This window comes from Typopeltis vanoorti, chromosome 12, assembly GCF_054136105.1.
Source record: "Typopeltis vanoorti isolate ZY-2024b chromosome 12, IOZ_Tvanoo_1.0, whole genome shotgun sequence".
NCBI classification, from domain to species: Eukaryota; Metazoa; Arthropoda; class Arachnida; order Uropygi; family Thelyphonidae; genus Typopeltis; species Typopeltis vanoorti.
Genome location: NC_143560.1, coordinates 34,577,910 through 34,635,231, shown reverse-complemented (window position 1 = coordinate 34,635,231; position 57,322 = coordinate 34,577,910). Strand labels below are relative to the sequence as shown.

The following is a 57,322-nucleotide window of genomic DNA, read 5'->3' as shown; positions in this document are numbered from 1 at the left end:
TCTTCTTCTTCTTCAAGTGTCATCCCTTAGAAGGAAGTTGGCAACCATGTCACGAAACCTTTTTCTTTCTTTTGCTGCTCTGGAACATTTATGGTAATTCAAGCCAGTCCAGTCCTTAATGTCTTCGAACCCCATTCTCCTGGGTCTACCTCTCCCTCTTTTTCCATCCAATTTCCCTTCTAATATTAATTTCTGAATGTCTTCTTGTCTAGTTAGATGTCCAAAATATTCAAGGTTTCGTTCTTTAATTATTTTCATTAATGTTTTTTTCATTTTTGCTTTAAAACATCTTCGTTTTTCATTGTTTCTATCCATGGTATTTTCAACATTCTTCTGATGGTCCACATTTCGAAAGCTTCTAATTTTTTTCTTTGCTTCTTTATTTAGAGTCCAAGTTTCACTGTTGTAGAGAAGGTTTGACCAGATATAGCACTTTATTAATCTTTTTCTTGTGTCTATATTAATGTCTCTGGATGTTAGAACAGTTTTCATATCAGCAAAGGCTTTTCTTGCTATCTCTATTCTTCTTTTTATTTCTTTAAGGAAATTTCCTCTGTCTGTAAACATTTGTCCCAAATATATAAACGACTGAACCCGTTCAATTTTCTTTTGGTTAACAGTTATGTTCAGTTTCTTATTTATTGGTTCTTTTGATATAATCATGCACTTTGTTTTCTTTAGGTTAATAATTAGTCCCATGTCTAAGCTTCTATTGTAAATTTATGTGAATAAGTTTTGAAGATCATCTTCAGATTCAGCTATAAGAACTGTGTCATCTGCATACCTGAAGTTGTTGAAGTTCCTACCGCCGACTTTTACACCCTTCAGTTCTGAAATATTTTTAAAAACTTGCTCACTATATATATTGTACAGTAAGGGTGATAAGACACATCCTTGCTTTACTCCTATTTTGATTTCAAAGTTGCCAGAATATGTATTTTTATGTCTTATTGAGGCCATTTGATTCCAGTATATATTTGTAATTATACGTAGATCTTTTCCTTTTAACCCATTATTCTGTAGGGTATGTATTCATTTCTTGTGATCTATTGAATCAAATGCTTTGGTGTAATCAATAAAACAAAGATATATGCTATTCTGGTTGTCAAGGCTTCTTTCACATAATGTTTTCAAATTGAAGATTCCTTCTCTTGTACCTTTGTCTTTTTGAAAACCTGATTGAGTGTTTTCTACTTCTACTGACAAAGTGCCTTTTATTCTTTCTAGGATTATTCTCAGTAGTAATTTTGTAACATGGCTTGTTAAACTTATTAGTCTATATTCTGTACATTCAAATATTCTTGGAATTTTGGGAATAGTGACAAAGATGGATTCCTTAGATCATCAGGGATGTATCCTGTATCACATATGTTATTAAAAATAACCTTTAGATCATCAAGTGTGTTTTCATTTACTTTCTTTAACAATTCGATAGGGATCTGATCAGGGCCTGGTGTTTTACCTGTTTTCATTTGACTTAGAGCGTATTCTATTTCTTCATCTGGTTCACCATCTATATTTTGTATATCTGGTGCGTCTGTGCGATCAGAGTTAAACAGTTCTTTTCCATATTCTTTCCATCTTTTTATGATATCTTGTGTCTCTAGTAGCATTTTTCCATTTTGATCTTTTATACAAGGATTATGGTTGAAATTTTTCTTTTTATTTTTCAGATCTCTCATTGAGTTATGCATTTCTTTACTATTGTGTTTCTTGTCCAATTCCTTAATTTCTTTTTTCTTCTTTCATTCATAAGTTATAGTATTGATTCAGTCATCCAGGGTTTTTTCTTATTGTATTTAACTTTTGGGATAATCTCGTTAGCTGTCTTATTATATCGCACTTCTAAAATTTGACCACTGTTTTCAATTTCCTGTGTGTTACAAAGTATATTGTCTTCTGTTTTATATCCTACATGATCTAATTTCTTCCTAATTTCTGAGTTAAACACCATTATGTTGTCAGGTGGATTCAGAGCTGTGAAGTCAAGTCTTTCAGTATGATTATTTTTAGAAATGTTTTTTAGCTTAATTTTTAAAGTGGACACAACAGGGTTATGGTCTAAACCTATATCAGAACCTGGGTATGTTTTTATGTTGGTTATATTATTTTTGTAAGTGATTATAAAAATCTTCTATTTCTTCATCATTGTGAGTCATCGTAGGGGCATAAACCTGTTTAATTATGATGTTAAAAGGCTTTGCGGCTAATTTAATAAGTATTAATCTTTAGTTTATGGGCCACAGCCCCATTACAGATTTAAAGATGTCTTTCTTAATCATGAAACCCACTCCATATTCATACTTCTCTCCACCAGAATATACAAATGTAAAGCCATCTTTTTCTAGTTTTTCCCATGTGTTAGGCCATCTTGTTTCACTGATTCCCATCACATCAACTTTAAGTCTTTTTATTTCCTGTATAATGTTGTCAAAATTCCCTAGTTTATATAATGTTCTCACGTTCCAACTTCCAATTTTCAAGACTCTGTTTCTTGTTTTCAAACCAGGAACATCAGATGCCAACCTTCCTTTCGGATTTAAGTTGACATCGTCATGGAGTGCACTTGCAGCGCTCGTTTTAATCACAGTTTCAGTGTCTTCTTCCCTGTAACTATTTACAGCTTGCGACGTTGCAGAGGTTCCAACTTCCAAAGCATAGCTTGTAAAATATTCCGTTTCTCCATGGTCGACTATAGGATAGAGGATAATAACGTGGTGAGGTCCCGATCTCTTCCACGTCTGCAATAGCCAGCTAACTTGGCTCACTCTGTCAGCCATTGATCTGTATTCAGAATCTTCCGCCTGCCAGTTGTTTCCCATTGCCGTTGATATATGAATTCTTCCGCCAATGATGAAACAGCAGATGTCATATTGGCACTGCCATCTATATCAGTTCCACCAGGTTTTTTGACCGTGTCGTAGGTTGCCAACCCACCACAGAAATCCATCCCAGGCTTAACTGTGCTCAACATGCTACAAGCATGACTGATGACTAGTCAGCCAAGATCCTGGTAGAAGAACACAGCTAATTCCGCCCCTATAGACCTATAATGCTTCAATTCAACCCAGCCATTACCTAACACAGTCCCTTACAGACGACGCTTTAATTTCAGAAAAGCTAATTGGAAGAGTTTCATGGAAGATCTCGACCGCACTCCATAGAACAAGTCCCTCCAAACCCTCAAGAGTATCCTGAATTCATAAAAATACTGAGGAAAATCTCCACCAAAGACATCCCCCGAGGATGCCGCACAAACTACGTTCCAGACCTTTCCAGTGACATACAAGTCCAGTATGCTGATTACTTACAACACCAACCCCTTCTCAGAAGAGACTATCCAAGTAGGAGAAAAATTATGCTCCAAGATGGCAGAGGAAAGGCGTTTCTGATGGAAAAAAAGAAATAGAAGCTCTTGATAGGACCTATAGTAGCAGAAAGTCATGGAACTTTATCAACAGAATTAGGAAGGATTTCACTAAGCCATATGAGCATCTTCAGGTATCAAATTGCTCACCAGCTGCTGCTAAATGGAAAATTCCCTAAGAAGCACCCAAAAAATAAACTACTTAGAACCCCAAGTGAGGAACAAAATATGATCAACTCAGATTTCACCATCACTGAACTCAACGCTGACATAAACCTATTAAAACCTAGAAAATCTGCAGGCCTTGATGATGTCTGTAATGAACAGATTAAACATTTTGGAAGCAGAACTAAAGAGTGGTTATTAAGCCTATACAACGCTTTCCTCAGAACCCTAAGGATACCAACTATCTGGAGGAATGCCAAAGTGGTAGCCTTTCTGAACCAGGGAAAACTCCAACAGAAGCAAAAAATTACAGACCTATATCACTACTCAGCAACCTCTTTAAACTCTATGAACGATTAATTTTGAATAGGCTACAACCCCTAATCGAACCCCATCTTATTGCTGAGCAGGCTGGTTTTAGACCAGGCAAATCCTGCACATCACAAATTCTCAACCTCACTCAATATATAGAAAATGGTTATGAGCAAAAACTAGCCACGGGAGTAGTCTTTGTAGACCTAACTGCGGCATATGATACCATAAACCATCTCACACTTAGAAATAAAATATACAGAATAACTAGAGACTATCGCCTTGTCCTCCTGATTTAATCACTCTTGGAAAACAGACGCTTTTACGTGGACCTGGGGGTAGGAAGAGCCGCTGGCATCTCCAAAAAAAATGGTCTTCCCCAGGGAAGTGTGTTATTACCATCACTTTTCAACATCTACGTCAATGATCTCCCCATCTTTCCAGGAACTAGAAATTTTATCTATGCTGATGACCTTGCCATAGCTACTCAATCAAAAAATTTCATGTCCATTGAAACTACTCTATCACCTGCCTTAAATAGTCTAACCACATATTATAGAAGCAATCAACTAAAACCAAACCCCTTGAAAACCCAGACTGGCCTTTTCCACCTTAACAATAAGGAAGCCAACAGGAAGTTACAGATATCTTGGGAAGGCTCTAATATAGACCATTCCTGGAACCCAATCTATCTCGGCGTAACTCTCGATCATACCCTTTCATATAAAACACACGTAGAAACAACAAAGGCAAAAGTGAATGCAAGAAACAATATACTAAGAAAGCTTACCTCCTCCAAATGGGGTGCAGACCCTAGCACACTGAGATTTTCTGTCTTGGCCCTTTACTGTTCTTCTGCTGAATATGCCTGCCCAGTATGGTCCAGATCCTGCCATGCTGAAAAACTTCATCCAGCATTGAATAATAGATGCAGCTTAATTACAAAATGACTGAAACCAACCACCACTAAAAGACCTGTATACTTTGGCTGGTATTGTACCCACTTCAATTCGAAGATTTGCATTTTCAGACGAAACAAGGAGACAAATGAATGATGAACGGCACCCACTATTCGGCCAGACCACAGTTTCCCCAAAGACTAAGATTCCGACATAGCTTCCTAGCAACTGTTGAAGCACCTAAAAACGTGCCAGAGACAAGACCTCAACAATGGCTTGCATTATATCCTGAAAATAAGACTGGCATTCCAACAGCCGAACATTTTCCACGTGCTGCCCACTTGGACTGGAATACTTGGAAAAGCCTCAACAGACTTTGGACAACTGGACACTGCAAACAGAACCTCATCAAATGGGGGATACCTCACTGGTCCAGATAACTGTGAGTGTGGGACAACCCAGTCCATGGAACACCTTTCTTGCCCCTTTCTTCCATCGCCTTGCACAAAAGAGGACCTTATATCCTGCACAGAAAGAGCAGTTGATTGTGCAAGATACTGGAGGAACATCTGACCATATATTTATATTTATTGTATATATTGTATATAAGTTATGTATAGTTTCCTTTTTTTCATATTTAATTATAATTATTATTCCCTGTATATTTAATTTTTAATTATAATTATTATTCCCTGTATAATTCACCTACCAATTGTAAGTTGTTCTCGTTTGAAATGTGTCCTAATTTATTTTAAATAATGTTGTACAACTTGTGTCCTTATAGTCCTTATAAGGACTGGCTTAAAAGGGCGAAGCAAGAATGCTTTTCATCTTCCCCGTTATTTGTAGAGGACAGTGTAGGGATAAGGTGTTATTGAGCTATTAAAGCTCTGATCATGGCAGGAGGGTAACAGCAATAGCCGAGCCTCAGTTAGAACTTCATTGGCTATAGCATTGCCATCCATTACCCTCCAAGGGTATTGGATTGAATGAATCAATTACCGCATCTCACGGTCGATTGATTCACCGTAACCTACAACTTGTGTAACTAGTAACTAGTAACATTACTGGCTTAACGGGTGAAGCAAAAGCTTTTCATATTCCCGGCTATCTTAACAGAGACTGTGAGTGGAAAGAGTTTATGAGCTATATAGCTCGCCCTGATTGGGCTAGGAGATTAATCCTCAGTGAGTGGGTTTAGGATGGCTTTAGGTCTTTTGTGCTTAGAATAGTCCGTTGCATCATAGTCAGCGGCCAGTTGGATCAGTCTGTTAGGATGCACACTTGCCTTTGAAAAGAATTTGGTTGCTATAGTCCGCATGAAGGTGTAAATATAGGGGACCTCCGTGTCGCGGTGCAGTTGGACAGTTCGGATGAACCATGGAGCGCCCAGGATCATTCTAAGACACTTGTTCTGAATGCGTTGTAATTTAATGATATTTGAGTTTGAAGTATGGCTCCAGGCCGGTGAGGCATAAGTGAGTATTGGACGAACCATCAGTTTGTATATGAGAAGTTTGATTCTGGTGCTCAGTTTGCTGTTTCTGTTTATTAGCGGATAGAGCTGGGCTATGGTTTTGGATGTGTTTGCACAGAGAGTCTTGATATGGGAGTTGAAAGTCAGTTTACTGTCCATTACTACACCAAGGTACTTGATCTCTGTTTTCCACTGAATTTTTGTGTTAAAGAGGAGAATATCTTCTTTGGGAAGCACTGATCTTCTCGAGAATAAGACGGCTACGCTCTTCTGAGGATTCACCTGGAGACGCCATTTGGCAAAATATTGCTCTATTTGCAGTAGGTTTTCTTGCAGTTTCTTGATGGCTAGGTGAGGCTTAAATGATCTGGCCAATATCGCTGTGTCATCAGCATAAAGAGCTTTAATTGAAGATAATGGGTTGTGTGGTATATCATGCAGGTATAAGGAGAATAGGATTGGTGCTAGTAAGGACCCTTGTGGAACTCCAGCCAAGATGTGTTTCTGTGAGGACACCACTCCACTTAGTCTCACTTGCATGCGCCTATCGCAGAGGTACGTCTTTAAGAGTTGAATGATTCCGATTGGGATACCGGATGATATAAGCTTGTATAGTAAACCATAATGCCAAACCTTGTCAAATGCACTGGCTAAGTCTAGGAAGACAGCCCCAGTGCATTGGCGCCAGTTAAAACCTGTGATGATATGTTCCACCAATCTGTGTATTTGTTGTGTGGTACTATGCAACTGTCTGAAACCAAACTGCTCCTCAGGCAGGATGTTTAACAGGAGTACAGAATCTTGAAGCCTAGTAAGAATTACCTTTTCAGCAATTTTTCCGAGATTAGAAATGAGACTGATTGGTCTGTAATTCTGTGGCAGAGTGGGATCCTTTCCAGGTTTATGAATTGGAACAACGTATGCCAATTTCCAGTAGGAAGGGAAATACTTGTAGTGAAGTATGGAGTTGATTATGTTTACCAAATGAACAATAGCTTTGCGAGGTAGAAGTTTTAGAACTTTGTTGGAGATGCCGTCGGGTCCAGGAGCCTTTTTATTTTTGAATTTCTGAATAATAGCATATATTTCAGCAGGTGAGGTGGGTGTGATTTGAGTAGAATGTGTGGGAGCAGACTTGAGTGAATATCTGACATTACGGTGTATCTTGTAGATATGACTAATGTCAAGGTGACTGTATGCAGGTTTGCATTGATTTTCAAGGTGATTCGCTATTGCCTCAGCTTTATCAGCATCGGTGTGGATGAGACCTGAATCTGTTTGCAGAGGGGGAAGAGGTTTATTTTTGTTCTTGATCTTTCGGATAAGATTCCATACAGAGTGGCTGTCAGCGGAGATGGAGGTCAGTTTTTCTTCCCAGAGTTGAGTTCTATGAGCTGCGAGTGCATCTCTCACTGCAGAATTTAACCTATTTAAGATCCGTTTATCTTGTGGCGCCCTAGTGTTATGGTATCTTTTTCTAGCCTTATTTTTTTCCCTAATCAGATTCATAGTATCTTCAGGCAGGTGGTTGGACTTGTGGGTGGTTGCAGGGGTAGTAACTGCTGTACAGGCTGCTGTAATCTGTTCTGTTAGATTTTTGACAGCTATGTCAATTTCCTCTTTTGATTTAATGATGGGAACAGGTCCAATATATTTCGGGAGCATCTTGGAGAGCCTTTCCCAAGGAATAAATGAGTGAGGGGGTGGGGATGATTTTTCAAGATTTCCTAATTTTAACCTTATTGGATTATGATCTGATGATAAATCATTGATTGTTATTAGATTGTATTGGAGTCTGATGTGCTGCAGTATGGCTATGTCCAATACATCGGCCCTACCATAGGTGTTGTGATGGGTGGGATCAGCTGGGCCTATTACGTGAAGGTTGTTGAAATCAGCATAATTCTGTAGTATCTGTCCATTTTTGTTAGTGGAGTGGCTATTCCAGGTAGAATGCTTGGCATTTAAATCACCTGCCACAACGGTAGGCTCTCAAGTGTCAAATATGGCGTTCAAATCAGAAGGTAGTAGTGCTTTTTGTGGTGGATGGTATGCTGCAAAAATTTTTAATTTGCCTACTGAGCTCGTGAGAATCTCGATGCCAGTGATCTCAAGATTGGAGGTAGTAGGAATGTTTATGGAGTGATGAGAGATAAAATTTTTGATGAAAATTGCCGTGCCTCCACCTCTGTGGGTTGATCTGTCAGTTCTATACGACTGATATCCATAGATTTTGGGATTGTCAGCTGGTCTTAGATGCGTTTCATTTATTAGTAGAACATCTGGCCGATGTCTGTGGGCAAAATTTTGGAGTTCTAGGATCTTATTTCTTAAGCCGTTTGCATTCCAGGCTATTATCTCTAGGGCTTCTGGTTTTAATTTTTTACTGTTCATTAGTGAGCGCTGAAATTATAACTTGAGTATCTTTTAGAAATCTGTTAGTAGAACTTTGTGAAGGATTAGATCTACTGAAATCTAATAGCATATTTGCCAGGGACGCAGTAATGATAGCTGTCATATTTGGGTGTGATGTTGACTGTTGTAGGGATGTCTGTTTAGGGCGGGTTACATCCGCATATGTCCTGGGCTGCCAGCTTAGAGTCGTTTTTTGAGGGACCTCAGTTTTCAACAGATGGGCTTCTGAGTTTTTATTCTGTACTTTAGGAGACTGTGAAGTAGCCGCAGATGTAGGCGAGCTGATGGAAGGAGAGAATGGTCCCTCTTCAGATTTCCTGTTACGTGGATTGTACAGACATCCTCTGTAGTTGGATGTGTGAGGACCGCCACAATTGGCACATTTAGCAGGGGTAGATTTTGATTTAGAACAGGTGTTGGTTGGGTGACCAACCCCACACTTCAAACATTTAAATTCGGCCCTACACATCTTCTGGGCATGCCCAAACTTTTGACATCTATGGCATTGTCCAGTAGAAGCTCTCTTCCTTAACGGTTCTACCGAGATTTTTAATCCACAGATGGTTGTCAAGTCATATATGTGTTTATAGGTTTGACTGATCTCGATCAGCACTAATGGCATTGGAGTCTTGTCCCTCCTGGTCATCCTGCTGACCTTGATAGGTGGTAAATCATTTGAGTGCAGGTCTGTGGTGATTTCATCGGTAGAGACATCCTCAGGCACGCCTCTAATCACAACCTTGAGATTTTTTTCCGAACCGAGTGAGAAAGTATGGTACTGAATTCCTCTGGAATTTAGTTCTGCTGTTAACCTACGATAGTCTGTGACAGTTTTAGGGTGAATTTTTACACCATCTGTGATATTCTTTGCATTGTTATATGAGATCTTCAGGTTGTTCATTATGCTCTTTAGAGTCATCCATTTGTTCTTCTCACGCAGGATAATCGGGGGGATCTTTTCCCTTGCGGAGGTAGGTGAGTCTGGGGCAGAGCCATCTTCTTCCATGACATCTATAATTGGTGTTTCGGAGGTCACAGTTTTGCGCTTTTTGCTTGCGCGAACCTCCTGGAAATCAGTGTGGTCAGTACGGGAATGATCTTCAGCCGTTGTGGTTTTTTCCGTAGCGTTGTCTTGGAGTAGTTCAAGAAGTTGAACGTCGTCCGTATCAACTTCTTGGATTTCATGAACTACTACCTTACCTGGCCATTTTGTGTGTAGCAGATTTCCAATATGCTTGAAAATAGCCAGGAGCTGTTTGAAGGTGAGTTCCTCGTACGGCAGGTCTGTGGTTGGACCCACATTTTGTTCTGGATAACAGGACATGCTTTCCATTTCTGTCTACCGTATAGTGAAAACAGGTAGTTTCTAAAATAACAACTGATGTAATGAAACAATGGCGATGCTGATGGCAGTAGGCCTAGCGTATCGCCGTTGCTTCGGAAAAAAAGGTTAACTTACCTACTGAATTAGTTTTTATGAGCCTATACAAGAACCAAACCGGTTGACTATATCAGTAGGACTATTCACTGTCAGTAAAAATATTTGTCGAGTTCATTAAATCACATTTTATATCAAATATCAGAATCGCGAATCAGATGTATGAGCACTAGGCAAGACGCCATCTTCTTTTGTCAATCCTACAACTTGTGTTTGGATACGAAATAAATAAATAGTAAAGTCATTTAAAAAAAAAAAAGAATAAAAACAAATTACTGTAATATACAACTAAAAGCTTGAATTTGGCATAAATAAGATGTTAAAACGAAAGATATTAGGGATCCATCCATGTTTTATAGCCAAATATAAAGTAGTCCACTCCAATGCAATTGCGATATAAGGTTATTCTCATCAGCTCTCTGGTAAATTTTCGAAACATATTTAAGTTTATTTTTATATTTGGCTATAAAATAATGATGGATCCATAATATCATCTATTCTAAAAAATAAAAAATATTAAAAACCGGATTCACATTGATCTTTAGATGTAATGATTGTAATTTACAATTACTGAACACACCACTAAAATTATTTTATATTAGAACTACCAATAATCGTGTTGTATTTCTCACTCTGCATGTAAATAAATAAATAAATATTTCCTTGACGAACGATTTTTCCTTCCATGTATCCATGTATTTGCGCATCAACAACTTGTGCATTTTCAACTCAATAAGGGAGGAAATCGAGGGTTGCGACATGGGATGACTACGTAATTAACTAAAGTACTAGATCATCCTCTTGTCAGTAACAACACGAGCGTGTAATACTTACCCTTATCTCTAGCGAACACTCAACACTGCCCACATACAAGATGCAACAGGATGAAGTGAGATATTAGCTAACGCAATCATCATTCAATCAGTCCAATTGTTTTTAATTTCTGCGGACAATTTTAATGAAAGTAGTGTTAGCTTGAAGTGCATATTAGCATCATCACTAAATTAATTGAAAACTTTAAAAAAAAATAATCTATTCAAGTTATATCTAATGTAATTTTAGTAAACACTTTTAATGAGCTGCTCGGAGAAGTTTGTTTTCAAATAAATAAAATAAAATAAATAAAACAAACGTTGTTTGATTGGATGTTCAAATCTAGGAACATAAAATCCCTGACCTCCTTTAAATCCCCTTCATTAAGACAGAGCCCTAGCGAGAGAGACAGAAAACGCGTGCGTACGGACAAATGTGCACGTGCATCTACTCACTGTCATTTCCTTTTGTGAACGTGTTTCGCCATCTCGTGCTTAATCGTATTCTCAGAAAGATTACAGGAAATACCAGACGGTAACCCTTATATGCGTGTCATCCCCCGCTTAGCTATTAACAGTGGACTGGACCAATAGCAAACGTACTGTTACGTCATACCTACTAACCACGTGGTTAAACACACATGCTTTGGTTGTCTAGATTGCAATCGCTCCAACTATAAAACTGTTTTTATTACAGGAAAAAAAAAAAAAAAACAGAAAAAAGATACAGTTTGGAGGCAACGCTAAAATAATATAGTGAATAGAAGCGGTGCAAGCAGCAAGAAATACAGTAATAAGAACACGTGACTTAGGGTGGGGGGGGAGTTATGTTCTAACAGAAAGAAAAAAGCCTCCATTCATGGGGATATTTGCAACTGCAGTGTCGAAATTTTGAGGATTTTTATCCTTATGGGCAGTGGCGGCTCGTGGCTTGAAATCGGGGGGGTGTTGCAACTTTCGAAATCTACATACAGACTGTAAGTACAGTGTATACGTGTTTGGATAAAATATCAAAATGATAGTAAAAATTAAAAAAAAAAATTAAACATGAAAAAATATTGTTTATTATCGATAAAATTATACAGTTTAATATAATTCAAAATTACTTAAAAATAAAATCCATTATCATAATCCCAATAATGTTCTAAAATAAAAACTAAAACAAATGTTGTCTTTAATTGTAATGTCCAAATATTTAAAGAGACGGAGTAAACACGATAAGCACTACGAACACTCTACTACTAGTAGTACAAACTGCGTCTAAACAACAGTGGAACTGCGCGAAGGACAGTGCCGCATTACGCCAATAGCTCGCATCTCACTATGACGTGCATATGCTTGCGCGCGCAGCAATATGACACTGTGGTAAACACAGTCCTGCTAGCGCCCTCCTAAGTGCTACAAGATGGATTTTTATTATTTTTTACACAAAATAAGAGAACTGTATAGGATTGTTGATGATAAAATTAAATATTACAAGCAAATATAAATTAATTAATAAATATATTTATATATCGAGAAAAATTGGAGGTGCTGCAGTTCCGCAGTGCCTATGCACGAGCCTCCCCTGCTTATAGTATTAGGAACATTGAATTTGTCCAATGGATAGCAGCAGGGTCAACATCATTATTGATGCGTTAATAATAACACTAAGTGGGCCAACAATAAGTGAAGTAGTGGTCTCGCACCTAACAATGAAATTCACCTCCCACCTCAAACGTTTACAAACGCCCATGCTGACGAAATCATTTAAACCCACGACTTATTGGTCGAAGAAGCGGATACATTAACCACAGATGTTGGACCACCCGTCTGAGATCTGTTTCCAGTACTGTGAAGGCTTACAATGAAAAATAATAAAATAAAATAAAAAACTAACAATAACAGTCTGTTTTCATTATGTAATTAGCTCGTTTAGTGTATTACGAAAATTTATACAACAATTAAGATTGCATTTAGGGAGAAAATTATTTTTTAAAAAAATTAATAAAAAAACGCTTTCTTTTTACCATCTAAAAATTTCGACTGCTCTAACTAACGACCTAAGTTGCGTTTTCAAGTAGGGGCGAAGATTTTATAAGTTCACCGTACTCGCCTATTTCGTTTTTGAAGACGTAAAGCAATGACCATCTGAGAAGGTCATTGCTTTGAAAACACGGAAGCATGATGTCATATTCTCTTAATCAAGTAAACAGATAATAGACCGAAAGAGTACTATTAAAAAAAAAAAAAATCACTAGATTTATCGCGTGTGTGTTTTCCTATTGGTTCACACTTGCGTTATTTTTATCGATTGCCTTGATCTGATAATATGAATGGTTATTGTTTCACCTCATTTTAAACACAGAGATAAACATTAAAAGTTGTTAATACGTTTTTTTCTAAGTCATTTATTCTTGTTCCATTTTTTTTTCTTCATTTATTTGCCCATTAACGTCCGGTTTTAGTATTATTTGCTTTCTTGTACATTGAACCCTGATGTCTAGTAATGATAATTGAAGAGCACTTTTCCGCTTGTCCTGAATCTACCACCCTGGAGGCTGTAAAAAAAGAAATATTCATATGATGGACGTCACACACACAAATATGAATTGTAGATCTAAGTTAAGGGCACATAATAACACGTAAGAAATTTATCTATAATTTTATTTGGGACATTTCAAAAATGGTTATTTCATCACTGTTGGCAACAGCCAATATTTATTTTGCGTCACTGTATGATAAAAGTGACTCCACATTGATAGTACACTAATAAGGAAGTTGTTTTTTTTTTAAAAAAATCACCATATACAATTCAAACGAGAGAACAATCTACCCCCAATGGATTTCACAACTTTAAGGTCTATCCGTGCTACTTATGTCACAAATATCCAACTTTTTTTCTCCGAAAAAAATATCGTCTACCAAGTCATGCTTTGCTAAACCTTAACACTTTTTTTTTATAAGCAGTCCTAGTATTGCACGTTTAGATGTAGTACACGAGCCGGATCCTGTCTTCAGGGATTTTACGCTGAGCAATAAATACCTGCTCGGACCTAGTTGCGAAAGATTTGTGAGGTTAATAATGCTCAAGAAACTTGGTTACGGTTATATCCTCCAGGTGGCGCTGTAGTCATACGATAAAAACTCTTGTGAATGAAAGTAAGTAGGAAAGCAAAAAAGGAACTATAATTGCCGTCATAAGTATGCTAAGCTTCCGGTGTTTTTACGTGGAAAGAGAAGAGTTCAAATTCTGCTCAACGAACAAAAAAAATAGGCTTTTAATTTGATTATATTTTAAGTAGAATCTAACTTGTAGCATTTAATTTTGTGAGAGATAAATAAGTATCAGATTAATATCCTTTGTTTATTATTATTATATTTATTACCGACTACGAATTCAATCAGCAGTTTATTTGAATACAAACATCCCATGGCACATTTTCATTACGAAGACAACCCTATCCCCCTTCGCTCCCCATCCAAATGACGTAGGTCTCATTACACGACCTTTGACTTCTCTCTGCGAAGTGTCTCAATCAACTACTTTTACGTTTCTGGTGTACAACAAGCGTCCGACCACCACTGCCAAACGTGTGGATGTGTGAGTACACACCGCAAGTGACGTTTTCAAAACTTTCTGAACGCTGCGGTCCACTCACAGACTAGTCGCAATGCTAAGACGATTCTGATTGGCTGCCTTTGACGAAGCGGTTGGTACGTATGGGTAGGGGGGGGAGAGAAAAAGTGCTTCTAATCTCGCACAATCGCTATCCAGTACACAACCACTTGTTAGCTTAGGACAGTAATGTCTCCGTGGTATTCGCAAGCTGTTAGCTGACCTCTACTTATACTCTCGGACAGATTGTGCGCGAGTTACCGTTGTTCGTAAAAGAAGCAAACCCGCCTGCCTGTGGGTGTTGGGGTGTACTACGAACTTTTTTCTTGTTTTTTTTTTTTACACACTTCGTTGATTTTTATTTCTGGCTGTTTATTTACATTGTGGATTGTTGCCAAGGGAACAAACCAACTATTTTACATCCTATGTGTACGTAGAATGGAGAAAGGTTTTTATGTGAATGTGGATAAATATATCAATCGACTATTGGAAGAAGATCAAATTGTACCCGATTGTAATCAACCTCTGAAAATCACCATTGAAGAATCTCGAGAATTGCCTGTAGCAAAGGTAAGTTGACTGTTTGTATTTGTAACTGCTAGACATCATTAATAGAGCAAAGTAGTAATATTTTCTAATATAAGCAGATTTTTATGTTAAAGCGATGGCATCGACAGCCACAGGCATTGATAGAACAGAATAGCGCATTTACTATTATTAAATACCGCTAGATGATGGATGCTCTGTTACCATGGTGATCACTTACACTTGCGGTGACTAATACGATATTTTGGAGTGAGGGTAAAATTGCAGTTAATTTAATGTATTTAAAAAAAATTGTGACTTCTGCTATAGATAAAGCTTAACAGGATCTGAAGCCAATATTAATTAAGACCTGCTTAACCTTATCGAATCTTAAAAGTGTAATTTTCCTTAAACTCTCCTATCGTTAATTGGATAAATTATCCTCAGAATCTTTTTCTTCACACAAATAGTATTATTTGAAAATAACAATAGGATTTACCATTACATATAAAACACAACGTTAAATACATCCTTTGAAGATATTAATTATTTTAATCTTTTTTACAAGAGCATAGCAAAATCGTGTCAATATTATCCTTTGTACATCTTGAAGTCAGCACATTTATGTGTGTAATATTTTATTTTATTTTATTTTTTTTAAATAACGATCTGATGATTTTTTGTGTTGAGATGAATCGTTGTATAGCCTAGTAAGGGTTTAGATATGGAAATATGAAATTGGTTGTGTGCATTCCCATCCACTCTATTATGACTTGCAGCTGTCAGTACCGGACCCTGCACTGTACCCAGGTATGGTGCCAAGTGTCCTGCTGTTCAAAATTAGCATGTCTGTAGACTTTTCCAATGCCTTTCAGCGTAGATGCTTGACTAGTGAGTCTTGGAAAGGATTATACAGAATTCTATGTATAATATATATATTTTTTTTTACTTGTTTTTTTTACACTAAAGTTCAGTTTGAGTTCAGTTTGATATTTTTGGTCGACTTTTCCTTATCACTTACTATCAGTTCGTCTCCCTCGAAAAATCACAATAAAATATTGTTCATTTTTTTTAGTTTACTAATAAGCATTAGATCTGTTTATGAGCTATTGGTTGAAAATATTTTTTTTTTTTATAATTGTTCTTTGCCTCCCAGTGATCCGAATGGGTTGAAGTAATCAGCATCACAACGATTGTCTGAGAATTATGCAAATTTCTCTTTGTTGCCTTAAATACTTTCTCCCACTAGTCTGTTGTGTTTATGGAATATTTCTAATAGTATTCATTAATTCAACTTAATTTTCACTGGATAAGTAGTCATCTTGGTATCCCACAGTCGTTTGTCTGTTAATGCATGTTTTCAATGGATCTACAGTTTTACAACGGATCCACCAGTTCCCCAAAAAGAAACAAGTACCATGTGGAGAAATCTTTGCCACTCAAGCACCCATGACTACTGTCATAAATTCTTCCATTAAAAAAATAACGACCCTTCACGATGAGCGAAATTTTAGGAACAAAATAATGACGGGTGCATTTATTTGTTTGTTTATTTATATTTTTGAAATATTAATTAAAGTAAAAACCTTAGAAATGAGATTCGACTTTTGATGACTCTTTCATATTATTATTATTCTTTCTTCTGCCTTCCATCAAGGGTAGCCGTTGCATTAACTCTCAATTACTTCTTTTTTTTAAAAAAAAAAAGTGCTAGATCGTATTCATATTTTTTAGGAGAAAACTGGAATACCCAGAGAAAAACCAACCTAACACTTTAGCCATCTACTAGCGAACACAGCCGTGTCACTAACCGAATTCGTAAACATACAATTACCATCACAGATAATGGACACCCCCCCCCCTAGCCATCATTTGTGATGGTACTTACTTCAGTAGAGTAGATGATAACCTACCCACTTAGCCAGATTAAAAGTTATCTTTTAATCTGGCCAAGTGGGTAGGTTATTAGGTATGTTTGCTTTAAGATTTTTCTAGCTATGTATGCAAGAGGTTAAGGCGTCATGTTTGTGTGTATCGCTTGATTCAACTCTGTAAGAATTCCTGAAATGTGTTTACGTCTGGAACCAGTCGTTTTTTTTATTCAGACTTCACCAATTTATCAACTTCTATTATTTTGTAATCCAAATGACGTAGGAATTTGCTTGCTAATCTGTAGCTTCTATTTTTTTTTTTACTATAAGAGTGATCTGTCATAATAGCTGTCATTTGTTTTGTGTGCGACGGGAGCAGGATAAAAAAAAAGAGGGACTGTGACCTCACCTTCCTCTAAGAACTTTAAGAAGGGACTAGCTGCTTCTCGTTCTGACTCCTTTTGTTGCACCCGACGAGCGAGATCTAAGTACCGGCAGTCTGTGTACGGCGCAATGAATCCGACTGGTGTTAATACTATTTAAGTAGAGCTTGCGTTTATTGTACAATTTTTGTCCGTAGTATATATTTCCTCCTAAAAGATGTACACAGTTACACTTCGAAGAGTTATATTTAATTTAAACTAAAAAAAAAAAAACTATTTGATATATAAAAGATGCTTTGCAAGAACAACAACAACAACAAAAAAAAAAACGTAACAAAATGTCAGCTGCACAGCTTATATTGCGAGAACAATAGTACGCCCACACTTGTAAGAGCTTCGCTTGGGCGACTTGCCAAGAATAGTTCATTCATGCTGAAGGGGAGAAAGAAATAAAGTACGAATTGGTCGCCAATACGCGAAATCATAAAAATTTCGCGTATTGGCGAAAAATCGTGCTTTCTTGTCTGTCGCTGTACTAGTAGCTTGATTTTTGTTGTCGCAGAAGACTGATTGATTACCCTATTATCGGAATGGATTCTCCTTCTTGTGACATGCGCAGAAGTGTCGAAGGGTCTCGCATCTGTGAGCATACTATACCAGATTACACAAAGCGAGTTTGAGCTTGCATTGAGGTATCCACAGTCCTAATGTGAATCTCATTACATATTTGAAATGCAGGATTAGTTTGTTGTTTAGACCATCTCTCGATGAGTCTTTGGACTCCCTGGAGGTGTTATGTAATAATAATAATATTAAGGTTACGGGGCAAACGAATGATGTCTTAAGTTTGTATATTCTGTGGCCAGTTTGCATGTAATGAAGGATGCAAAACCTGAAATTCCTGGTGGAACTCTGAAAGGATCGTCCTCGCCACTAGCTGCGCTTTGGTAGGATGATCATTCTTTTCCCTTCAGAAGCTTTGGTTCGTGACTTTTCTATTTCAATTCCAAATCACCATTCTCCCAATCATGTCCAGAATTGGGATCTACAATTCCTTTACACAGCTCGACACGCATCAAGTTAATTTTCTAATTTTTCCCCTTTTCATTCACTTCATATATTTCTTGAGTCACTCTTTAAAACAAAGAAGAAAAAAAAGGACTGTAAGATGCATTACACGCATTTAATTTAATTTTCCTAATCCCAACTCCTGTTTCATATATCAACTGGTTAGTGCACGTCCTTCTTATAATCACGCTCAATTTGGTTCATTATTTTAGCGTCGTTAAAGTGACATAATGATGTCAAGCATCCCATTCACGTACAATGCTTACACACCTGTGATAACGGACAGATAACCAGCCCTCCTGAACAGCACTTAACCTTGTAATTCAACGGCTCTTTCGAAACGTCTTCGGCTCTGTCAAGCTAATCAATAAAGAATTGTGTTTCTGATCGTATTTCCAGATAAAAGGCTTCTTAACTACTCATTCAAAACCAGGAATCTAGACATTTATGTTGGCCTACTTAGCAGAGGGGGATAGGTGTATTTGTTATCCACTTAAATGAACCTTCGTAGCTCAATTGGTAAAGATGATGCCATTTTATGGCAAAGGCATTGGGTGGAACCCCGTCTAGGAAGCGAAAAACTATTATAAAGAAACTCACGTTTTTTCCATCTTACAAACCAGCCAAAGAACACACGTGATGTATCAACAGAAGCAACTTATAGCCTAAATTGATTCTGTTGTACTTCAAAACGACATCCGACAAGCAGTAAGCTCGAATCCTGCAATGGGCATGGACGTTTGAGATTGCCTTTAGATGGGAGATGAATCTCATCGTCTAGTATGAGACATGACCCTGCTTATTGGAGGTTTGAAGTAGCTTAAAAAAGTTCCATGTTTGGGTCTGTAAAGAGTATTGGATTATATCTTTCGTGTACCGGGATGAATCCGGTTTCGATGAAGACATCGAAATTCATCGAAGACATCGATGAATGAAGACATTTACTCGGACAAAGTTTTAATTGTAAGAAGATAGAACAATGGCGGACATCTTCACCTAAAAGTTAAAGTTCGAGGACAGAGATTGTTATCTAAGGTGCTGATGTAGTTAAATTGATCACTGAAGAATTCGAATTGGAATAGGACATGAACAGGCAATCTTCATTCCAGTTGACTAAATCAGCAAAGTTGCATGAAATGGCGTGGAGTTCCGTATATTGGTTTACAGCCAAATGAAAAAGTGTAATTATCTCGGATACCTTCCCCTCTGATGTTTTTGTTGCTACTGCCTGTTATAACATCATATTATTACACCTCATGATAGCTACAAACTATCTCTCAACGTTTTAGATTAACAACGTATAGTAGCGCTCTATCAGACAATAGACTTATTTGTTTATTTGAGTCCTCTTGTAGGCAACATAATGCCGGGCAATGTATTGAGCTCTTTGGATACTGTGAATAGCCTAGTTTTTTATATACTGTAGATTTATGTATTGAATTTGAATCCCAAAAAGAGTCTGCCTGTCTATACTAATTGGGAAATTCATCGGATCATTTAATGTCCAAAAAAATCTTGAATATGATTAGCAAACGCAACAGTGTGTTTTTCTACCGTTTGATATCAGTAAATTAATTGTCGTTACTAGATGGTGTATAATATTATAGTCTTCGTTTTTATTCATTCAATTAAATGTGTGCCTCTTACTTATTCATTAATTTTTTTTATAGATTTGTTGAGGCAAATATCACAATGCTAAACAGCCGTGTTCCGATAGAAGACAAATCTTTCTTCTTTGGGCATCTTTAAATTCAGACGACAAATATGAATCATACTAGGAGTTAAAGAGGGGGGGGGGAAACGTGCCAAAACCACCGTTGATCCCTCTTAATCCTCTATTTTATGAATGATGTGTGGACGTAGACCCTTCAAATAAATCAAGTCCTTACAAATAAGTGTACGAAAAAGGTCAAAGGAACTCACGTAATCTGCAGCGTCTCTCCTTCACAGACTCCCTTGCAGGCTTCCATCATCCGTCTCAACCCCCCCCTCCTTAACTCCCCCCCCCTGTCCCTAACATTTGACATTTATGTTATCGGCAGCGCCTATCTCCCTTGACTGACCTCTGGCACATCTGTTTATTTAAACACCACCCCTACGCCGGAGAGCGTGGCATAAGCGGCCGAGCCACTGCAGAGGTATCGAGTTTCTCGTGCTTGGACCCTTGGTCCCTTTCCCGTGTGACACGCGGGCTGTATTACGGCTGTGAAGGCGAACACAGCCGTCTTTCGATGAGCCATTCCTGGCCAATTGCTGTGCATGGCTTTACGCTAAGAGGGTGGCAAGAGAGAGAAAGAAGTGTTTTAAGACATGAAATGTTCGAGTTTGAGTCGGGGGGGGGGGGAGAGAAGGAAAAACACCCGTAGAACATGTGCTGTTCTCTACTATCCTCCCCCCCACCTGTGAAAGGTTTTGCTCACAACATATCAAATAACCGTGGAGCTAATAGAATGGTAATTGTATATAATGAAAAACAAGTCTTAGACGCTTTCTTTCCCCTCTTTCTTACCCCCCCCCTCTGGTTCTTTTCTTTATGATACGATGCCTTAGTTTCTGAACTTGTTTGTAAACATTATTCTATGGCTGCAGCTTTCAAATTCCATAAAACTATTCACAACAATTTGAAAATATAGTCAAAATTAAATTTAAATTAGTTGATTAAAATAAATGGTTTATACTAACATTAAAATATTAAAATCAGAAGTGATTTAAAACCATTTAATTGAATCATAATTAAGTTAAAATTTATTCACTAATTTAATTTTATAAAAATCTCTATATTAATTTAGTATCTAAAATTTTCTAGTGTTAAAAAATAATAAGAAGAATAAGAAAAACATTTTGTTACCTATAATAAGAAAAACATTTCGACACCTATAATAAATTTTTATGATTTACAATAAAATAAATGAATGTAAAAAAAAAAAAAAAAAAAAAAAAGTTAATTTGTCAGGCGGAATATTTCAAGACAACTTTAACAAAGGAACCGACAAGGTACGGTGGCCAAATATAAGAATCAGGATGTAGTCTGCCGTCACCTATTCCTACTCCACTTTTAGTTCAAAATTAATGCAAACCCGTTAGGTAGTTAAAACGATGACAACCGGAAAGAGTATTTCACATTTTTCCGAGTAGGATTTTTTTTTTCTCCTTCAAGATCTGAGGGTCTTTAACCTTTAGCTGAAGGCAATATATAGAGACTAATTGGTATTCACTTCTACGCATATTAAGCCTTACGTCACCATGCGAACTCCTGTGGCTACAAAAGAATGCGTTATTAGTGTCTGTGTATGAAATTCTATCAACCGAAATGTCAAAAATATTTTAAGCTATTGGAAAAGGTATTCCAAAACATCTTTGCAAATTGCTGGGTAAATTGGAAAACTTTTCGACGAACTATCTCGGTTTTAGAATGTTGAGCTTTTAAGGTATGTTGGAGCATCCTAAGACCCCTCCCTCCCAACCAACTCCCCTCTTCCTTTTCCTGTATCCATGCTGGACTCATCTAATGGTTGGCGAGGATGTTTCGTGTCTGGCAATCATCCAATACATTCATAATTGCTGCATGCCTAGTACAAATTATCTGTATTTTTGCACAGGGGGAGGGGAGGGTTTCGTAATTCTTGTGAGTAGTTCTTGTTATCGAGCGTGTGTATACCACACACACATCATTACTTAAGTTCAAAATTCCAGTAACCGGAAATAGCCCAGTAATACCACCCACACGAATATTTGTTATACCGCAGGTAAGCTGGAAGGTAGGTTATTGGCACAATTGTCTCGTGCCCTTCGAGTTGAGTCTGTGATGTCACTTCTCCCCCCCCCCCTTCTTTTTTGCGCAATCATGTGGAGCTCATCAGTCTGCGGTTTAGTCGAGGAGGTTCGTTAAACACCGGAGACAGATAGTTGTTATCAACAAACGTCTATCCCACACTTTCCTTCCTTTTGCAATAGTCGTTTGTAGAAATAGTTTGTTTCATTCTTGCGAAATAAAAATTTTGGAATTAAATTGAACCGAAAATTTTATTAGAAAAGCTCGCAGATGACAAAAAAAAAAAAAAAATCATTAAGTTATTTTCCATACTAAGACTGAAGTAAAAAAATATATTCACAGGCCAACACTAATGACGCTCATTGTGACATCATACAAACACGTGTGTGTTCTGTTAGTACATCTGTTTGTTAACATCTGGGAACAGCCACATCTGTTTGTTGTATAAGGTTTCGCGTGCAATGATATGGAATGGAGTGATATAAGAAACTGATGAAGAAATTGGGAAGTTCATGACTGGATGACATTTCAATGGTCATAAACGCCATCTGAATATGGAGTTTTACGAACAAGGAACAATGAAAGAAAAGAAATCGTGTGAAAAAAGTCGAATTATTCAATGGCATATCAGCACTCTTATAAAGTCTTCTCAAGATTAAATTATTTTACAGGGGCCAATACAGATTATTTTTGGGGGAGGAGGATTAAAGAAAAGATCTTTATTGTTTTTTTTAAACATTTTTTTCATTTATTTTTTACATATTCCAGGAAACTCTACTCTAGACCCTAAACATGGAACTTTATCAAGCCACTTCAGGCCTCCAGTAAGCCGAGAGGTGGTATTATAGCGAACTATGATTTCATTTCCAATCTAAAGACAATCATAAACTCCCATAAAACTATTCACAACAATTTGAAAATATAATCAAAATTGAATTAGTTGATTAAAATAAATGGCTTAATAGTTAAAATTTATTTACTAATTTAATTTTATAAAAATCTTTATATTAATATAGGATTTAAAATTTTCTAATGTTTTTAAAAAGAATAATAAGAATTTAATTAAAAATTTCAAAAATAATAAGAAAAATATTTCAACACCTATAATAAGTTTTCATGATTTATAATAAAATGAATAAATCTAAAATTAATAGGACTATATCCTAGGCGGACTATATATGATGGCAATATTGCGGATGTCACTGTGGGAGATACACCTACGGGCCTTTGAGGTATTCGATCTTCGCAGATTGGCTTTCTAAACCATAATTTTAAGGATAAGGTGGTTCTTCTTCTTATGCCTAAATAGAAAAATAGATATATTTGTGTTAATATTGCGTCTATAAAATATTGCGTCTATTTTCCTGGCTGGTTGGTCTGATTGTTATGAAAACAGGTTATTTTTGAAAGGGATAGAGAACATCATCAGAAGACAATAGCAGTAAAACTAGTCCATGTATGCAAATAAGACGTTGATCAAAAGATGAAAGAAACATCACTTATATAAATCCAAGATGTTTCTTTGCTGGTGATTATTATTACATTCTCCAAGATTTGTAATATCGTGAAGAAAAGGTGGATTTGAGCTGGCAAAGCAAACATGTTCCTTACACAAACGAAACCGGATTCCTTAGCTGCACTATTAAAACCGTTGGCTATCAAAGAATTAGCCACGATGCTTGTCCATGACTTAGGAATTTCGAGTTTATATCTTGAAGTAGTTTTTGAGGAAATAAATTCCACGTTTTCCCAGAAATAATTTTCTTTTGTGGGTCAAAACAGGTGGGAATTTCCACCTTAGACAATGTAATGTTACTTACAAAGAAAGTGAAGCAGTGAGCTAACTGGTTAAACCACTGTCAGAGGTGAGAAAGTCCGCCCATGATTTCAAGTACTGTAGTAGTTGGTGACATGGTGCATTTGATCTGCTTTTCCACAGCCATTAGCGATGGCAAAAATGACACGAACGCATAGAACAACTATGGAATAAACAAGACAGTGATAAACCAACTTAGGCTATTCGTATAACCATTGCATGGCTAACAACATGTACCAAATACCATCTACAAGAATATTAAACAGATTTGTTATCATAGAAGTGTGACGTTGCAACTGTTCGCATCCATGGAAACACACATTGTTGAGCACGTGTTCTAGAATGTTTGATAAAGTGCTACATTGCGCATGAGTGTCATCATTAATGAAAACGAGTCTGCCTAAGTTGAATACAAATTAAAATGAGTCATGCAAAGAGTTATTTATCCGTATATTTCTCACGTTTTTTTCTTCCCATTTTAAATTAGATAGGTTTGCCAGCAGTATTAGACCACACTTCCATTTTACACTAGTCGTTAACCCCAGACGAAAGGTCGTTTAGTAACGGCATTAGTTTTCAAGGGAAAAAGGGATTACTGTGTGAACTATGGTCCACTTTCCTATTTGTATCTCCATAAAGCAATCCGTACTCCTTTCTTCGAACTCCTGTGGGTGAAAAACTTTTGTAGAATGCAATCTACGCGAACATGCCTCCAATACCCGATCTCCCCAATCCTATAATTTAGACTACTGGGGTTGTTGGGGGGAGGGGAGAGAGAAACTTTATGTGTTCGGGGACGAAAAGTGACTCTCAGTTGTGAATGGGGAGCCATTACCGTCTGAATGAAGGGTTTCTTAATCCTCACAGCAAGAAAGCGAGGAAAAGGCTTGAGAGATGGAACCAGTGTGGGGGGGGTAAAAGGGGAGCTTAAGTATTTCCGCTGTACCGACTGTGTCGTACGTCCGTCCCTGTGTTACTTGTCAAGCTGCGTAAATGGCTTCTACTACTTAGTAGCATTGTCCCTATTGGTGACGACTCCCCCCCCCCTCGATCCCGCTATCTCCAATGCACGTTACCGCAACTCCCCCCTAGATAGGAGTCTTCTAATGAAAGCCAGTCGCGAAGTTAAAGACATGAGTGTCCTCTATTCCTAGAATACAGGAAATGCTTGTCCATTATGAGGCCTATCTGAATGATTACGGTTGATTGTTGCGCCCTCTATGTAATCCAGTTTATGCGCCAAGTGTTTTGGTTTTTGTGAATACCTTAATATTCAAGGTAGATTGCTATCTGCCGGTTGTACTGTAAACCGTGAATTTTATGCCAAGTGCTCGATCAACATCTGTTCCTTTTCGGTGTGATAGCCTTTTAACATCTGCTTAAAGGACATAAAATCATGAAGGATTGTGACAAATGTCACGAAGGTGTGCATCTGTATGAGGACCTTAGAGCAGAGTATCAGTTGGTTTTTGTACTTCTCTTTGAGCGTATAAATGTCTATCATTGGTCCACAGAATGAGTTTATGATCGGGACTCAACTCAATCAATGGAATCCTTTCAAATATTCATTGGTTAATCTCGCAGTGTTTCCTAAATTTATGAGCTCTAGTTCCATCTAACAGATGGAGCTAGAGCTCATAAATTTAGTATTATTGTAATATACAAACTAGAAATTATGAAATATTTTGAGCCTGTGAAGCTTCTTGCTTGGCGATTTCTTATATACAGCAGCAATCTTAGAAGAAAATTGAGCAAAGCACAGTGGAACCTCCTCACAAATGAATGATAAGTAATGACATTGCCTTTCAAGGAATACGCCAGTAATTTAGTACCAAAAGAGCATCTTTCTTTTGAGACCGAGTTCTGTTATTCTTAAGAACAACAATGTTGCACAATTGCATTTTCTTAGTTTGGTTGCTACTTAGAATCTCCACCCGGTTTCCATAAATGCAGTTTGGATCGAAACAAATCTGATTTTAAGAAGCCATCAAATGTTTTTTCCTTTTATTTTTTTAATAAAGAAGTCTAATATTTGGAGAAGTGTGCAAATACCTGAAGAAGTCTCCAAATATTAGAGACGTCTTCGAGCTTACCATATCGGAGTAATTTTTTTTTTTTTAGAATTATTTTATTATGAATCAAATAAGTACTATGTCAGGACTTAATGACATTATCAAGCATGATCTGCGGCACGTAAATCGAATATTGTTACCGAAGTCTGGTTACACAAATGACTTCAACGAACTGCATCGTACAGCTAAGATATTTTGAAGAAATTGGAATTCTCAGAATAAGTGTGAAGCAATATTCAAGCGATGACATCACCTTTGCCGACAAAACTTCCTTGTCGAAGTATGACAAAGGTCTTCAAAGATTTCTAGCGAACGCTTAGTGTCGTGTTAAGTAAACGCGGTCACTGCCGTAACATTTTTACGGAAAAAACTTTTTTTTTTTTTTTTTTGTCGCCATTAGCAAAGAGAGAGAGAGGACTTCTCCGCTCGCTCGAGGGAGAAGGGGGGGGTGTTTTTGGTGGTTGTTACTTTTGTGTAGTGGAGCGCTACTAAAAGGATAAAGCGCCCTTTGTGCTGACAACCCTCGGGCCTGTACTTTTTCCACAATTTCTCATCACAGGTTTTAAGACTATCCGATGTCCTCTGTTTTCGTTGGAAGCAACTAATTTTGTGCGCATTCTCAAGCCAATTTCTTGGAAAGAAACTTAAGAGAATTATAAGGAATTGCTCATTATGCTAATGTCTTGTTTTTGCTATTTCAAAGTATTCTAACGATGTTTGTCGACATAGAAACCCTGAAACATAAGGTAAGTGAAAGAAAATGTGAAAATAATACCATTATGGGAATTATTTGTATTGCAATTTTTAATTAATTAATAATATCCCAAGAAAATGTTCGTGAGAGATGATATAAAAGAAAAGGATTTAAAAAGATGTAAACAAAAACCACTTTTCAAGAGATTATTCTTAGTGTGTATTGTACAAACCATCCTTGGTACAGCACAGTAATTATAAAATCAATTCCAAGTCTGCAATAACAACTCCGCCTCTGTACCTTAGCACAGAGAATAATTAATGCCCTTTGGTTGAAAACTCAGATCCCTCTGCTTAGGGAAAAAACCTGAGTTCTAATCCCATGTAGGAAGAGAACTTATATAAGAATTTTCAGATGAAGATGAGTTGGCCAGTCTCATGCGGAGGGGAAAAGATTTATTCTACCCGGAGAAAACACGGAATTGATAGACACTGCATTCTCCTCCTAGTTCAAAGCATAAATTAACTGGTAATTGATGGGTTGTTATACAGGGATGAGAGAGCGAGGATTTATCCAGTTCTGAGGGCGTAAGCTTTGAACCAGTTCCAGTTTGTTGCTCAGGAGATATACCCAAATTAAGTGTTATGCTTGACGAATAATAATAATGAGTTCTTGTCAAGTTATAATATAAAATCCAGGCTCCTTCTCATCGGACATCTTAAGAACTGCTCCCTTTCTCTTCAAAACGTGTTTTCTACTGTTTTATGAACTATATAACAAAATGGAGTTCCCAGAGGGGGGAGGAACCCTACCACCTGCATCTTTGACGAAAATAGAACTTAGGGGTCTTTTCCAAATCGAGGGAGCAAGAATTATCTTTATAATTGTAACTATCAATAAGTTCGATCAACATTTTATAAGACAGAATAAAATATTTTATTCATCAGCACACATAATACAGGCGTATTTTTCTTATTCTGAAAAAAAAAAAAAATACAGAAAAACTTTTATTATTTTAAAAATCAAAATGCCTTTTCAGACCGCGTATGTTGATAAAAAGTTCGACTTTTGTATATCCTTCTATCCATACTACCAGAAAACAGGTTATGGACTCCCCCCCCCCTTCTATTCTCTACGGTATTCTTTCTCTTGCAGTGACTTACAGCAAACCAGGATACTTGGAGCGTAAAATATATACTTCAATTTCTGTCCTAATGTCTATAAATTCTCTTTGAGACTCATTCATCGTTAGGGGTCACTAGGATATTCAAACCAGTGAACTCAATGAACGAAAAAGCATATGAAATGCCTTTACAGCCCTGACTAAGGGATATCTTGGCGTTCGACTTTGTTATCCAACGATTAACCCCCTCTAGTCTTTGTAGTGAGAACGAAAGAGAGAACCCGGGCAAAGGGGTATAGTTTGAAGTGACTGCCTTTTATATAGTCATGGCATACGGTATAGCAGTTGGGGCTGCTTTTTTTTATTGTTATGATTGCTTTGTCTTGGGAGCAATGGGAACATAGTTCTCGCAATAGACCAGCTAGGGACTATTGTTGGCCGACTTACTAAAAGCATCTTCCCCCCCCCCCCCTCCCCCAGTTCGCCGTTCTGGTCGCTGAAACACAGAATGTCTCTGATGATACTAAAAGGTTGCTAGATTTCCCAGGACACCCTTTCGAACTCATTTCTTTCTCTCCCGACATGACACCCCCCCCCTCCCCTATTCTTTCTTTTTCTTTTTTTTTTTTTTTTTTTTTAAATAGTACGGAGGGGTGAGGTAGACTACGGATTGAAATAGAGAGTGAGCAACTTGGTTCTCTTTCTGTTGTTGGGGGGGGGGGGGAACGCTACTTCCGGTCCCTGAAAAAAAAAAAAAATCCCCTTTCTCTCTCTCTTACCGAGAAGAGAAAGTGACATGGAGTGTATAATTCTCCCTTCGGTGTCACGTTTCGGTCCCTTTTCTTGAACGAACGCGAACAATTACAATCGTGAGAAGCCCGACTGGAAAATGTCAGGCGAGTATGTCATCAGTGTCGGCAGGAACGCACGAGCTATTTTGCAAGAATCACAGAGCGTAAAAAAAAAAAAAAAAACTCCAGCAACGATAGTTTTCATTGGAGATTGGCGAGCGAAGAGTAGATTTGAATGTACGTGCAGCATTTTCGCTCTAGATACAAAAAGACAAACGTCTTGAAGTAGGTCAGTTATTTGTTCTTCCTTGTAACCTGTCAGACCAGTCTTTACCATCTACTTAATTATGGGCTAATTTTTTTTTTTTTTTTTACGGACGATTTTCATTGGTTGTGTTGCGTATGACTTAGCAGCCTCTGGTTAAAAAAAAACATGTAGGATAACATTCCTTAATTGCAATACCAATAATTAATTTAGTTTTGTTATGTTTCAAACGTACAGAAATGTTCTTATAGAAACGAACATAGCAATGACAATCCAGTGGATTTCGCTTGGCACACGAGTGTACAATCAATGTATTCTTTTTATGTAAATATATGCAAATAGAAATGGCGCTTCGCAGGAAGAAGATGTAAATTGACTCTCTGAATGCACCTGATACCCACGGTAAGAAATATATATCCCCTGTTACAGGCGGGGGGGAAGGAGAAGAATTTGAAGAGTATTTGCGAGGAATGAAACCTGCTCTTCTGAATAATTCATTTTGTGTGTGTGTGTATATTCTCTCAAGTGATATTAGAATAAATTCAGATTACACGTAGTGGTGGCTTTGGGGTATGTTTGCTTTGCTTTGTGAGAGCGTCAGCGAGAATTCGTGCGCGCACCGTAGATAAATCTGTTAACATCTAGTAAAAGAATACCTAGAAATGAAAGCTGACTTTAAATCTTCAGAGCGTGCAAAATTTACATTATTATGTGCAGTTTTATTGAAAAGAAAAATTTGCTTATAGTATTAATATGATTGAATAATAAAAAAGGTGTAAAAAAAATTATCTACATATATAAATATTTTATTCTAAATTAACTTTATAAATTAATTCTGATAATTTTTAACCAGTCATTCTTTTTGTATAAAGAATTTTAATTTTTATTCTAGGTATTTTCTATTTATTTTATATAAATCTTTATTGCATCGGTATTATAAAAAGAGTCCTATGCTTGGCCATAAATATAAATAAAATCATCTCCTTGAAGTGGCTTGACATTAAAACTAGAACTGCATTGATTAAACCATATTTAGTTTATGCAGAAGTCTCTTGTCCTAAAGAGTCCTATGGCCAAGCATAGAACTCTTTTTATAATACCGATGCAATAAAGATTTATATAAAATAAATAGAAAATATCTAGAATAAAAATTGAAATTCGTTATACAAAAGAATGACTAGTTAAAAGGCCAATTTTTTGGCATATATAGATAATTCTGTTATATAGATATAGATATAGATAGATATAATTCTGTTATATAGATATAGATAGATAGATAGATAATTCTGTTAACGTCTAGTAAAAGAATACTTAGAAATGAAAACTGAGTTGAAATTTTCAGTGCGTATAAAATTTACATTCTTATGTACTACAGTGATTGACATAATAACAAAATTATTTTATTGAATTGAAAAGATAAATTTGTTTCAAGTATTAACACGATTGAATAATAAAAAAGGTGCAAGAAAAGAAAATTCTTTACATATATAAATATTTTATTTTAAATTAACTCTATGAATTAATTCTAATAATTTTTAACTAATCACTCTTTTTGTATAAAGAATTTTAATTTTTATTCTAGATATTATCTATTTATTTTATATAAATCTTTATTGCATCGGTATTATAAAGCGAGTCTTATGCTTGGCCATAAACAAGAGACTTCTGCATAAACTAAATATGGTTTAATCAATGTAGTTCTGGTTTTAATGTCAAGCCACTTCAAGGAGATAATTTTATTTACTTTTATCGAGAGTTTCTTGCTTTTTCGCGACTCGCTGGCCGAGAAACACTGCGGAGTATTTTGGCCTAGATACGCGGGCATTTCCTTCTAGCTGGAGATTAATTCTCAATTGTGTGTCACATAAACAAGCAGATTAAATGATTTTCTGCTGACTGACGACGTGTTCTCACGGTGTTTTTCTTTCGTTTCAGTTGCACACCAACCACGAACTGGACGCTTACCTAGGCCGCAATGAGTGGGGTCACTTCGCCGACGGTCTCCAGAAACCCCGTCGGGAAAGTGCCTCACAGGTGGACGAGTTCTTCGAGTTGCAGACCGAACCCGGAAGCACCGGCCACACGACCACCCTCAGTTCTTCCTTTCCTTTGGTGGCTACGATTCCGTCGCCCTCGAATCGGACGACGAACCCTCACAACTTTTTCAATTGTGCCAGGACTCGGGACCAAACTCGGAATGGAGTCTCGACGGTTGGGACTCTGACTTGTGCCCCTCATCCCAAGAGTGACGACGATGTGTTCGTCAAGCCCGTCGCTCCCGTTTCCAACTCGTCCACGTTTTCCGAGAGCAAAACACCTTCGTTGTCCGGACTGTGGGAAGACATCACGGCGTCCATCTGCAAACTGGATGGTGACACGCTTGACCTAGCCGCTGTCGTCAAGACCGAGCCAGGCAGCTTACCGCCATGTTCGTTCAGTGGAAGTGCCATGAGCAGCCCGCAACTCATGCTGGGAGATAGCGGTGGAAGAGTTTCTCTGAAAATCGAAAACCCTACCAGCATCACCCTCGCGGATCTGGTTTCGGAAGTGCCACCACCACACTCCAGTGTACCATCGCTCCCTGAAATTCCAGTGGTCACTCCTGTCCCCGTCACGTGCTCTCTACAAGCGCTCACCTTCACCACCATGGGACCCCAGTTCGCCATGTCCCGTGTGTATATGCCTCCGACCCCACCAAACTCCGAGCCGGGAAGTCCGTCCACCGAAACTTTCTCGGTAAGTCGGACCACTCCGCCACCCCCTTATCCCATCATATCTACAGCTGGAGGGACGATGCCGTCAACACTACTGACGGATGTCCATCTCTCTATCAAGTATAATCGTCGGAACAACCCCGAGCTAGAGAAACGTCGTATCCATCATTGTGATTTTCCAGGTAAGCTTGATCCCAATGTTATCCTGTTGTTGTTTTTTTTTATTCTTAAAATCTTTCTCTGCTTTGTGATTATTTGTTAATTAACAAATAATCACAAAGGAAAAGAATTAACTCGTTTGAATACTTTTATACAGAAGAGGACTGTGACATGGCAGAACTCCATTCCAAGATAGGTTGTTGCAAAGATGCTCCAAAAGGTTGAAAATAACATAGAAAACTGATAGGGTATCGTGTTTAATATTAATAACTATGCACATGCGCGTACAAACAAAACTCACGCAGAATCAGCGTGATTCTGCGTTTAAACTATAAAAGCGACTTGCCATCCTTGCAAACCACTTAAGATTCTGTCAAGGCAGACCAACATTCCAAAGGTATGCTTTGCGAAGGTGTCCTTGAAACTTCGCATATGGAAAGACCGTAAATTTATGTTTAACCTGTTCACAAACCATTCGACCTCTGAATATATTTTTAATAAAAAAAAATTGTTTCGTTTTTTATAAAACTTTTCTAAAAACGAACAGCAGTGATATGCCCACTGGAGGTAGAATCGTAATGTATATAATATTCAACATAGTCGTCTTCTACTGTCATCTTCTAGCAAAATGTGAAAAGAAAATTAATATTTGTATTATTTTTCTTTTTAAACCAGCTTATCCCACATTGGTTTTTATAGAAAACTACTATATGTTATAATAAATGTATTATTTTTTTTTAAATAATAAAACCAGAAATATACCCTCTGTCCAAAGAGAAATCGAACTTTTAGAAAATAGAAAAAACTAGTGGCGCCACCTGTTGTATCTTTTTGTTGTCGAAAGCGGCAACCTTCATTAATCAACGGTTTATGACACATGTTTCATTAGAAGCCGAGTTATAGTGTCAAGAGTGACAGTGGGTTTTGACGAACGGAAAACGAGTTTCAAGCAGAGCTGAGATTGACTTTTGTGTTAAACTTGGTAAAAGTTTTACCGAAACGCATCAAATGCTTAAAAAAAGCATAGTGATGAATGCTTATTTCTTACTCAAGTTTACGAGTGGTTTAAGTGATTTTAAAGAGTGGTCGTGAGACGCTTGAAGACGACGAAAAGCCGGGCCGTCCAAATACTGGACTGAGCGAAGTTAACATCCAAAACTTGTGTGATTGTGTGTGTGGGTGTGATTTCATCAAAGAAAACCCGAAATCGTCCGGGAGATTGATTGAAGATGAATTGGGGATTCCAAAATCAACTGTGCACAACATTTTGACCGAGAGTTTGGGCCTTCGTAAATTGAATTCGCGATTTGTTCCCCACAAGTTGACCGACGACCAAAAAATGTATCGAATTGAACACTGCAATGACATCATTAAAACCGCTCGTTTTAATAAAGTCCTTTTAAAACCGCTCGTAAGGACTCAAACTTCCTTGAAACGATCGTTACTGGTGACGAAACGTGGTGTTTTGAGTTTGAACCCGAAACAAAGCGCCAGAGTGTTGAGTGGAGACCACCAGAAGAGGAGCATCCGAAAAAAAGTCGCTCGGAGAAGTCAAAAGTAAAGACAATGCTGATTTGTTTCTACGATTCCAAGGGCATTATCCACAAAGAATTCGCTCCGCCTGCCCAAACGATCAATGGTGAGTTTTATCTCGAAGTTTTGAAGCGATTGTTAGCGAGAATTCGTCGCGTACGGCATAAATATCGTGACGACCGACCGTTCGTCAAAACACACAGTCACTCTTGGCACTATAACTCGGCTTCTAATGAAACAAATGTCATAAACAGTTGACACAACACTAATGAAGGCAGCCGCTTTCGACAACAAAGAGATACAACAGGTGGCGCTACTATTTTTCTATTTTCTCGAAAAGTTCGGTTTCTTTTTGGACAGCGGGTGTACATATAAGTGGTGTCAGTGTACTTGTGTCTAAATGATGACTTAGATTGGATTAGGGATGTTCATTTAGACATTGCCAAAAAATTATAATTACTACCTGTTGTAGTTGTAATATTGCAAAATACTGCTGATGCTAACAAGTGTCTGCTAAGAGAGCAATATTTATAATCCAACAGCTTTATGAACTGCATTATAAGGACTTGTTTTAATTTCATAAGTTTGAAAACATTTTATATTTTGGTGTGGGAAGTAACCCGATTTTCATTTCCTCACAGGTTGTGCAAAGGTCTATACAAAGAGTTCCCACCTAAAAGCCCACCAACGAATACATACAGGTAAGTCATGTGACTCCATTTCTGTATTATATTTATGTGCATCCTGAACTGTTTTTTTTTTTTGAGTTTATTAGCGAAGTATTTTTATCTTTAATCTGGATAGGGAAAATAAGGAAGAACACAGAAAGGAATTTATTCCTTAATATCCTAGATGGTTGAAAATTCTAAAAAGCATCGATCAATTTTAACTTAAAAGTTCGTATTATTACATGATTCCAAACAAAATTGTCAACCGTCATGGCGAGATCCATCATAAGCCTGTCGCATATGGCGATCTTTACAAAGAAAGAAAGATGTTTGGTCTCCATGGACACATAATTCTGTCCGCGATGTCTTTATTAACATTATGAGCGGCTGTCCATAGAGGGGCGGGCAGATGAGAAGCCAGTAAATGGCATATCCTTTTGCTTTTAATAAAACATGTATTTCTCACCCAGTGGGGGTGGGGAAAGAAACCAGTAGTCGACAACATAAGTTGCCTTCGGACGATTTCCTTGACCCCTCTTGCTCTTTGTGTATTTCCTCCCCCTTTTGCTTTTTTTCCTCCTTCGTTGTCTCTTTCTACTCACATTTGGCCGCTCTCCAACAAAAGGCCTTAAAAGTCTATTAATAGCTGTCTGTAGCCACCTGTCAGGTTGACACGCATTTCGCGCGGAGAAGTAAGCGTCTGTCGCCTCGTGCTTTTAGATCCCACTACAGTTTCGTGCAGAGGAAGAAGGCCTTGCACACTTCTGTAGGAAGGCAATTTTTTTTTCTTTTTAAGAAGAATTAAAAATAGGAACATTGTGGTGTGAAATGATGTGACCTTCCCTATACGGACATGGTTCATAATTATCCATTATTACACAACCGTTTGCATTTATGGGGTCATTTTGCTAGTTGTAATTTAAAAATGCATGTAATTTCATGTCAGCTTGTTAACTATTAAATGTGAATCCCATATACTAACGGAAGGCTGCAAGCTTGTATAGTGCATGAATAGTACTGCGAACATGCTGAGGGATAGCTAATTTGGAAACCCTGCTCTATACATCATACATAGAACTTTTTTTTTTCCCAAGCAACTGCAGTAAGCAGGTTGGTGTCTCACACTGGTCATGTGACACCCACATTAACTGATCGAACTCTTTTTGGCAAGCTAAAGCGTGAATATATTTGAAGATGAAACTAAATACTGTAGTTTATAGGATATTTCTTACTCTCAGGCAGTGGTGGCTCGTGGCTTGAAATCGTGGGGGTGTTGCAACTTTCGAAATATACATACAGACTGTAAGTACAGTGTATACGTGTTTGGATAAAATATCAAAATTATGGTAAAAGTTAAAACTAATTAAACATGAAAAAATATTGTTTATTATCGATAAAATTACAGTTTAGTATAATTCAAAATTACTTAAAAATAAAATCCATCATCATAACCCCAATAAAAACTAAAACAAATGTTACGTCTTTAATTGTAATGTCCAAATATTTAAAAAGACGCAGTAAACACGATAAGCACTACGAACCCTCTACTACTGTCGCAAACTGCATATAAACAACAGTGGAACTGCGTGACAGACAGTGCCGCATTACGCTAATAGCTCGCATCTCACTATGACGTGCATATGCTTGCGCGCGTAGCAATATGACACTGTGGAAAACACAGTGCTGCTTCGCCCTTCTAACTGCTACAAGATGGATTTTTATCATTTTTTATACAAAATAAGAGAATTGTATAGGATTGTTGATGATAAAATTAAATATTACAAGCAAATATAAATAAATTAATAAACATTTATATAGCGAGAAAAATTGGGAGTGCTGCAGTGCCTATACACGAGCCGCCCCTGCTCTCAGGCGACTGATAAATTTATACAGTACACTTTTGACATGTCGCTTCCCATAAGTAACAATAACACCTTATTATATTTCGTACTTCGATGCAAAAGGAACCGCACCAATTCCTATCCGATAGGTAGCTATTTAAAAGGTGTAATTTCACAGACCAAATTCATCCCCTCCCCACCATGTATCCCTAAAAGATCGTTCGTTCAAATCTTGGCCTTCATTCATATATATATATATTTTTTTTTTTTACTTCGCGCGTGCGCCTTGTAGTCACATTCCATTCACATAGGAACACCTGCTTCTCGCTTTGTGAGTACGGCTCACCATTCTTTTAAGTTGTGTGCGCGCGCGCGACCTGATGAAAGACGACGCCTTGAACTTTGACCTAGTACAGATGCTTGCCTTATGTTAGTCAGTTGGGGTGGTGTCGATGTATTGAAACGGAGGGAAAAAAATAACACAATAATAATAAAAGACGGAAGAAAAAAAAAACTGGGTGTTCAATATGAATAGTGTCGTCTTCTTATGGGGGAGAGGAGAAAGAAATGCATATTATTAAAGCAAGAGGGGGGGGGGGAACAGAAAGGAAAAAAACGTAGGTTGCCGTTTCGACGTATTGCACCTCATCAGTATGTATAATTATTTCTTTCACTTGTGTTAGGAATGCCGTTGTAATAGCAGTGGTCAAATATCGTTTGCAAATGAAAAAAAAGGGAGAAATTTATCACCGCTGACCTCTATTTTCCGCTGCTGTCAAGTGTCAATTGTCTGGCTAACATATCTCTTCGGCTGCCCTTGTCTCTGTAGGCGTTCGTTTCTTCGCATGCGTCAAGTTGTATGCGCGCTTCGCTCTTATTCCCGGTTTCTGCACGTGCGTGTCTCCCTCCGAAACATGGCCCAGCTTTGTAGGAGGATTAATGTCGAACAGTTCTTTCCGAGAGAACTGAATGTCGGTTGTTGATGGACCCCTGAGGGATGTTTCAGAGCGTTGATCATCCTTCTTCGATGGGGGTAACAAACGCAGGAAGCTGCCACAGCAGGGGGAAAGTGTCATTGTGCGTTTTCTGTAGCATTCGTCACCTCAAGGTCAAAGGTTACATACCCGTTAGGCGTTTGGAATGTGAGAACCTTTGGTGCGAACAGCCTCCGCTTGTGTACAAGTAGAGAGAAGGTCCATGAAAATCGTGACTTGAAATTGGAGAGATGAAAGAAGTGGAAGCTGGGCAGAACGATGGATGAAATCTATGATGGATTTTAGTTTTGTTCAAGAATTTTCCACTGAGAAAAGGACCTTTTATCGTTTTCGATGTATTCTGCATAACCGGTAAGGCAAAGATTAGAATTAACAGCAGACGGAACTCAGGAGTTCGGTGTGTGTTGTCAGTTGTAGGTTCTAAGGCTAATTTATCTGTTTTGTTAATATTGAAAAACCTAAATTTCTAGTGAACATAGATGGAATATATCTTAAATGGATAATATAGAGCCTATGCATTTATTTCATTCTTCCTAGTATATAACTTTTTTGTTTTTAATTTTTTTCTCTTCGCGGTTCTTAAACCATTTCAATCTTATTTAAATAAATGAAAGATTTTGTCCAAAGAAAAAACAACAACATTAATATTATTTTCATTCCAAAAAGATCATACGTTCCTTTAAAAAATAAAATAATTCTCAGCTACTTTTTTAAATCTTACATAATCTGGTTATAACAATGGCAGAACTGTAGCCTGTTCCAGAATGATGCGACAGAAAAAAAAAAGAAAGTCCTTTTTAGGACTTCCAGGGTAACAAATGGCAATGCTGTAACCAATGAAGTTTTAACTGAGGCTCGGCTATTGCCGTTACCCAGCCATGACTAGAGCTTTTTAGCTCAATAACACCCAATCCACACAGATATTGCCGTTACCCAGCCATGACTAGAGCTTTTTAGCTCAATAACACCCAATCCACACAGATTTTCTTCATTCAGATGACGGGATAAAGAGTCAAGGACTCAGTCCATCGCCCAGTTCTTATCTTATATAAGAACTGTTCCAGAATCGACCGTGAGATGCGGTGATTGATTCATTCATTGCCCTTGGAGAGTAATGGATGGCAATGCTGTAGCCAATGAAGTTCTAACTGAGGCTCGGCTATTGCTGTTACCCTCCTGCCATGATCAGAGCTTTAATAGCTCAATAACACCTTATCCTACACTGTCCTCTACAGATAACGGGGAATATGAAAAGCATTCTTGCTTCGCCCCTTTAAGCCAGTCCTTATAAGGACTAAGGACTGTTTTGTAGGAATTCATTCAATCGACCGTGAGATGCGGTGATTGATTCACTCAATCCAATACCCTTGGAGGGTAATGGATGGCAATGCTGTAGCCAGTGAAGTTCTAACTGAGGCTCGGCTATTGCTGTTACCCTCCTGCCATGATCAGAGCTTTAATAGCTCAATAACACCTTATCCCTACACCGTCCTATACAGATAACGGGGAAGATGAAAAGCATTCTTGCTTCGCCCCTTTAAAGCCAGTCCTTATATAAGGATAAGGACTTTTGTAGAGGTGAGAAGCAGAAAAAGTCCTTTTTTAGGACTTCCAGGGAAACAAACGACAATGCTGTAGCCAATGAAGTTTTAACTGAGGCTCGGCTATTGCCATTACCCAGCCATGACTAGAACCTTTTAGCTCAATAACACCTCATCCACACAGATTTTCTTCATTCGGATGACGGGATAAAGAGTCAAGGACTCAGTCCATCTCCCAGTTCTTTTAAGAACTGCTTTGTAGAGAGAAATCGACCGTGAGATGTGGTGATTAATACCCTTGGAGGGTAATGGATGGCAATGCTGTACCAATGAAGTTTAGCTGAGGCTCGGCTGTTGCTGTTATCCCCTGGGGCGTAGAGATTCGAGAGTTTGAGTTCGCTCTCTTAAGGTTTTTGCCTTAAGGGAGCAATTTGAGTCTCCGGAGAAAGTGTTCTCCACCACGGCCCGCTGAGGGGCTTTGTCGGTGAATGCTTTTCTTCGAAATATGAGCGGTTCTGTTGGGTGGGGGTGCGTGGGTGGAGCCAACGCTGAGATGGACGGTCTTTCGCCCACGATTGAGTGGCCTAGGGATCGTCCGAATTTTTAGAGACGGCTTTACCTTTAAATATGGCAATGCTGTAGCCAATGAAGTTCTCACTGAGGCTCAGCTATTGCTGTTACCCTCCTGCCATGATCAGGGCTTTAACAGCTCAATAACAAATAACATATTATTATCCCTACAGATAACGGGGAAGATGGAAAGCATTCTTGCTTCGCCCCTTTAAGCCAGTCCTTATGGGAAGAAAAGTGTTTTTAATTGATTGTCCTGTCCCAAACATGTGCTCCATGTTTTACTTCCTCTATCATCCGAACATAAACAAGCAATGATTCTTTATCATTAACTTCATATTGCAATAGACCTTGTTCCGATTAATCTTTTTAACAATAAGGGAGAGAAACACTTTCTGCTGATCCAACTCGTTTTTAAGTGTCAACTAAAGACTTCCGGACGTAAGAAAAATATTCAAAGATTATTACATTAATTAAATGTTAAATTCCTCGGTGTAAAAACATAAGCTAAGCTCCTCTTTATAAATACACATCGAGAATTTGAATCTCCAAAAAAAAAAAAAAAAAAAAAAAATGTATTTTTTTTTTCTATTTTACATTTTACTACACAGCTTCCAGTCCGTAACCTCCATCAGGCTGACGAGGTCACTCTTAACCCATCAACTTTCCTATCATAGCGGCTTCTTTGAGCCATCATTAATCATATTTGATTGAAGGAACCAGGCTGACGTTTCTCTGCATTCCTGGTTTATTTTTCTGTGTTGAGAATCCAACGTTAATCAGTTTCAAGGTCTTTCGACTAGGCCATTCGGGATGTTTGAGATCAGATGCCAGCAGCTGCACTTATTGGACAGTTTTTATATATTCCTCCCTTACGCTGCAACAAACAACCACACATGGCATTAGCAAAACAAGGGGGGAGGGGGGGGAGCTTCTGTCTTTTCTTTGCAAGCGAGTGGCGTAGTCGGAAAGATGCTCGTCACTTGATCGGAATACATAAGCTGAAGAAAATGAATGTTATATTCTGTTATTTTTGCATATTTCGTTTCAATTCTGTCTAAACGTTAAAATATTTTTTGTATATTAAGCAACCGACGCAACTAGTGTATCACTTCTGGAGAATACTATATTGTGGAAGTTTGTCCACTTGATTATACTATAAATTAAAGATATCAAGAAATTATATACTTGGTTTAATCGTTTGTCTAAGTGTAAGCAAACAAGTCTGCGCCTGAACTATTTTCAATTTTGATCTATTTTCTATTTTCAATTATTGAAAATAGTTCAGGCGCAAACTTGTTTGCTTACATTTGGATAAAAGATTAAATCAAATATATAATTTCTTGATATCTTTAATTAATAGTAAAATTAATTTAAATAACTTCCAACATCTTTATTAATCCAGAGTATTTTAATAATAAGTTGTTACACCTTTTCATAACTTGTATATGAATATATGACTACTGCATTACTTCAGCCCTGTACCTTGTGGGTATCACTTATGGGTAGTGATCCTTCTGATGAATGTATATGTTTACACTTGGATAAAGGATTAAACCAAGTATATCTCTTGGTATCTGTAATTTATAGAATACTATATTGTTTAAGATTGAACTTTGATCAACCCCCGTTATTTTACTCTAAACACATTGAGTAATCCAAAATCCCAGTCATCATCTGGAATCATTAGATCTCTTTCCATACTAATGAAAGAATCGGGATATGGTGAATGCAGCACGACGCATGGGTGCCACAAAAGAGCTGAAAGCTTCGATATATTGTCTAGAATAAAAATGGCTTCCGTGTGTGTGCAGGAACATATGAAACAAACTGAAGTAATACACCGTTATGTACCTCACGACGTAGTTGGCACTGATCCAACCAATCATAACTACAGCCTCCATGGCAATTGAATGCAACAAAAAATTTGTATGGAGAAAGAGACGAGAGAAATAAGAATTATAAAATAAAACATAATAATAAAAAAAATTAGAGAGAAAAATATGAACCAAAAATAACCAAACGGGAGAACACTGGTTGAAAATTAGAGAAAAAAAATTGAATGTTTGAAGGGGGGGGGGGTATACAAAACTGAGTGTGTGCGATGTGCACGCGCTTACGTGTACGGCAGAGTTGTAAACATTCATACGAAGTAGTCACTTCAAGAATTTTCTCTTCATTGAAAAGGAAGCTGTTGCCAAGGTGAACTGGCTCCAAGACGTGTATATAAGCTATCTCAAGATCCACAAACACAAGGGCACTATCTCAAACACATCGGTCGTGACTTCATGTTACCATGGAAACGTGAGGTGCATTCAAGACACATAAGGATCCAGGCGTGGAAACCAATGCTGCTGACTTTTTTTTTTTTTTACAGATAAAAAAGGCAGAAAGGTGATTTGGTAGCGTGATTCTGTAACAGCAATTAGCAGCGCGTTATTGCACGAAAGGCAACTTTTCTATGAAAAGGTTTGACAAAAGGTCAGCCATAAAAATAAAATAAAAAATTCAGCTGCTGTATGAGATATTAAATGCAGTTGGGTTGAAGTAGGAAGCGCTACCTATTGACCAATTGTGTTCGGTGATGTTTGTGGAGTGGAAGACAAAAGAATAAAGAAGAAAATACTTCAACACGGAAATTTTTCATCGGATATTTATTTATTTTTTTAATTCCTTTATAACATTCACAGGTTAATAAGAATTATAAAATAAAACATAAATCAAAAGAGAAGAGATGAGTGAAATATGCCTAAACAGTAAGAACTAATAAACTAGCAGTTCGGTGTCATTTTGTAGATCTGTAAAAGAAAAAATATATAAAATTATACTGCAAAGATTAAAATATTTTAAACAATTATAATAAATTGCTACTTTTCAAAGATTAATGGATTATAATAGTTATATAGCACAGAAACCTTTTTTTATTATTGTTGACATGCTTAGATAAGAAGAAAATTGCATAACGTGCTGATATGATATGATATATATATATATATATATATATATATATATATTTATTTATTTATATTTATATTCTTAAGATTATGTATATGTACTTTTTTTGTAGTAAATGTCAGAAAGAATATTCCGAAGGCATTTATTTTGTTTGCTTCTAGCCCTTGTTGGGCTAATACTGTTCATGGGAATTCGGATTTATTGATCATTTTATAGATTTCTCTTTCACGTCTTTCCCAGCACTAGTGGGAAATCTAAAGTAATACAAACAGCTCTCTCACATAAACCCAAAGTGTCCCAAGCGTTATCAATCTCTCGTGACATTTAATTGCGACAGTCCAGTCTCAGGTGAACGCTGTACTCCACAGATGAAGAGATAAAAATCTAAAATTGCACTGACACACTGGGAACAACTGGCAGCCACTTCACACTGTGTTAGTCTTTTACACTTTTCTAGGTTTATTGCCGAAATCTTTTGTTACCATTTCCTGACTGTGTCGTATCTGAGTCTTACGCCGATCTTAAAGGACGGAAGGCTGTAAATCTTCGGAGACAAGACCGGACGAGGAGAACTTTGTTCTTGCCAAAAGACAAGTCCAGCTGGGACAAAGGTTTTTCGGGATGAGAATGACATTTTCGCCCCGAGATTGAAATGCAAGTTTACATACGTGGCTAACCTCCCATCTCTGTGTTTTTCCCCTCCCCCCACATCTACGGAAACGACCCATAAAATCTTTAAAGTTCAAGAAGCATCTCGTATCAGGTTTTACGACGGGGGCCCACCCGCTGATTTGGCCATCTGGATATTCTGAGTCCACAGCAACCTTCAGTGATCAATAAGAACGCAAGAGGCGGTCCACTTTGATCCCTAGAGGGCGCTAAAGTGTACACCTTAGGGTTGAAGAGTGCGTTGTTTATTCCTTTGGAGGACGCAATACCAAATTGCCTTCCACCCCATGGTGGTTAAGACATTACCCGTTCTGTGTTCAAGCACATTTGCTTTGTTAATAGCCCCGCCCACTGAGAGCTTTTAACCAATCACATTTCTTCAAGAGATTATGGAAAAGATTGGCTCCAAGCTGCAGTTTTTACTATCTGAAATTTCGTAGGTTTCACAGGAATACTGCGCAGTTTAAATCTCAAATTCAATCCTAGTAAATACGCATTAGGAAAACGGTTTAATTAATTGAATACAATACGAGGATAAGGTGATATTTAAACCAATTCGTATCGGATTGAAGATCAAAAACACCTACTTCCCGGAAGTCACACAACATGTGATTTGTATTCCGGAAACAGTAGGTCCGAGATAAACTAGTGGGAAATATTTTCGTTAAAGTCCTCAGTAGAATAAATTATCTTATGCTGAGATAATGAATTCTTCTATTAATTACAACCTTGCTTAATATCTTCATACCAAACAATTTGTTCTTGTTGGCAGAAAAGGTCTAAATGCATTCCCTACTTATGGTGTGGGTCTTAGTTTGACCTCGGCTCTATGTCGGAATGTCACCAACAGGAAAAAAAAGGGGGGGGGATGAAAATCGAAAGCTGGTTGGAAGGGGTGGGAGGATACGATCCTGTTATACCTGTAGCTAATTGTTGTTAACTTGTTTTCAAGGTTGTCCTCGAAGTAAACCTGCCAAATGCTGTATTTAGGAAGTGTTGTCATGCTAATAGGAGCTCGTTCTGATTTCAATTATGATATGTATGAGTAGGCATGGTGAAGATACACTCCAAGGGGTGGTGCGTAAACCAAGGGAAGGTGGGCCTATCGATAACATCGCAACTGATTCGAACAGCCTACTTAAAATACATGCCACTCTTGTTCGCAACGACTTTGTTTATTCTTAATCTTAGTGAGAACATATCCTGAGGTCATCTTATAATGGCGCGAGCATTTATTTCATAGATTGATGGTTCGGTTATTTTCTGGTCTGGACCCGCTGTGTATCCCCTTACGTCTAGATTTACTATTAAGATAGATTATAAATGATCCCTGTCATCATAATATTTATTCGTAAATAGTGGCTATTGTACAGTGCGTAATTAGTTATCATATAAATATATTAACCTTACAAAGGTACTTCCATTTTCCTGCCTAGGATATGTATTGGAATACGTTGCAAAAAAAAAAAAACTGTCTTTTTATAATATCGTTTGCAAAACATAATTTATTATTGGATTAAGTATGAAAATGAACACCAGGTGGCAGAAGTAACAATACTCATTTTTGAGTGACTAAACAATTGTTTATAAAAATCAATCGATTGAATTGTTGTGTAAAAATGTAAATTTATTTATTTTATTTTATTTTTTTAAACAGGTGAGAAACCTTACAAATGCCAATGGCCAGAATGTCAATGGAGATTCGCACGCTCGGATGAACTCACCCGTCACTATCGGAAACATACTGGAGCTAAACCTTTTAAATGCGACGTATGTGAGCGGTCTTTTGCTCGCTCCGACCACTTAGCATTACATATGAAGCGCCACCTGCCGAAGTGACGACAACCTATGTAAGTGTGATGTGGTTTTTGGTAAAAAACGACAAAAAATTACCAATACTCTGGTGAGGGTCAAAACGGGTTGATAAGATACCCCTCCCCGCAAAAAAAAAAAAGAACTACAAATAGACCTAAAGTTATTACAAAACTAAAATAGTCTGTGATCTAATTCGATACTCGTATATATCACACGGTCCTTTAACGCTGTAATTCAAAGACTTACCAATAGAGGACGCTAGTGGATCGTGTCGAAGATGGTTAAGAAGAGAAATCTGCAATTATATATATAAAAAAAGACATTTTTATATACCTTGGTGCTAGTTTTCGGATGGAGTATTTTCCATTGCCTTTATGGTGTGTCTTCTGTGATTTCCAACGCCCTCTGGTGTCAGTTAAAAAGTGCCATTTAACGATGTATTTCTAAAATTGCCATTAATGACATTTTAAAGACCAGCTGTGATTGTTAAAACGTTTATAAAGATATATTATTTTGCACAATATTTTTTTTTCTACATTTTATAGTGCCATTTATATGGGAACTCCATATTGAAGGGATTTCTGATATATTTTATAAATGTTATATATATATAAAGTGTACTATACTATATATTCTTATAATTTGATCTAATGCATTTTATTCTATAAGCATATCCATTGTAATTTTATTATTCTCTCATGCTCACGATCTCTGAATACTTAAGGGGGTTTCATAAAAAAAAAAAAGTACTTAACGCGAGCTATTCTGAAACCAGTAATTGTAGATAGCCTGCTAATAATGAAAGAGCAATTACTTCACTCATTACTTGGAAAACTCATTAGCAGATACAGGTTTTGTAGTATAAGATAAACAACAATACAAAGGGAGAGGCCAGGTGTAAAAGGATATAGAAAAATAAATTTAGAAAGAGAAAAGAAATATTGGCATGCCTTTCTCCATTATATTCATTTGATATACTAATGGAATGAAATATCTGTATTTTTCAATTAGAAAGAGAGCAATAATGTGGTATATTTCTAACAAATAATGTTTATTTTAACAACAATTGGCACCTATGCTTACGTCACAGCACGCGCTGTGACGTAAGCGCATATACTCGACGAAGTATGTATTGTTACTGAGTGGTATTTCTAACAATGATAACGTATCAGGTGACACTTGCTTCTATAAAGAACAGACATGTTTTCCCTTTCCAACAATAATTCATCACGTGTTGTTTTCAAGCTATATTTTATTATTTAGGAACAATAAAGAAATCTAAATTCACTTGCGCATGCTCTTATATACGTGTGTTTTTAAAATGATCACCTTAGTTTTATGCGTTTTAATTTGTACTATTGGGTTAGGGGGTGGCAGAATTTCGCTTGCCTAAGGGTGCTGCTGGAGAACAACTTTTACTAGAAGGTCACGGTTAACTCTGTAACCAGTTTGCTGTCGGCATGTCGTGGATAGCCTTGATTTTTCCTAACACAAGCTTTGCAAATAAAACAACGGGGCTTTATAGTTGTCGAAGGCCAAGTTACCACATACGGATATTAAGCACACACAAATAAACGATCAAAGGAAGAAATATTATCCGCACACACCATATTGTGATTATATAGGCTAAAAGCTCCGATTAAAAGAAAGCCAAAAGTCGACATGATAATAGATGGCGCTGCTCTCTGGCAGTATACAGTGATAGGATAGTTTTTCCAAAGAACGAGTGACTATGAAATAAAAGTTTAAAACTATTATATGACGAATAGCTCGGGGTGGGTTTAACCACGTGGCCTGTTGTGTCTTAGATTTTAATTATTTACTGATTTCCTCACTAAGAAATGAGTTTTTTTCATAATTATTCAATTTTATTTTTTTATTATTACTTTAAAAATGATTCAGTTTTTTTTTTTTTTTTTATTTTGGCATTGAGATTCAAATTCTTCAGTGCTCGAACTAATTTTCCAACTACTTAAAAAGAACAAAAGGTGCTACCGTGTCTGGATAGATGTGAAGGAACTCTTACAAAACACTGTAAATAAGAAAACATTTGTGTAGGATGAGTACACTCTCCATGTACAAACTACTGCATAACTGCTCACATTTGATAGGAAAAAAAAAAGGTGATGCATTGAACGTTTGTATTATAATGAATTGTGGGTAGTGTAAAATAAAGATTGTATTCTCATAAGATTGTTTTTACGTTTATTATTCATGTCTCTCTCATACACACACTTGTGCATTTTCCGTGTTTTTTTTTTTTTTTTTTTTTTTTTTTTTTTTTTTTTTTTTTTTGTGTTCAGTTTGCTAATGGTCACTCTTTATCTGTATGTGGATGTGTTCCGGTACAGGAAGTGAAGAAAAAAAAAAAATTCGCTGTATATATTCCAGCAAATAGATGATTAGCTAGAAAAGCTATTGTTATACAGGACCATACCAAAGAGGGAACTAACGACAGAACACACCTGTTCATATCTAGAATTCTAAGTTCCTTTTTAAATTCTAAGAATCGTTGCGATAGGGTGTCACGTCCATCTTGGGAATTAACTCCGCGACCGACAGGGCTGTAAAGTTCGAATCTCAGATGGAGTGGATGTTTGTAAACGAACTATCCGTATTCAAGGATACACCGTCAAATACTACATCCTTGAATGTTTTTTTTTTTTTTTTTTTTCTGAAATAGGAGGGTGGAGTTTGGTATTCGGTTACTTTATCTTGATTATCCACATCATCAGTGCCTTGAATACCACCAAAGTGATATAGGGGAGGCTTTGTTTCACGTAACTTTGATTGATTACGATATTATAATTGTCCACATTACTTGGGATCAGGTTTGGTGCAAAGGGTGAACAGGCATACGATGAACGATTTCTTCACTAGACTGTGCTTATTACAAGTTCAGCATAAATAATATTAAATTATTCTACGATAGAGCCAAGACGCTTTTTTTTTTTTTTGTTTTTTTTGCGGCGTAAATTAAGGGGATAATAAATCCCTCATTATTTTAAAGCCGGATACGAAACTCGGAGATCGAAATCTTAGAGTTTCATACCGAAGAACAATCGGCGAGTCCAAGCATACGTCAACACCTGGGCAACTCGGAGCAAAGGTGGAGCAAGATCCATCACTCCTTAATATTTTCTCATAATGTAAAACGCAGCTCCTAGGAGATGTATTACTGTTTTACATTATGAGGAGAGGTCACTACCCAGACCGGTTTCGACCTCTATTGAAGTCTCATCAGTGAGTAGGTAAACCTGGATAATACCAAGGTTTAAGTGACCCGAACTTACATATACCCTTACTATACGAATTGCCAGACCGGTGTACCCATGTAAAACAGTAATACATCTCCTAAGAGCAGCGTTTTACATTATGAGAAAATATTAAGGAGTGATGGAACTTGCTCCACCTTTGCTCGGAGTTGCCCTGGTGTTGTACTACCCAGATGTTGACGTACGCTTGGACTCGCTGATAGTTCTTCGGCATGAAACTTAGATTTCGTTTCGTATCCGGCTTTAAAATAATGAGGGATTTATTATCCCCTTAACTTAATTAAATTATTATTATTATTTTATTTTTTTTATTTTTTTTTTTTTTTGTTGATAGTGACTTGCTCAGTAAACTCAGATTAACTTCGTAGGGAGAAAAATATTATGAAGGTAATAATAGAGTTCTGAGCCTCAGATTCGTAAACCATCATAGTAGGTCAGTGGGACGCTGGTTTTAAATGTGTTATTATGGATGTCTATTGCATGTATTATTTTTCTGGGGCTAACTTGTCTTTCGTTTTTCTATCCTAATTATTTCTCAGCACAACTACAGCTATCAAACTGACAATGCCGTAGTTAAAGGAGGAAAAAAAAAAAAGAAGCGAATTTGAAATGAAATTGTTCGAAATGAATTATTTTTGATTGGAATCATTGGGAAAGGCTTTGGCTGTTCTGGTATTTATGAGTGAACGTAATAAAAGAAGAGCAAGAAAAATTGACCACTTTTGAAAATAAAGTTAAAATCACCCTGTTTCCTTTATGGAGTTAAAAACTGTTAAGTTTATTTATTTTTATATAAATTTCTCACATCGATTTTGAACTGTTAAAAACTGAACGTTCTTTATTGTAAAAACATTTTAAACACCAAATAAAATTTTGAATATGAATTATATAAATAAATATTTAAGGGCGCCAAAAGCATTATAAGGACTATATAAGGATAAAAGAGGTGTGCTCATCGAGTGTTTTTTATTGACTGGGTAGTAGTTGAATTGTGATCATGATGGTGGATCGTCGAAGATTTGGATTGGATTTGTGATAGAATGAGCATAAGCCCTTTTCAGTAATTGTAGAGGTGCAAGGTAAGATTTTTGACTTTTAATGCATCTTCCCCAGTGCCCATCAGTAGGCTTCTGCCTCCCGAAGGAGATTTCGACTGTCGGTCTACACTTAGTGGTAGAAAGGGACAAGGCAGGTCCTGAACTATGCAAAACTCCCAATAAATCACAGGTTAGGCCTAGACATGGACTTTCCGTTCCGACCTAAACTTTAAACAACTGCTAGCAGTATTCAGACAAGTAGGAATATTGCTACATACCAAACGGCTGGGTAGAGTAGAGCTCCATAAGATCCCTGCAGTTGAATCAGAGGAATACCATCCCCTGACCCTCTCCCCAGTACTTCTCAAGACAACACCAGAGAGAATGTGTCAACAGCCGACCTTAAGTCCTTAGAAGACACTGACGACTACCAGGTAGTCAGTAGGAAGGAGGCTCCAGCCACAGAGCCTGAAGCACCGATGGACACAGTGGCATAGCACAAAGAGAGTCCCACCGGTGATTCTAAGAGCCAAAGAAAAAGGGTCGACAGTTGCGGGGTGATGAAAAACACCGAAATTAAGTTCTCATCAGCTAAAAACTCCGATGAAGGAGTTCGCATTCAACCCGAAGGAGCATCAAACTACTGTCAGCTTACTAAGATCATGGACGAGCTGGAAATTCCATACCATACATTTCAGCTAAAGAGCGAGAAAAACGTAAAGGTTGTTTACAGAGGTCTAGTGGAAACAATAACATCAGAAGAGATAGCCACTGACCGCAAGTCACAAGGCTTAGAGCCGATAAAAGTCTCGCGACTGTATCGAGCAGACAAACGTCCTATGTCTCTGGTTTTAATGGGAATCATCAAAGATCAGAGAGAGATTTATGATCTGAAGACTGTAATCTAGTAATAAAGACTGAACCACTCAGAAGGAAGACATCTCCAGGACAATGCCACCGCTGCCAGAAATACGGGTATGCGCAGAAGCTCTGTAGAGCAGAGTACAAATGCGGAGACAATCACCCCTATTATACATGTTCCAAGCCACGCACTACTCCAGCTAAGTGCGCAAATGTGGCGGTACGCACCCGGCGAACTACAAAGGCTGCACACTCCACCCATCTAAACTGATGAAAGTTAGGGGAAAGAGGAGCCCCATCAACTCAGAAGCATACAACACCTGCAACAGAAAGCCCTCTGCAGATTACTACAACTAACAGATCGTACGCCTCAGCGGTTTCCTCCCGCACAAAACCGGAAGAACCTGCTCCAAGCAGTCAAAACTCTTCTACCATTCTACCTTAGGAGAGATTAACTGCTTTCAGCAAAACAAACCTAATCAGAGCGATACAAATAAATTCCTGAAAAATACCCAAGTCATATTCTTAATGGATAAACCCACTATCTCAATTAATTGTATTCTGGAATGCTAATGGTCTCAGTAACAAACTCCTGGAGCTAGAAGAATTTGCAGACCACTTCAGAATTGATATTCTCTTCATTAAAGAGACACATCTTCGGCCTTGCGACAACCCTAAACTTAGATATTATTCGCTACTCAGAAATGACAGACTCAATGCCAGAGGTAACAACACAACTATATTTGATAAGAAAAACATCCGTTATAATGAAATCAAGAAGTCCACTACAACGAATCTGGAAGAAACTGGTATTGAAATCCACACCAATAACGCAAGCAGCCTAAAAATATACTCAGTTTATAACCCTCCTGGCAAACGTCTCCTAACTTCCAATCTCTCTCAACTGCTCGATACTAACAAAGCAACAATCGTGGCGGGAGATCTCAACTCAAAACATCCCTTATGGAACAGTAAAAGCTTCAATAATAATGGGATGATTCTTTACGACTTTGCTATGCTAAGAAACATCGTCATTGCAGGTCTGGTTGAACCAACGCACTATGGACCGCAAGACATACCTGATGGGCTGGATATAGCCATCTTCAAGAAAAACTTCTCATCATTTCCAGTTACAGGTGATTAACGATCTTAGTTCTGACCATGACCCAGTACTACTAAGCCTAGGAGGGGACCCTGAACTCATTCCCAGTCAGACCTCCACAAGCTTCATTAAATTCAATGTCGCTGTCAGCACTCTTATGGGCTCAGTACCAACTATCTCCTCCTGTACTAACAAAACTATAAAGGCACTCACATAAAGCAGTTATGCAATCTGGTAGCCATTATGAACTCAATGTTCAGATTCAATTATTTTTCCACTCACTGGAAACAAGCAGATCCTCGTTCACAAGCCAGGGAAAGCACCTCAGTCCAACCAGAATTATAGGCCCATTAGCCTCTTTTCATGCATGGGGAAAATTGCAGAAAAAATTATACTCAACCGTCTGCAAGATGAGGTGAACAAAAACAGCCTTAACCCTGAAAGATCAGTTTGGGTTCCGTCCTGGGCACAATACAACTCAGCAAGTCCACTGATTGATAGAGTTTATAACAATTGGTTTTAATTGGAGACAACCTACGGGAGCTATCTTTCTTGATATTGCAAAAGCCTTTGATAAGGTTTGGCACAAAGGCCTTATTTACAAATTAATTACAGCCAACAATCCACTATACCTTGCTAAACTCATTGATTCTTATCTAAAAAACCGGAAATTTCAAGTTAAGCTGGTGGACTCAGATCCTCTATGAAAAGAATCACTGCAGGAGTACCCCAAGGCTCGCTGCTATCCCCGCTGCTTTTCAACATCTACATTGCAGACGTCCCAAGCATGGCATTAACCACCATGGCTTGCTACATGGCAATTTTGACCAGATCTCTCAGGCCGCATTTAGCTATGCAGCAACAAATCTGGAAAAATGGTTTAAGAGATGCAGGATAGATGTTAATGCTGACAAAAGCACCCCCATACTGTTTACAAGATGGAAAACATCTCACTGCGGAGAAATTAAACTAGACAACAGCCTCAGTTTTAACCTTCACATTGCATGTGCCTGCAATTGTCCAGCTCTTCTTGACTATAGAAGCCAAGTTAGCACCGAAAACAAGCTACGGATTTACAAATCAATCATCAGTTCTATTTTAACATACGGATCACCAGTCTGGAGCCACACCTCACCCAGAAACAAAAAAAAATACAAGTGATTCAAAATAAGTGTCCCCATATGATTTTTGATGCTCCGTTGTTTGTCAGGAATGCTCTCCTCCATCGAGATACTAACATACCAAATATACCCACGTTACTTTGTGGGACTGCCTCTACATACATCGCTCAGTCGGCTCTCCACCCCCAATCAACTCATTCAAGAGTCATCCAACTACGATGAGAACGACAGATGGAAACACAAGCGCCCGAAGGCAGCTCTGCTCATCGATACAAGCGCCCTCACACGGCCCTAAATTGGGCGAGCCAGGTGCTCGATAATCTTTTATACATTTAATCACCTCAATTTATACATCAATTTTAAGATGGCCCTTCTATAGTAAATAATACTATAGAAGGGCCATCTTAAAATTGCAATGTACGCTGCTTGGAAAGCGGACGCATCCATAGGCAAAAGGACGTCGTATTATGCAATGAGTCACGTATTTGTAAGCATAAATTGGAGGATTTGGAATATGACGTTCCCAAGTCACTGTAACTGTGTCCACCATTTGCCAGCCGATATGTTGGATGCGGAGTTCCGGTCATCGACTGGAACACGAATCAGCAAAAAAAAAAAAATTCAAAATTGAGGCTCACAACTTGCGTTTCCATGGTAGGACTGCAATAGGTAAGCATCACATTACTCGAACCATGCTCAACTCTCTACTAGGCAGATGGACAGGTGTGGTGGATGCCCGGTGAACGTCCCTTAGTTTGTAAATCCAACTATGAAATTCAGAGGTGGTGGTGGTGGTACGGTCCTGATTTGACTTTGGACCTCTATAATGTCACGAACATTGAACTCTAAGAGGTATTTGAACATTCTGCACACAATGCAATGATTCCTGTTTGTGGCGTTTCTACGGAAATGACCGTTGACAACCCCACCACGCTTGATTGGCTACTACCGATTCCTGATCTCAACCCTATTGAATATCTGTGGGCTGAACTGAAGCGTTGGGTGAGGTCAAGGGACATCTGCACCGCAACAGTCTAGGACCACATTATATACCTACAGGAAGAATGGTCCAAAATTTCCATTGGGACTGTATAGGGAAGGGGTGAGAACGCGCTTACCATCCGTATTTTTCATACACTATCATACACTATCTACCAATAATTGTCCGGACAGCCCTGTTATTTGAATTTATGTTTTTTAATAACATAAAAAACTGATGTACAGAAAGTAGGAATCAGTATTTCATTAGCAGTTGAATACAGCCGGTATGGCAACACGACTTGAACTCGGTGACTTCGAGAGAGGTGTGACATGTCGATACATGCCATTGTCACTCAACTAGAGCATCTACAATCAACGGCTGGCGATGTGATTGACAAATGGAGATGTTCTGGCATCATTAATGCACGAAAACACCCAGGGAGGCGGCCGAAAATGACTGACAGGGACAGAGTGGGGGTGTAAAACAGGTGGCACGCAAAAACCGGCACACACCATCTGGGATGAGTTCCAGAGCGCCAGGAACACCATGATGAGCAATAATACTATACGAAAAGAACTCCATTTACTGAATTTTCACGGAAGGGCAGTGGCACACAAGACGAACATCACAACAACGAACAAGGCGGCTAAACTGGACAATTGACCTGTGGAAAACGGTACTCTGGAGCGATGAATCAAGGTTCACCTGTTTCTAGTCTGATTGCTGGGTGTGGAGGCAGCCTGGTGAATGCTTGTTACCAGTGTGTTGTACCCACAGTCAAGTTTGGTGGTGGAGGGGTAATGGTGTCGACAATGAAGAGAACCATGCCACAGAGCTGAAGCTGTTATGGAACAGTATGAAGAGGTGGGTGGCAAACGACTGCCCTAGTCTGTGCAGAGTCATATTCTTCTTCCATTTTTAAGTCTTATTTTCAAGATCATCAGAAAGATAATACAAGTCCACGACATTTTTAATCCGAATCTGGATATGTGAAAAAGTTTTCTACACATATAAAAGAATTAACAAAATGCTTACGAGCAAACATAACAGCATGCTATTGCATTGTTACACACAACCCAAGGTAGTTAGCATCTCTATTAGCATTTCGGTGATACATGTGTATATAACTAAAATATAAACCCTCCATATTATGCGTAAAATCGATATTATTTATACAAAATACGATTCAAGTCGCAATTCGAGATTACATTTAGAAATGTTATCCGAAATGAAAAAAAAAAAAAAAAAAAATTCTATAGTTGCACAAAGTATGTTGTGAATTAGTGGAAGAATCACGTGTCAAAATGAATAATAGGCCTACCTAACCCCGACTTTAAAGTAGTTATACTACGCTGATTGAACAACTTGCGGAAGTTATCGACGGAAAACATTAAAAATCTAAAAACTGATAAAACCCTGATAAATGTTATTGGCCTCCTAGACGGGACTTGAACCCAGGTGTTTCTAACTAAAGGTCATCGTGGATTTCGACTGAGAATAACGCGTTATATCTCTTACGGACAGTGTTTTGTGACAAGTATAGTTCGTTGTGTCAGCAGCTGGAAGTCAACTTATATATGGGGTGGTCGAGAAGTCTTTAAGCATTGTTACATCAGGTTTGTTCTTGATGATCAATTGTATGATTCAGTAATATTTCTGCATCTTCAGGCAAAGGAGTTGCTGAATTCTCTACAGCAGGGTTTCCCAAAGTGTGTTCCGCGAGAAGTTCTCCTGGAATTTGTCATTTTAGTTTTCTAAGCATTTTTCATGAATAAATATTTTATAGTGGAAATATTGTAAGGAGAATAATTTTCACACATCGAACCCTTTCGAGATTTGGGAAAGGGAATACCGCTGTTTATGACCGATCATAAAAATTGCCTGCAAGCCGATTACAACAATGGGCGGCGTATCCTCTGTTCTCAAAACTGAACGAAATAACATCTGTGTTGCAAACGTTAGTGACCAATCAGCAAAGAAGTATAAAGAACATTTATGTTTAATTGATGTCTAATGAATTATTAATTAATAATTAACGATCAATTATTAATTAATAAAAAATATAAAAAAATTAATTATTATTAATTAATACTTTAGTAAATAACCAAGGTGTTCCGTGAAAATTTCAGGATTTGTGAAGTGTTCCGTCACAGGAAAATTTGGGAAACGCTGCTCTACAGGATGGTCATCGGAAGGCAGAGCATGACCTTTGCCATTTCAAGAATCATCTATTCTACTTCAAACACTCCTTTCTGTTTTACAGTCACCCTTAAATACTGCAGTAAACACAGAGAGCAGTGGAGAAGGTCGAATACAACTTTCTTAATAGCATCATCCCAATGGCATTACAAAATGGAATCCAGGTAAAAGTGATCACTTAAAAGATCGAACATCCTACGTTCAGTCATTGAACATGTCCACCCATTAACAGCCCCTACACCGCATAAAGAAAAAAACGAGATTTAAAAAATTGGCTTTAACTTAAAGCATTTACAAATTTGTACGTAAGAAGTAAACTCTGCCTTACGTTTGATTCATGAAAGGGTTATTTAACACGGCTCGTAAACCACCCCACTGTTGACAATGACGGGCTTGTTGCATGCTAAACGAGTAGCGGATGCCATAATTTGTTACTTTCCCAAAATTGTTAACGCTTAGGCCATCTAAGTGCCATAGCGCTGTTCGCAAGCCATTTTTCACTTTCCCCTTCTCGTTGTAATTCGTCTTGTTCGTTGTCTTTTATGCTCCTCTGGATATCTTCCAAGTTTTTCGAGTACTTCTTTATCTCCGTAGACGCCAAGGTAGCAAGGCTATTTACCGTGTCTTATCCTCAGGGCTTTCCTTGGAGATTATACAATATCTGTGGAGTTTTTTTTTATTTGTTTTTTCATTAGCTGCGATGCAAAATATCTCTCGCGTTTTCTCTTCATATCGGCGTTGGAAGAGAAAATAACAACGAACGTTAAGAGCGTAAAGGGGCACAAACCCACAGATGGTTGGTAGAAATAAGAACTTATCAGACTAACCGATACTACATGAGAAGGAAAAACTTGTTTGAACTTGAGATCATGTGACACATAAATGGATTCTTGTATTTCCTAATTTTAAAGGCTGTTTTGCATTTTCTCAGCATATAAGTTTGACTTCTTAGCAGTTAATGTTTCGTTATTTTTATAATAATTTTTTTTTTCGTGCGTTAAGTTGCATTGATTCAGTGCCAAGGCCATGAGGCATCCTTATTATATATGTGTATGTTCTACTATCATTCAATTTATTCATTTTTAGCGTTGATTCAGTTCTCTCAAAAGAATGCAGCCACTGCATATCTATACGTTGCAAAGTCAAAAGCTTAAGCCATTGCTAGCATTCCTAGTCTTCTTCTTTCTTTCTTTTTTGAAATCGTTTCAATATTTCGTAGCTATCAAATCTTTCCTCAACTCACCGTCTGGATTCTGGCCAAGTCCATATCGCACCTGGGAGACTAAGGGAGGTCAAGGTAACACAGATGTTTATATCGTCAGAATTCCTTTTAAATTTTCCTCCTTTGCTTTCAAAACTAATCAGGCAACGAACATTTTAGAAAAATGTCATCATCTTTATTGTTATCTGCTGCAAAAGACTCATATAACCACCTATTCCTCCATCGTCTTATTCGCATCAAAGACAATTCTATTTTTATACAGAATTAACTAAAAAAAATTCAAGGTACGTAACAATAACATTTACCGCCAGGTGGCGCAACCGTCGAAAAATTCACGCAATAGCATTCTATCCTACACGGACATTAATGAAGATTAAATAACTCGCATCTGTTATTCCGGCTCATATTATGGACCCTATCGGTTGACTCAATAATCTGCCAACCTTCTTTTTAAGTATAATAACGAAGGCCAATTAAGGCAACAATCCACGATAATGAATGATAAAATCCATATAACAGATGGCGTATTTCAGCATGGCACAAACACATGCCCATTTGCAGTGTCAATTTCTTATTACATTATAATGTCATTTATTCTCTGTTTTTACAGTGAAAATAAATTAGTGGCAAAACAGATGTTGATTTCCTAACGTCTGTTTGTTACGTCACAAAAAAAAAAAAAAAAAAATGTAAGCCATGTGCATTTCTCCTACTTTGACCTTTTATTTCATGTATATTTCAGTAGCCTGAAACCCACAATTACAAAAAGATGAATTGCTAAACTTAAATTCCAACTCCTGGCAACTTTAAAATCAACAGAATTTATTTATCACATAAATACAAACCAAATACTCGACTTCCAAGATAGGCACATTTACCAAATTATATTTCCATTTTAATTTGATACGGGATATAAATCCGCGCAATATCTGACGTTATACGGAACGCCATATATGTGAAACCTGTTTCGTTCCACCTGGATATCCGGAAATAGAAGAAAAATAAATAATAAAAATCATACGCTAAATCTTCCATGTTCAACGTAATTATTTGCATTTGCATTCGACTATTATAATTACAATCATTTTGCCATTGTAGTTTTCGCTATAATAGCACGCGAACGTTTATTCATGGTGAAGCGCGTGCCTGACCAGCAGTTTGTCATGCTAATACAACCAACAATAGAACGATTAGCGCGTG

The 57,322-nt window shown here is 37.6% G+C and overlaps 1 protein-coding gene across 2 annotated transcripts; it reads left to right on the top strand.

Annotated features, from left to right (window-relative positions):
• Window positions 1-14,592: 14,592 nt before the first annotated feature.
• On the top strand, window positions 14,593-46,514 carry LOC150100682 (uncharacterized). Of its 2 annotated transcripts, none has more exons than XM_090401431.1 (4): window positions 14,593-15,053; window positions 30,799-31,759; window positions 33,911-33,970; window positions 44,166-46,514. In XM_090401431.1, exons 1-4 carry the CDS (start codon window positions 14,922-14,924, stop codon window positions 44,345-44,347), a joined length of 1,335 nt encoding a protein of 444 aa, XP_090257557.1. In that variant the 5' UTR covers window positions 14,593-14,921; the 3' UTR covers window positions 44,348-46,514. The 2 variants fall into 2 exon arrangements, with proteins under 2 accessions (XP_090257557.1, XP_090257558.1); XM_090401432.1 differs by lacking the exon at window positions 14,593-15,053 and adding an exon at window positions 26,599-26,736.
• The last annotated feature ends 10,808 nt before the right edge of the window (window positions 46,515-57,322 follow it).

Coding starts and splice junctions, on each gene's coding strand:
- LOC150100682 (XM_090401431.1), top strand. CDS start 14,922: ATGGAGAAAGGTTTTTATGTGAATGTGGATAAATATATCAATCGACTA. Junction 31,760..33,910: donor CCATCATTGTGATTTTCCAG/GTAAGCTTGATC, acceptor ATTTCCTCACAG/GTTGTGCAAAGGTCTATACA. Junction 33,971..44,165: donor CCACCAACGAATACATACAG/GTAAGTCATGTG, acceptor TTTTTTAAACAG/GTGAGAAACCTTACAAATGC.